Source organism: Notechis scutatus, chromosome 2, assembly GCF_049901735.1.
Source record: "Notechis scutatus isolate UNSWTSFEM ecotype Mainland chromosome 2, rNotScu1.2, whole genome shotgun sequence".
NCBI lineage: Eukaryota > Metazoa > Chordata > Lepidosauria > Squamata > Elapidae > Notechis > Notechis scutatus.
In genome coordinates, this window is record NC_142010.1 from 135,130,412 (window position 1) to 135,185,168 (window position 54,757).

General features: G+C 39.4%; 2 protein-coding genes across 2 annotated transcripts; both read right to left on the reverse strand.

The window, feature by feature from the left end:
- Positions 1 to 905: 905 nt before the first annotated feature.
- On the reverse strand, positions 906 to 38,038 carry CS (citrate synthase). The gene is made up of 11 exons (XM_026680030.2): positions 37,929 to 38,038; positions 21,897 to 21,944; positions 20,801 to 20,908; positions 13,929 to 13,994; positions 13,699 to 13,830; positions 12,980 to 13,168; positions 8,241 to 8,440; positions 5,071 to 5,200; positions 4,847 to 4,948; positions 3,241 to 3,450; positions 906 to 2,361 (listed from the first exon to the last, which is right to left on the reverse strand). Exons 1-11 carry the CDS (start codon positions 37,980 to 37,982, stop codon positions 2,191 to 2,193), a joined length of 1,410 nt encoding a protein of 469 aa, XP_026535815.1. The 5' UTR covers positions 37,983 to 38,038; the 3' UTR covers positions 906 to 2,190.
- Positions 38,039 to 40,736: 2,698 nt separating this feature from the next.
- CNPY2 (canopy FGF signaling regulator 2) lies at positions 40,737 to 53,148 on the reverse strand. The gene is made up of 6 exons (XM_026680035.2): positions 53,066 to 53,148; positions 51,239 to 51,349; positions 49,264 to 49,379; positions 48,495 to 48,692; positions 46,816 to 46,912; positions 40,737 to 41,882 (listed from the first exon to the last, which is right to left on the reverse strand). The coding sequence occupies exons 2-6, from the start codon at positions 51,324 to 51,326 to the stop codon at positions 41,839 to 41,841; spliced, it is 543 nt and encodes a 180-aa protein (XP_026535820.1). The 5' UTR covers positions 51,327 to 51,349; positions 53,066 to 53,148; the 3' UTR covers positions 40,737 to 41,838.
- Positions 53,149 to 54,757: the final 1,609 nt, after the last annotated feature.

A 54,757-nucleotide genomic window follows, 5' to 3' on the forward strand; every position in this document is an offset into this window, starting at 1 on the left:
TACTTTGATGTATTTTCTTAATATCAACATGGGAAGATTTGTTTCTGGAACATAGAACATTTATCTGTGTTCCCCTCAAATATTATGTCAAATGACCAAATTTTGGCAATACAATCTTTCAAAAACAGATAGGACCACATATAATTTAGATGTGGGAAATCCGTGTTCCCATTCACATTTTTAACTGTCTCCAACCAGCACAGAATGGCAAGTCAATACTAACAACTCAAAGGAATTAAGATAAAACCAAATCTAACAATTTGCATTATCTTTCTACTTTGGTGACAAGCAACTGTGCAAATATTCAATACAGGGAAATATAGCAAGAGCGTCAACCCAGACATAATTTCATGAGGGTCAAGCAAGCACATACATGTATACTTCTGATTGGCTGAAGGAGCCAAATGAAGGGGGAGGGGAATGGGGGGGACCATTTTTGATTTAGCATTATGTGATATGTAAGATCCCTGATGAGCAAATAAATCAGAACTGGACAGTAGGATTCCCTACTGCTTTCTGATCCAGGCTTCTTCAGAGTGCAAAAAAGTCAGATTTCAGGATGGCAGTACTGAGGAAATCAACAAGGAAGCCGAATCAGATTGCACTGTAATGCACATTTTCAGGATCCCAAACACTGCTGCATTCAAAGCAGGTAGGCATGAAACAATGAAAGGAAAAACTACTACACAGAACAGCTCTTCTCCTTAACCAGTCATTCTCAGAGCTGCCCCACCTTTCCACGTGTAGCAGCTTTTGTTATTCCATTTACTGCCTCACTGCAGTATTGTAAAGAAATCAAATATTCTGGTCAAAATGGGTGGGGTGTGAGAGTAATGGTAAAAAGCTCCAGAGATAAAAGCTACATGTTCTGCAGGGGGAGGGGGAAAGGACGACATCACTGTAACTTGTTAATAAAAACATTTATTTTTCAGTTTATACAGAACCATCCAAAGTTTGCAATGGAAGCTGATGCTTACACAGGCACTTACCCTGCATCTTCAGCTTAAGTGGAGGTTTTTTTTAAATCTTTTGAGGTTATAGGACAAAGGATTTCCCACAAACACAGAAAAACAAACATTGGTAGGAGTGTATGAAGTCCTTTCAAGAGAGGAAAGGAGGCCTGGAGGCGGATTTTGTCTCAAAATGGTGGCAACTGGTTTAATGCCACTTTGTAGCATGTTCACAACTGCAATTATAGAAGCATTACCAGTATTTTAGGCAACCTCCACTCCACTTTTTCAATTTCACCGCTCTGACACAGAAGTTAATGGTGAGGGGGAAAGAAAATAGGAGAAAGGTTTGCAACTTGTAAGGTGCTGCTTTGTTCCTGGCTATAGCTATCACTATAGCTCTGATTTGGGAAACAAAGCACCATCCCACACAAAATCAGGATTTTTGAGGAGGAAATATTCATTTGGGAGAAGAGGGTGGGCCCGAAGGGAATCCAGACTTTGTGGTAGTTTGAGGAGAAAAAAAGCAAACCGTCCCTCTTTGTTAGACAAAGAGGTAAGCAATATTTGTTCAACACGCTATTATGGTGGCTCAAGCTTCAGCTGTGCCGGCATCATCTTTGCTATCTTTTTAAGAACATAAATCCATTGTTTCACGCTATAACAGAATAAAAATAGCACAAAATGGGAAGAAGGCTGGACATCTTGAAGGAGAGGACCATCCCTCCTTCTCACCCACTGATAAAAAAGCAACACTCCCAAGGTGGCTTAAAAAGGAGCACATTGTTCAAATGCAGAACACCCCATCCGTACAGAGATGAAAGATGGTTCAACACAGCGTGTGGTAATGACATGATTTTAGAAAGGGGCAGTGTGTCCTCTACTCCTGGTGGTACAACCTGGGGCAACAAAAATGAATTTGAACTGGAAAGGAGCACTTTCTTTAGCTTTGGGCATCAGCTCAGGTTGGGAAGAGCTGCCTATGGAGAAAGGGACATGGGAGGGAGGCCTTGCCCTTCTGAATCTAACTTTTGGTGACAATTAAGGTAATGTGTGGAGGGGAGGGGTAATAAAAATCTAGCTTTATCTGCATTTATTTCATAAATAACCTGGAAAAAAGTGATGGCCGTGTGCCTCAAAGGAAGGATCTTTTCAAGGCCCTTTGAACAAACAAACAAAAAATTGCATTGTCTCTATCATTCCCTCAATAGTTCTAAAACCCCTGCCACTTCCCTTGCTTTTAACCAGACTTTGCACCCACAAGCACCATCAGCCCATCTGTGCTCATGGATTTTGGTCTCTCCAGTGGGAAGCCCAGGGCCCGACTCCAGATGAGCTGTGACAGAACACCGAGGGCCCGAGACACACCAAACAGCACAGTGTAGTAGTTCATCTCCTTCATGCCATAGTACTGCAGAGAAGGTGGGGAAAAAAAAATAATGGTTAGAAGGCAAACCGAGCAATATTTCCACATACAACCAAACAAGAGGGAAGGCAGATTTCAAAAGCTTTTCCTCCTAATTAACTTAAATCTGGCTGGGATGTTGGTTCTGCTGCACGTCTTTCAGAGTCTCCTCATTTCTTTTCATGCCTAATCCCTGCTCAAAACAACATTAGTTCCCACTAGCCAAGTGTCTAATTCAAGTGAGCCTGTCCTTCTAAACTATATACGGTAATATGAAAGATGCAAATGCATCCCCCTACAGAGTGGATTTTGACAATTGGGCAGAAAAGGATTTTGGTCATTTTTATTTCATTATAGTCTGATTTTATTGGATAAGTTAGCACATCAATCTAAATGTACTAAGGAGGAAAATGACTTGCACATTTTCATGTTGCAAAAAACCCATCCATGAATTATTTCTGTGGCAGCATTTGGTTTAGTGGTTAAGGCACCAGGCAAGAAATCAGGAGGCTATGGTGCTTCAAACTCTTTAAATGTTGGAAATTAGCCATTAAGAAGGAAAAAAAGCAATGAAATAGGTAGAGTAAGCTAAATGCTGAGACAGTCTGACTAACATACACAAATTTCTCTCAACTGTGAGTGTTCACACTGGCTGAGGTTTCTTGATCAAATTGTCTTTGATTAATCAGTGGCCAAGAGGCCCTTCCAAACCATTAGCATAGAAGAATACCATAGCACCTTCTACAATATATTCTCTGAATATCATCCTTTGTGACCACAATTTCATCTAGCACAGCCATTCATTTTAGCTTGCACCTGAATGCATAAGCAAAGGTCTTCCACCCTATCCTTCAAGAAGGAAAGATATTAGAATTAGCAACTCACCTGTAGCAGGACTCCACTATGTGCATCCACGTTGGGCCAAGGATTCTTGGCCTTTCCCTGCTCCAGAAGCACATTAGGGACAATCTTGTATAACTGAGCTACTAGCTTGAAGAGAGGATCTTTGGGAAGATGCTTGAGAGCAAATTCTCTCTGGCAGGTGTAGCGCGGATCGGTCTTCCGCAGTACAGCATGTCCGTAGCCAGGAACCACCTACAATATGAATGTTGCTTAGAGCAGGGATCACCAACCTTTTAGACCTCAGGGAACACTACATTCATAATTTTAAATCCCGTGGACCACTAATATGAATTTTTTTAAAGGATAAATAGTATTTAGTGCAATATAAAAAATGCAAATAATTTATCTGTGGAGCACCAAAATTTTCTCGCGTACAGAACAATGCGGGGAGGCCGTGAACAACAGGTTCTTGTGCTTCCTTTCCAATGACTGATCACCAACGATCACAGCTCTACAGAAGACCTGAGTACTACTAGCACAACTCTTTCTTTGTTTTAGAAAGGATAAACCTATCTTTCTGTGGAATCATACCTCAGCTTCACCTTACAATGGTTCCTATGACTGAGTACTGAGTATACTGCTCCAATCAACAGTGGGAAGAAACAGCAGGGGAACATATTTCTAAATGAAATAACAAAATGCTGCCATCCATATATTTTAAAGAATGGCTGTGGGGCCTGGGGGTATTTTTAAATTGAGAATGCCAGAGTTGGCATTTGCAGAATGCTAGTCTGTCTGTCCATCCATTGCCTGCCTGCCATGAATCACAGAGGTGATTCACTGAAATATCTATTGGAATGAATACAGACTGATTAAATCATAACAGCTTGCTTGGTGTAAACATAGTCATGGAGTTTTCTACAAACCATATTAAAACAAGCCACGATTTTTAGTGCAAAGTCTGAATCCAGCTATTCCTTAAACTAGGGGCACTCATACCTCTATAATTTTGATTTCTTGTCCCAATAGCATATTTTAAAACATACCATAGAACACAGTTTGTTAGGACATATGTATATCATAATCAAGCCATCATATCTATCTATTTTAGCTCTCATTTTCTAATTGGCGTCTGGGAGAAAGATCTCATAGGGGTAAGTTGATGATGGTACCAGTTATTTCTTTCCCACCATCATCCCAAGTCTTTTTATCTGTCTAGATGGGAAACACAATATATGGGGAGTATACTCCCTTAAATTACAAAGGTGAATTATGCAAAATTTAAATGTTTCTAATGTATAACCCATGTCCTACTATTCTGCCTTGGGAAATTAAAGTTTTTCAGTTATGGTCTACTAATTTTCTGGCTCAACCACTACCTTTTTGTGGTATCCCTGTTGAATTTGCCTGGACAATTCAGCCAGATAAAGCAATTCTGCTCCATCTTGTACAGCAGAAGCTCATATTATTGGTCTGTATTTATCGGCTGCCTAGGAATGCTGCAAATTAGAACCCACCACATCTGGACAGTTAGGGGCACTAGTTTAGAAGTGATCAGCTCTGCCCAAATTTGTATACACTGACTGGTAGCAATTCTCCAACATCTCAAGCAGAGAAGCGTTTTCCCCTAGTTAACCACTGCACTTACCCTGCCGGAGTTCAAAGTGTTCCAAATGAAGTCCCTCAGTTTTTCATCAGATACATCCTCACCCAGTTCCTTCTGTAGGTTTGTCAACCACACCAGCACTTCCTGTATCAAAAGTAGTGAGATTTGATGACATTGTAAGAAAAGAAAAAAAGTAGCAGCAGCTCCTCAAAAGCTCTGCCCACAGTGCAAAGTTAACTAAGGCTTTTGGATCACATGTCTCTTACCTGATTTGCGAGACCGTGGAGAGGCCCAGCCAGGCCATTCATAGCTGCAGCAAAAGCTAGGTAAGGGTCAGAGAGAGCGCTGCCCACAAGATGACTAGTGTGAGCGCTGACATTGCCACCCTCATGGTCACTGCAAAAGGAAAGGAGAGAGGGGAGGAGAGAGAGAGTTATCGGCATTTTGGGCTAGCCAGCTTACAGCTGTTATCTACAGAGGTGGAAAGAATTTGGCCAAGTATAAAAAAATAAATATTCACCAACATCTCCCCCCTGAAGAATACTTGAAGTGGAGAACTGAAGCCGGCTTTTAGTCATTGGTCAATTCTTGGGGCAAAATTGCTTTTAATTAATTCAGTTTTGGCAGCACCCAATTCCAGACAGACTCTGTTAAGCCTGGGTTGCACTTCAAAAAACGTAAGTGAGGCCAACATAAAAAAACAATCACTCAATTTAATTAAATTTAAATGACGAACACTACATGGACATGCTGTAAAATAGGAAAAATTAGGGGGGAAATATTCCCCTCAGGGTTTTGCTTTTCTTAAAATTGATTTTTAATAATTAAAAGAAAAGTGTAATAAAATATTTTTCTTTAGAATAGTGAATGCAGAAAGGCAAGACATCTATACACTGCTATTCTTTATTCATTTTTTTTCTATTACAGCTAGTCCTAGTGGTCCCTATCAGGCCACCCTCTGTAGTTTCTGTCAGCCCACCTGCCTTCAACCCATGCTCCTTAGCACACATCTTCAGCATTAACTCACCTGCCCATAGCTCTCACCCACTGACCTGCTTTCCCAGGACTCCAGTCGTATGAGGTCCTCTCTTAATGGTGCACCCAGCCTCTGGGTTAAAACGCCAACGAAGATGAATGGAATTGCTGTTGCTAAGGGATGCCATGCTTTACCACTACACTGCTTTGTGACAGAAATTCCAGCCCTAATTGCCATCATACCCACAAAGACTATCTGTATTTCATTATAGGAAGTCTTTTATTAAGAATATCAGAACTTGACAGTACTTAGAGAACTAGCACTGCAGGAGAATTTTCCAAGGCAATAGCCAAATACTATCCTGTGTCCTGGAGGTAGGCATCACCATTTTCAGCCCTTAAAAAAATCAGTGTTTGATTTGCTTGAGGGCTTATCCAGTGCTAAATTTTGATCTGGATGTCAGTGGATCTGCTTTGATGAGGCTTTCAAGAACAGAAGAAGCCCAAAGAAATGCCAAAAGAAAATGTTTAACACACTTTAAAGTAAATTCAATCAAACTATCAGACTAAATTAGAATTTTACAGGTAGTAAATGTACCCCATATGGTTAAATGTATTAATAAACCAAAGTATACATATTATGTTATGTTCTTAAAATACTAAAGTAGATTACCAAAGTAGATTTAGTTCAGTAAAAGATGGTATAAAAATAAAAAATGCATATTTTTGTTCCCTCCTTCCCTTCAAAAAAGGGAATGGGAGGCTGTCGTCCCCCCCTCCCCCCCCCCCGCTGTAAACTTTTTGGAATGTTTCCCTCTCTCATGTGCCATGTAGTCAGTAGGATCTGAGTTCATCTTAGGGCTTTTTATTTTAAATTGCACCAACAATTATTATTTGTGATAACTTTTGGAGGAATTTTGAATTTGCATTCAAATTTTGACATAAAGACTCTAAACTGTCTATCTTTATTCTAAATTATATGAATGCCTTTACAATGTTAATGCAATCCTTCTTTGCAATCCTACAATACTGCAGACTTTAGTTTTTAAAAAGCAAGCATGACACAGCATTCCTTTACTGACTGTCTGACAAAATTAACTAGGAATTATAGGAAAAAATATAGTGACAAGACCCACGTGTACAGAGAAGTCCCATAAAAGCTGCTTAAAAATTAGATGTATCAGGATGCAAAACCAGATGACCTATACACACATCTGATGTCAGGACTAGAATGCAAAGCTAGGATTTGTGCCATGGCACACTTCAAGCTTTTTTCATCATGGTCGTTTGTACCAGACATATACGAATGTATAAGAATATTCAAACATTTGTATTAGGCAATTTTCTGTTGAAAAAAATGTTCTTTGCCACTAGGTGGAGTTATTCATTAACATCAGCAGCTTCAGCAAGTTTATTTAGATCAATATTGTTGACAGTCTAAGCAACTGTAACTTCCAGAGCTCCTGACTAACTCAAGAGCTCTTAAAGAGTGAAACTATGTAGTGAACTGAAGTCAGGAGCTTATGCTACCATTGAAATCAGACAGTTAAATATTATGCCTTTGGCTAACAATGTCCTCAAAGACACTGAAACACCTTCAAACATCATGCAAAATTATAATGTGGATTATTCGATTTTGGCTTCCTTTTGTGGTTCATAAATCAAAATGTATGGCTTACTTGACAAACCATAATTAAGTGACCATAACAAGAATATATGAACCCAACCATGTTACTCCTCACTTACTGACAACAATTGGGGCTGGCAACTATCTCTAAGTGATGCAGTTATTAAGTGAAACATCATGTGACCTATGACAGTTCCACTGTAGTTATTAAGAATACCACAGCTTGTCATTAAGTCCAGCATCGCATGACTGCAATTTGTGACTTCCTGCTGACTTGCTCACTGACTTTACTTGGAGGAATCCAATTTGTGAAGATCACAAATAGCAATCATGATTGTGAGATGCTGTGACTGTTGTAAATGTACGCTGGTTGCAAAACACCTCAATTGTGACCACTGGGACACTGCAAGAGCCACAAATCTAAGAACCAGTTGTAAACCTACCTTTTCAGTGCCATCATAACTTTGGTTGCTGAACAAGACAGTCAGTAAGTGAGGATTATCTGTATTTTCATCCACGACTTAAATCTGCTGATACTTCTATACCTCCAAATTTAACCACACTGGAAGTAGCCACTGGAAAAATGTGGATTACTCCTGTAACAGCTCATACAATACCCAGAACTGCAACTGCAGCCTCTCTCTGCAATTTTGGGTAGTGATTTCACCCACTTTCCTGGAGCTTTTTTTTTTTTTTTACAATTATCAACCAGCTGCACGCCCCAAAAAAAAAAGAAAAAGAAAAAAAGAGCTCTATCTTTCTCCACTGCTCAATTCAGCCTGTAGCTGTAGATGTACCCAGAGGATCCAGGACTTTCATATAGGCATGGCTTACCTGTGAATCGTGAGGTAGAGCCGCATAAGTTCAATAAATTGGGGGTCAGTGTAGCCCAGCATGTTGGTGAAGTTGTATGACCAGTCTAAGGCGGGATCAATGGCGCCAATGCTGCTACCCTCACGGTAGAGATTGCGATAGATCTTTGCAGCAATACAAGGCAACTTGGCAATCAAGTCCATTGAGTCTTCATAGATGAACTACAAGGCAAAACAAGAAAAGAGGAGGATTGGGAAGACTTGCTTACAAGGCTATTCTCCCAGCAGCACGTGATCTGCGAAGCAGACCCCCCACTGCGGAAGTTTCAGTTAAGGCAAGCTCATATGCAGTTTTAAAGATATTCTTCGTCTAAGAATATATGCCTCTTGTAAGGCTTTAAAGATTGATTTTCCTCCTGGAGCTTTGGAAAAAGATTAGATGACCTGTCCCCCCCACACCCCCACAATCTTTGGAAAAAGACCTAGTTTCCCCCCCGAAGCTTTGGAAAAAGATTAGATGATGGCACATTAGCAGAGTTTGGCTCTGGGTTTTTCTTGTTTTTCATGTATTACGTTGTAACTGGCTGTGTTCTTTAGTTTTTATCATGTTTTTATATGTTTTTTAATCTTTGATTGGGAGCTGCCCAGAGTTGGCTAAATATAGCTATATAAATGCTTTAAACAAATAAATAAATAAGCAGGTCTTCCCTGCTGGAATTGTTAAGACCATTATAAGATTATCGTTAAGGGGCTGGAAAGCTCTTGTCTCTTACTTGCTTAAGTACCTGAATTTGCTAATAAATACTACTACCAAGAGCCTTCGTAAAGACTAAAGAAGAAACACCCATGGTAAAGGGGATGGGTAGCAGTGAGTACCACTGCTACCCGTCATCTCCTGGATTTGTTTTGCATTCCCCATTTGGACTTTCGGTCCTTATTCCTACTCAGCATTATTGAGTAGTCTGGTGGGATAAACGTGCCAATCCTCCTGATCTTCTGCTGGTTGGCACATTCCATCTGCCCACTGCAAATTGGAGGACACACCCAGAACTGAAAAATCACTTGCAATATTATCTGAACGCATCTCTCTCTCTCTCTCTTTCCAAAGCAGGATTTCACATCCCAGCTGTATGTTTTGCAACTGTGGCATCACACAAGTGCCGGGTTACTTCTTACAGCAGCTGACCCGATAAAGAGGTCACAATGCTAAATCTGATCAAATCTGTTCAAAATCTGATCATATGGGAAGGGCACATGGGGAGGACATTATAGCAACCACGAAGCCAAAGCATAACTCAGCAAAATGAATGTTGCCATTCCTGTACTCCTGGGATCTATTTTCTAAAGTGCCTGTAGGCGAGACAAGGAATAATGGATGGAAACTGAATAAGGAGAGATTCAACCTGGAAATAAGGAGAAACTTTCTGACAGTGAGAACAAACAATCAATGGAACAACTTGCCCTCAGAAGTTGTGGGAGCGCCATCACTTGAGACCTTCAAGAAGAGATTGGATTGCCATTTGTCAGAAATGGTGTAGGGTCTCCTGCTTGGGCGGGGGGTTGGAATAGATGACCTATAAGGTCCCTTCCAACTCTGATTGTCTGTTAATCTGTTATTATAACATTCGAAAAGGAAGGATAACTAAAGGGCCTGGCAGGAGGAAATTAAATTAAAAAAAATAGTTTAAGGTAAGGGAAGAGAAAAGAGCAGACACATAACAGAGTGTGAACAGCTCAGAGAAACTCTATCAAACATGGGACTGACAAGGAAGCAGCAGAACAGTCAAGGCAATTCATAGGTTGGATGGAAAACAGAGAACAAGTGGACAGGAGGGCATTATTTAAGAAATTAAAAAAACACACCAGAATCTAGGATCAGATTCCAGCTATTTTCATTTTTGTTGCTCTGCAGAGATTTAGATAAAGAGCACTTTTGAAACAGTAACTTATCACCACCTCTAACATAATGCAGCTGGCAATGAATATGTGGTTTAAATATTTTGCAGGACTCAATATTGACAGGAGTTGAAAAAAATGGCAAAACGGAATGCCAACGGAAGCGTTTATACTAGCAATCAAATGGCCAGTACTGATTACCTAAAAAAGGCTCTGTCAAAAATATGAGAATTCTGTATACAAACAAACTTAAAATGCAAAAAGATGCTGTGAGAGGGTACACATGTACCATCTCTTAAGACAATTCTGCCTTTCTGAGGATCATGCTTCAACTGCAGAAGGCACCTGGGCAATTCCAGGGAGACAGTTGCAGAAAGCTGCTATAGGAATAATCACATCTATTTCGAGTGTCTTTTTGCCCTCAAATTGGAAGAACGATCCATTTCCCTTCTAGCTGCAGGAACAGGAAGTCATTTCAGAGCATGTTTCAACATAAGAGTTGGGGAACCTCCAATCAATGGACCTAATCCAGCAAACCTGATTGGCCCGTTCATCCAGTGAGCATTTTAGAAGCAGCCCTACTCAAGTCTGCCCACATCTCTGATATCTTTCTCCACATCATTCTTTTCTCCACAATTGCAGAAGATGTGAACTAGTCAAGTAATTTGGAGCCACAATGAGAAATAGCTGAAAGATGATGAGCCTACATGTTCTCTCTCGGTTAGTCTATCACTGATGGGGAAGACTTGAGGGAGCTCAGCTTCCAGTTGGCATTCCTGCAAGGTGGTGGTATCAGCTGTCCCTCATAGGATGAAGTTAGGAGTACAGGTAGTCCTCGACTTATGATCATAATTGAGCCCAGCTTTTTTTTTTTTTTTGCTAAATGAGACATTTGTTAAGTGATTTTTGCTCTGTTTTATGAGCTTTCTTGCCAGGGTTGTTAAGTGAATCATTGCAGGTATTACATTAGTAACACGGCTGTTAAATAAGTCTGGCTTTCCCCATTGACTTCACTTGTCAGAAGGTCGCACAATGAGATCCCATGACCACTGCAATCATCATAAATATGAGTCAGTTACCAAGCGTTTGAATTTTGATCACATGGGGCTGCTGCAATGGTCGTATGTTTGAAAAACAGTGCTTGGTCACTTTTTGCACTTTTTGCTATTGTAACTTCAAACAACCACTGAATGAACTGTTGTATGTCGAGGACTACCTGTACCAATTTTACATTCTACGGCAACTGGTTTTGTTTTTGCAGAGTGAACGCTCTGGGAAGGAAGTTATTCACTGACCAAGCAGCTGCTAAATCTGGTTGCTGTGTCCTTCATGCAGCTGTTTTCTATGAGAAGGAGGTGCAGGAATCTTTCTTTCTTTCTTTCTTTCTTTCTTTCTTTCTTTCTTTCTTTCTTTCTTTCTTTCTTTCTTTCTTCTCTCTTTCTCTCTCTCCTCTCTCTCTCTTTCTGGCAGGAGTGTCAAACCCATGTCATTACGTCATCATCATGTGACATATCAGGACTTTTTTCCCCTTCAGTAAACCAGGCATAGGTGTGGCCAGCGCGTGGCGCATCTGGCCCACAAGACGGAAGTTTGACAGCCCTGCTCTATGGAAAACTGACAAGGCAGAGAAGGGAAACGGAGTGCATCCTGAAAGTCCACAGGATCTCATTCTTCACCTCACTTCAAGACAAGACATCATCAATGGCAAGGACAGAACCAAAATAGTTTCTTTGGAAAGAAATTATTCTCTTCTGACAAGACTCCTCAGTTTCAAACCTCAGTATGCTGGAAAGATTACAGTTAATGGGCAGCCAAAGCAAATTTAGCACCGTCTCCCCACCCCCTGCCATTTGCAAATCAGACAGCAACAACTCATGGCAGATAAAAGATCTATACAGCCAGGCCAAAGTCTCCTTGCTTCAGTTCAGAGGGTGTGTGCGCACACACAGTGTAAGTCAGGTCAGAGCACATGTCATTACGCTCAAGGTCTCATATTACCAGGACAGTCAGGGTCGGAGCCCAGAGATTGAGAACCAAGGTCACATGCTATGCTGACTCTTGTCATTTACCATGTGCTAACTGGACAATCTTAGGAAAATTATGTCTACTTGGTCACAAAGACCCTGAAATGACCGAACAGTAACAGAACCATCAGGAAAGAAAAGCTGATGACTGGGCTAACTGAATGGTTAGAATACAGCAGTACTCATTCAGAATTTAGGAAAGTTAACTGGCTAGATTTCTTTCCTTTGCAATTGCTGAGAGGTAAGCTTACATCCCTATCAAAACCTTGATAATTTGAGCAGCATAGTAATTAACGTTAGCAGCATAGTAATTAACGTTAGCAAATCCTAGAATCAAATTTGTATTTAGCAACGTTTACATACATCATATACAAAGTTCTCAATTAGCAGGTGCAATAAAAAGACTCTGAAGAAACAATCTTCAGATTTTGCTGTGACTTTAGTTGTACTTTAGTTAGTTGTAAGAGCACAATAAAGCTTTGACCAACAAAAACTATCAAAAGGTAGTTACTCCAGTTTCTACATTTTAACAGGCAGTCTTATATTTTCAGCCTTAAAAAGAAGTGCAGAGAAAAACAAGTACAAGACAGTGAGTGCACTGTGAACTATAATTGTTCTATGGCACAGCCAAGACCATTCATTTTTGCATTTTCTGTTTATACATACATGCATACAATTTCCAACATGTAACTCTGGTTTTTAATTCTAGGTAGCACAATCAAATGGTGAAGAAAATCCTGCCACGGTAGAGGTACACACATTCATAACAGCGCCAAGCTGGAAGTCATTTCTATAACCTCTTCTACCGACACTTGTGGAAAGCTTGCTGTTTGTAGCTTACCTCCCAGTACTTGGTCCGGCTAATTCCCTCAGAGTAGGCGCGGGCAAAAGTGCTCTCGCTGTTGAGAGCTGTGACAGCAGCACTGAGTTGTGACATGGGATGAAGGTTGGTGGGGAAGTTGTCAAGCATAGTCACTACATGGGAAGGCAGGGCTGCTCTCTTAGCCCACTCTCGAGACACCCAAGTCACCTGAGTAAAGAAAACAACAACGTTGCACATCTATAGCTAGGGGGGGAAAGTGCTATCTAACACCAGTCTTCCATGATCTTGGCTCTTATACAATAAGAGCTCTTATTGTTTTCCCCAGCAGTTCTCCAGACACAAAAAAGGTTGCACAATCACTGTGCAGATCACTTAAATGGGATGAACACTTATTTTATTTATCTATTTATTTGATTTGTCAATCGCTTACAAGATAATAGATATAAGTATAAACATGAGTAAGAATACAGGAAATAGGTACGAATAAAGGGGGACAATAGAACAGGGATGGGAGGCACGATGGTGAACTTATGCATGCCCCTTACAGACCTTTTAGGAATGGGTGAGGTCAATAGTGATTAGTTTGAGGTTAAAGGAGTGGGGGGTTAGAGGATGTAACAACAGAGTCAGGTAGTGCATTCCAGGCATTGACCACTGTTGCGGAAGTCGTACTTTCTGCAATCAAGTTTGAAGCGGTTTACATTGAGATGACAGCAATCTTTGCCATGTCTTATTACCTGTTCTTGGGTAGGAATTTCTCCTGTCACCAGTAACCAAAACAGCCCTTCAGGAAGAGGCTCTGCACCGCCAGGGGCTTTGGGTAGCAGCTTCTGACACTCAGGAATGCTGTAGCCACGGAAACGAATGCCCTAAAAACCAATCCCAGAAGCAGGATAAGAAACCACATTTCAACGGAGAGGCTAAGAGCTAATTACAAAAGTAATATCACCAATTCTGCCCTTCTTACCTCATCAGGATCCAAGACAGAGGTCTCGTATATTAGTCCTTTCATACCTCTCATGCCACCGTAGACCTGGAGAACAAGGAGAGTTACTTAAAACAAAGAAAAAAATTGCCTTCAACTTAATTCTCTAGCTGACACAAATGCTGAAGGCAGAAAAATTACTGCCTTCTTGGATTGTGTCTGTCCCCCAAAATATCTGACTGGACAGTATTTGACAGAAGTCTTCAGGCTTCCTAGTTTCTCCAAATTCCCCTTTTCCATTCAATCTGAGGTGATTTAAGTCATATTTGTAGTTGGCTTGTTGACATACTTTTGCATATATTTCACTTTTTATGCATCATAGAAAAATTGGTAGAGAATTATTCCCAAGTTTTATTACACATTTTTCATTACTTTTGGCACTCTGAAACACAACAGTGATAAGTTTTAATAGTGTCTCTTGCTTCCTATTTGTCTTAATTTTCCCCCTTTCTATCCTCTTTTTGACTGCAGCTTCAATCAAGGCTAGCTTTCCAACTGGCACTCAGAAAACCTACTAAAATATTTCACATCCAGTTTGCACTAGATTACACAGGACATCAGTTTAAAAGCAACTAATGAGATTAATTAAAAACACAGTTCAGTACAGCCTAGGAAGTTAGTAGAAATCAAGAAAACTATTTTGCAGCTCCACACTTTAGAACTGGGTTACAAATAAAATCAGCGACATTGCTGCATGCTTAATCATGACTAGGCTTTTCCTGACTAGTTAAACTTTAACATCAACTACTGTGCACAATGTCAGAAAATGAAATTTCCTAAACTTTTTCCAAAGGCTTCTATAAATAACTTTCTCAAGCTGGTACTCTCTGGATGTTTCAACTACAACTTTCTTTAAGCCAAACTGTCACGGATATACTTGGAGTGAATAATAAGAGACATAATTATCCTCATTAGCATGGAATGGCTTGAGGAAAGCTGAACAAGAAAAACTAGACCTTGGGACAGTAATGTCAGCATTTATTTCTTTTATCTGTCAGTATTTCTGAGCTTTCTTAATCACCAAGGACTCTGGGCAATGAGCAAATAGATTCAAATTAAAACAACAAACATCAGAAAAACATGAAGGTATCTTGACCTCCCCCATTCAGCTTAAGCCAGAGGATACTTGCCATTTGCTTTTGAACAGCAAAGAGTGTAGGGGCTACATGTATTTATGGAGGTAGGGAATACAAAACCTTGCAATACACAAAACGGCTACTATGGAAATGGCCTCCTATCTTGTTTATACCCAATGAACCTTGTAGGAGAGGGGGACTTTTAGAAGACCTTCTTTACATGAATCTTCACATGGACAAATTTTGTTCTAGCAACCTGCTGCCTGATGTAATTGAGCCTGGGAGCCTACTGGTAACCAGTATGTCAACTTTATTGAGATGTTACTGTAGATTTATGGGATTCTCCCATTGGCATTCTTGTCACTGTGTTTTGCATCCGTTGCACTTCTGGGTCATTTCCAAAGGCACATAGAGCATATTAAGAATGTTCCAACTGAGTAGCAATCAAAGTATGAGTTACCCTCACCAGGGCACCCTGATCTAAGTAGGATTAAGCGGTGCATAAATTGGGTGAAAGCTCCCCTAGCCACTGCTTCCACCTGCTGCTTAATCAGAAGCCAGAAATCCAGTTGGCTCCCCTAGTCAAAGATGACCTCCTTCACAAGCATGACCTCCCTCCAGAGTAATCCTAGGCTCAATCTTAGCACTGTGCTCTAATGTTTATGGGCAAACAGCAGCTCCATCTTGGAGGGGCATAACTGAAGTTCCTCACAGATTCCAGTCATCGAGTCAGGACTTCTATACCATCTCTGGCACAATCTGAGATGATGATGGAAGGGCTAAATGTCTTCGGCATACTCATGGCATCACGGCACCAGCTGTCCTCTTCCAGCAATGTTATAAAGATGTTAAATAGCACAGAGGAAAGGCTTGAGCCTTGTGGGGTATCATACCAGAGGACCCAAGGGCTTGAGCATTTTCTCCCCACCCCTCCACCCCCAGCACCACTGAGTAGAATTGTCTATTCAGAAAGGAGGAGAATTGTCAAAATTGAGTCTTCAACTCTTATATATGGTCCAAACAAGATGTGTTTGATGGTGATACTGAATGCTGTGAAAAGATCTAATAGGATTAGGTAAGAGGCACTCCACCATTCAAAGTCATAGCGAAGGTCATGTACTAGAATGAACAATACAATTTCTGTCCTCTGACTGGGCCTGAATCCTAACTGAAAAGAATTCTGATACTGTAGTATGTTTCCTCTAGAGCCCTCTCTAGCTAGTTCCCCACATTCTCACTTTTTTTGTACCTCTCCTTCCCATGGCATTTTTTGGGAGAGGAAGTGGAATGCTACAAGAATACGTTGCTATTCCTCCTTGGCCTGGGATTATAAGCTTTTGGAAGTTTGACAGCATGCCACCAAGGCTCCCATAAAATAACTGCAGGGGAGGATAAGCATGCTAATTCAGGAAAAAAAATTCTAAAAGCCAAACAAATGTAGAGGAGAAGACTCTAAAGTCATTTTCTTAAACATATTTTTTTAACTTCAAGACTTAATTTACTGATTCATTTACGTAATCAGAGAAAAACAAGCTGGTCAAGACAGAACTGGGACCTGAGCCCAATGTCAAATCTCACCCTTTTCTCCCTAAAGCACAACAAAGCACCTACTTCAGAAAAAGAAAACACTCAGAAAAGACATACACAAGTGAATCAATAATCAGTCACATACAATTTTAAAGAAACAGAAACAGAATAAAGACAAAATGCACAACTATAAAACACTACCCTGTTTTTTATCATGTTTTCCTGTCTCCAGATGACTCCTCCTATCTACCAGTACAATCCTACCACACCAATTTATCTTCTTATTTTTTATGTGAGGAACTCATCCGTTTTATCTTGTGCCCATGTGAACACAGAAACTGACCCAGACATTTACACTGAAGGCTGTTGCCTCTTCTCAACCTAAAGTGATTTTTGTAATGAGGAAAAAGCCTGTCTAGAGATGAGGAATAGTAAACTAGGTGCCTGCTAGCAAAGTGCATCATGCAGAAAACATGTCCTCCCTTGACTGCAAGGAGTTTCACAGTTCTGCAAAGAGTTCGGGCTCCAGTTTGGCAGGACCAAAACCGGGAACATTTTGGTTGCTTCAGGCTTTGGTCAAAACAAAATCTGGAGGTGACTTACCACATGATTAGGGCAAGGCTTTGGGGGCTCATGTGTCACGTTCTCCTACACCTGGGCCTGTGTACTAGCCTGCTTGCTAATCTTCTCAGTTCCTTCCTTTCCCTATTCGCTTAACCACTAATGCTGATGTCCTAAAGTTTTTTCCTCATTTTCTGAGCTGCCTCTTCCTGGAACAAATACATGTGCTTTGGTCCAGACAGAGATCATTAAAACTAGCTACTTTGTGCATAGAACAATATGTAAATCCCCTAAGGATTGCAACTTTATCTGAAGGCCCAGACCTAGTGGATAAACAAGCCTAAGATATGCAACCAAAATGAATGCACATGAGTGTTTCCAACAAGGAGAAAATGCAATTTATTACAGGAAATTGGAACTCATGGGTTAGGGAAGCAACATTTGATTTGATATTTAGATGTGAAGAAGTATCAGCTGTTACTGTTTGAATCTTAAGCTAAAGCAGGAAATTAAACCAAAGCTGAAACAGTCACCACAACCAATATCTGTGATTTAAGGCAGTACTCAGCTTCTAATTTATTGCCGATATGACCTACCGTAGATGTGAGCATGTAGACATTTAGAACTGTAGATATATGATGGAAAGTATCAGTACATATATGAATAGAAGTTTTATAAAACAGAAGGTGACTAAGATTTCCAAGGATTGAAGTCTAGGTAATGGTACCATGTTTCTGCAAGAATACGGCCTCCACCAACAGGAAGGCCCAGCATGATTTCTAGGCATGAGGTGAAATTAAGCCCTGCCCCCAAAATTTAGGCCTATTTAAACCATGCGTTTCCCCGCCATTTCTCACATTATTCGTAAGAACTACACGAGGTGAAAAGAAATGGGAGGGAAGGGTGGGGGGGTGGGGAGAAAACTTGGCTTTAGGAGTGCCCTGCAGTTAGCCTAGGCTAGAATACCCCGATCTACTACCGATAGAACATCAGCCGATAGAGGCTCCCCGAAGGCAGAGTCACCAGCCGCTTCGATCAGCCAGTAGAAGCGACCTTGGGGCGAGTGCCCATGCGCCACGAGGCCGTTTCTATCGGCCAATGGAAGCTCCCCAAAGGCAGAGTCACCAGCTGCTTCTATCGGCTGATAGAAGCGGCCTCAGGGCGAGCGCTTGTGCGCACTCCCCTCGCCATGAGGCCATTTCTATTGGCCGATGGAAGCTCCCCAAAGGCAGAGTCACCAGCCGCTTCTATCGGCCGGTAGAGGCGGCTGGTGAGTCTGCCTTTGGGGACTTCCATCGGCTGATAGAAACGGCCTCGTGGTGAGGGGAGCGCGCATTAATTTTATTTGAATCTACCAGCGGGGCAGGAGAGAAAACACACACGTATCTGTGTCTGGATAAAAATTGTGAGATTGCGACGGAGGGAATGGGAGAAAAGGCCTTAGCCCAAATGTGTTCTTGTTTTGCTTTCCTGTCCATTCTCTGATCAATCTCTCCGGGGCAGTTTTGGCCAAAAATCGCCCAGGTCTCCCTCAGCTAAAGGAGAGGGGATGTCTCCAAAGACTGTCCCTAACCTCTGCCATTTGAGAGGACTGAACTCATTGCTTTTCAAAGTTAGACCCGCAAGTTTTTCAAAAGTTCTTCTGAACACCTCGGACGTCCGATGAAATCCAGAAATGTCTCGTGATTGAACTCAAAAAAAAAAAAAAAGAACCTGCACCTCGCACCAAGTCCCTGGTTTTATGGCTCCTCTCTCATCCCGAATTATGCTGAAATAAGGGATTCCGAGGCTGGTGTTGGTTAATTGGTTAATGATGGGTGTTCTTTCAGGCGCTGAGAGAGAGAGAGAGAGAGAGAGAGAGAGAGAGAGAGAAAGAAAAGGAGGCGTTGCTGAAGTTCTCAGACTCCCCCCAACTGTTAGCAGTGCCACCCGTGAGCTGTGGCAGGATTGCCTCGGATCATGTGCAGAGTGCCTTCGCCATTCAACTCCGACCCCCACGACTCAAGGTTCATACTAAAATTAGGCCTTTCCAACCAGCCCCTGCAAATATTCGGCCCTCACCAGAGCAATAGAAAGGACGGTTTAGCTTCTCCCTGGCCCTTCTTCACTCCAGTTCCCTCCTGCCCTCCTGTGCCGCCGCGGCGACCCTTTCACACTCACCCCGCTTCCCCGCCGCATTCCCATGAGGACCGCTCCCATGTCTCCTTTCGGGAGCCCGCCCGATCTCCCTTCTAAGGGTAGCCAAGCTCTGCTGCCTCTTCTTCCCTCTCCAGCGGCCCCCTCCCGCTCCCCAAACCAGCGGCGGCAGCAAGTAAAGGGAGATCAGCTGCCCTGGGACTTTGGCAGGGTGCCCGGAAAAGGTCTGGCCTGGGGAGGGGAGGGCGGCGGTGGGAACCCCGCAGATGCTGAGACCTTCCCTCACCAGAAGGGCTTGGCTGACCCGGTGCAGGGATGAGGGCTAGCAGGGGTGGTGTGTGTGTGTGTGTGTGTGTGTGTGTGTGTGTGTGAGAGAGAGAGAGAGAGAGAGAGAGAGAGAGAGAGAGAAACTCAGCTTGCTTCCCTTCTGCTAAGAAAAGTTTGCAGCCACTCTCCCACGCGCACTCCCCTCGCCACGAAGCCGTTTCTATCAGCCGATGGAAGCGGCTGGTGACTCTGCCTTTTGGGAGCTTCCATCGGCCGATAGAAACGGCCTCGAGGAGAGTGCGCATGGGGCGCTCCTCTCAGGAGAGCCCTGCGGGCAGCCACGCCTCACCCCAAAGCGGCTGGTGACTCTGCCTTTGGGGAGCTTCCATCAGCTGATAGAAACAGCTTTGTGGCAAGGTGAGTGCGTGTGGGTACTCGCCCTGAGGCCGCTTCTACCAGCCAATAGAAGCGGCTGGTGACTCTACCTTTGGGGAGCTTCCAGTGGCGACCTCATGGAGAGGTGAGTGCGCGTGGGGGAAGAAATTAAGTCACTCCTGAAAAGACATCCTATCCGTTTTTTCAGGGCTCAAAAAAAAAAAAAAAAAAAAGACCCGGCCTTATTTTATGAGAAACACGGTAGTTATGGTACCTCCTTCATAAGCAGACGCATATTACGAAAATAATGCACATTTCAGAATAAATCAGGGAAGATATATTAAGCAATGGCTTTAATTTATCAAATGTATGCAGGTTGAAGATTCTGAACTGCCTGATATAATTTTCTGTTCAGAATCAAATATTTTTCTTATCTCTGAAGAAAGAGGTGGACACATCCTTGATTAAAATCAATCCACCACCACCAGCAGGTTCCAAGTCAAGAGCCTCACTCTATTCTAGGAGACAAGAACAAGAGTTGTTGTCATTCAAATATAAAGAAAATTGTTTCTATGTAATGCAGACCAATGTGAAACAAATCCTAAGCAGTTCTCCATGATCCCAGAGAGAGGTTAATTCTAGTCCTGATTCTTGCCAGCTTTTCACTTGAGTCACTCAAGCTGATTCTGGAGCTCTTATGTAATCTTACAGTTGGATCTGAATCTTATTCCTTTTTTCCCCACGTACTCAAACATTTTCTATTTTTTTTAATCCATACTTGATACTAATGTCTGGAACACAGAGTAGGTATCTAGCAACGTACCATCATAACAATTTTCACTTCCTGCAGACTACAGGCTGATTGCACATTGATGTATTCTCCACTCTTGCTTGTATAGCAATGAAACTTACCATATCTACAGTGATTTGTCCAATGACAGTATTGCCATGTTGTTGTCTGAAGCTTTTAAGTCTTGCTTGTTCTTTGGGTATCATATTTGCAAGAACATCTTTCAGATTCTGAAAATAAAATAATGTCTACTGTTATATATCACAAATCAACTACAAGTCAATGATAGAAAACCAACCTAGAAAAGTGATACGAGAGAAAAAGTAGACATATGAAATAAAATATTGCTCATATTTGTTTTATGTCTATTTTATAGTAATCCTAGGTGCAATTTACACCAACAAAAGTTTTGTCCTCATACCATGATATCTGGTTCACTTGGTACGTTCCACAATCTCTTTTGTTGTTTCTATCCTTTTCCTCGCTTCAGATCACATTTTCAAATTTTTCACATTTACAATTTTGTTGTTCTACCAAATTGCCTATGCTTTAATCTAATGGTTTCATAATCTTGCTGATAAAGGTGAAATCAAAAATCTTGATTTAATTTTTTAAAGATTTAGTGATTTGGTACAATTTTTGCTCATCTTGTTTCACCTGAGCACAAAAGGAGATGAGATTGGAGACTATTTTCTATTCATACAGTTATAAGTATTCTGATCCTTTTTTCTTTTTCCATTGGTTTTCTTGGATGCAACTTAAAATGACATGGACTATCAGTGGTATCATATGTTAAAACAATTGGTTTAGCATTTCAATGGAAATACACAACTTTATAAACAAAACTACATTCTTGCCTAGCCATGGGAATGCTTCTGAAGTCTTTCTAACTTAAAAATCAACATGAAAAACTATCACTTCTTCCTTCTCCAGTAACTACAACACTGTATTTATGGTTCTACTATGAATTCTCATCATAAACATAAATGGTGAAACGTGTTATGAGTTTGCAAACTATTCCTCTATCTCCTGAAATTTATTGACAATGGGAAGGAACTACTGAATTTGAAAAGAATATATACTGACACCAAACATGTGTCTTGGTGCCAATAATGCAGTCACCAATTTAGAATGATTCTGGGTATAGTCAAGATTCAAATAGTTAACCAACAAATTTTGCACATCCTACAAAAAAATGAAGAAGAAAAAACAACTTACACTAGAAGCACTTGCATGTCTGGCAGCAAAAACAATACATGATGAATTCTGTAAAGAGAAAGAAGTAGTATCTTAAAAAAACATTAGTTTTATACTAATAATCCTCCATGCTCTATAATGCACCTTTAGCAAATTTTGTTCCCCCTAACTTCATCATAGTTTCCCCCCTCCCCTGAAAAAGATTTGAAAATACAGTACTGGATTTCTGAACCATCACAATCAAGGAACTCTTAGCAGCGTACAACAATGATCTTGAAATGTATAAGCATTAAGTACCCATGATATAATACAGTCACAAAAAATTAAAACCAGTAAACTCTTTACTGTTACACAAAGAAATGTACAGCACCGACTCAGTAATTTAAGATGGGCCAGCGGCAACCACACTCAAGCACCCCCAAATTCAGCTCAGTTTGGAACTTCTTGAGCATCTTTCATGATTTAATTTCTTATCATTCAAGTCTTCCGTTTTTAATACACCCTATTAGCCTTCCCATTAGTTGTTCACCCCAAATATGTATTTGGTTCACTACTGGATTCTGCTAAAATGTTGAATCTGGATCTAGAAATCCAAAAGGATGACACTTGAGGAAAGAATTTTTTTTTTATTTTATTTTTTTTATTTTTTTATTTATTTGATTTGCCAATTGTTTACAAGATAATAAGTATAAGTGTATACATAGTTGTGAATACATGAAATGGGTACATATAAGAAAAATAAAAGAATAAGAGAAACAATAGGACAGGCACGTTGCAGCTGGCCTCCCCAGTAAGCAGCAGCAGCAACATTAACACAACCTCAGTATTAGGGAAGTTAACAATTGTACTGTATTGTAACAGCTTTCTCACCCTGGCCTCACCCAGGAAATACCTGACTTACTTCCAGAAAGTCAATAAAGTTAGGGATGTCTAGGGGAGGCTCAGTATTCATTAACAGTCTCCTGTCAGTTTTGATCACTGCTACTTTCACAGTCCAATCATCTTAGGGAGAGTAACACTTGGATTGTTTTTTTTTCCCTCTCCAAATTTGTTTCTAAAAATAACACACAACACTGCATCTCTGCTTAGCAGTTGTAATCCAACCCCACCTTCATATTCAGCCACACCTGGGGCATGAACAAGTTTCCTATAATCTTAATGACAAAACAAGCTGAAACTAAGAGAACTAATGCTGGAAAAAGGTTACCTGTTAAATACTGGTATTATCTCATCGTTAGCCTGTTTTCTCTACCATATGTGGCACCAGCCTACTCATATATTTCTCTATCATATGGAACGTTTAATATGTTTTGGAATACTACAAATCACATCTAGTATAAATAGAAGAGAATGTATTAGCTCGGGATTGTACTGAATGTTTCCCATTCCTTTCTGGCACTGAAGGTATTACTTTGTTAGGTAGTGAAATGTCTGCGAGCAAACAATCAAACTCGGAGAGACCCAAGGTTTCACATCTCATCTAGTATGGCCAATGGTCAGACTTCCTATGAATTGTAATCCAAATATCTATAAATATTAAATCTAAATATCTAAAAACTATTTGGACAATTGTTTTTATAGTATTTTGGCAAACTGTCTGGAGCTTTTAGGGGGTAGGTAGCAATATGTTTGATGAAATCAACAGTGCACTACAAATCGGAGTGCCTGGTTCACACTATACCTTGAATCAAACCAAACAATCCACATAATGCTTTAATGCAAGGCTGTCAAACTCACGACCAGTGGGCCAGATGTGTCGCACGCTGGCCATGCCCAAGCCCAGTTTAGCGAAGGGAAAAGTCACAATATATCACATGACGTTGTCGTGACGACGCAAGTTTGACACCCCTGCTTTAATGCAATTAAAACCTTTTTTAAAATACAGACTCAAACCACCTATAGAGTTACTGAACAATTTTTGCCTGCCGGAAAATATAGTTTGGTAGGACCATCTGTCCTACCAACTAAGCTTATGCCATCAAGTTTGGAGACATTAAAACTGATTGCTTCTTAAGAAGATCTGATTTTGTTTAATCATAGCGCAGAAATAAGCCACAGTGACAGTGAAACTCTTTTCCAAGTGGGCTCTGTTGATGATTTAATGAAAGACTTTGAACATATGAAACTGCTGCCCTGCACAAATAACCCAACCAAAACAATATTTTCCAGTCTGCCTTGCCTGCCAGCAATTCTCAAGGTTTCAAGACTTCAGCATTTGCCAATCTTTCCTACAGGTGTCAGGCATTGAACACAGAGCCTTCTGCATAGAAAAATATGAGCTCTAGAATTGAGCTGCGACCCTTAACAAGAAGAGTATTTTGCATATAATGCTTCCAAATTGATACTCAATAGACCTGAGGCACCAATAGACTATGTGAGTTACACCCAACTACATTGAATCAAACCTCTGCAAAATCTTTGACAAGATCAGCTACTTTCCCCCATTTAGTAGAAATAGTAAACAGTGCTTTCTAGAACTCAGCCGAATTATAAAATGCTAGTTCCTTAGTAAGTAATTTCACAAACATTGCTGACAATTTCTTGCCTACTTCTATCTGATTTCCAGCTTCCTTGCAGAGACTTCTCAGCATCCTTGAATTTGTGTTTGTTCATGTCTCTTTTTATCTGCTTACCTCTTCAACAGCCTTTCTTCTAATGCCTTCTGAGGAGCACATACATGGAGGCTTTTGTTCTTGGGCAGCCCACGTAGCAAGTGAGCAATCTGGCTTGACACGTACACCTCTCTGATTGGCAAAAAATGCCCCACTACAGACACTGCTAACAGCTAGGCCCATTAAAATTATTGGGGCATCATCAAACTCTCTCAGAAAATGTTATTGTTGTTTCCACAAAGTCATTCCACTAAATAAAAAGCAGAGAAAGCCGGCTGTAACCAGAATGAGTGACTTTCAATTTTATTAAATAATCAATTATACTGCCAAAACTGGAAGTTCCACATTAAAAAGGCAGTAGCGTAGCTTAGCTTTAGTTTGCCCCAGAAAGCTGTTTTACTCCTAGAGATGATCAGAAAGAGAGACAGAAAAAAAGCCTCAGTCAATGCTCAAAGCAAATGGAGGAGGCTTAAGGACAAGTGGTGTGGTTCCTAGAACTGTATCTTAGCAACTTTTATTTCTTCTTTACTCTGGACTTAAGAGAAATAAATATCCTGGGACAACCCCAAAGGAAGGTTGTAGAAAAACAATATTAATTGGGTGATACAGATGATACAGGTTATTTCAGATCATTTTTATGGGCAAGTGATTGAATTTCCTGATATTTAAATTATCTTCATGCAGATAGTCCTTGACTTATGACCACAATTGGGACAGAATTTGATTAAGTGTTGAGGTCATAAAGTGCAATTTTACCTAATCACAACACTTGGCAATCCTGACACTCTTTGAGCTGCCCTGATTTGCACCAGTTTGCTTTCGGGTACAATTCAAGGTGCTCTGCATGGCATGGGTCCTTGTTACTTGATCTTATCCCACTGAGACTGGTCCACCCCATCCATGCCAATAAGAGGGGGCATACTGCAGATCCCATCCTTCAAGGCATTTGGGCTGGCAGAGCCTTCTCTGCCATGGTTCCTGCCTTTCAGAACCTCTTACCCTGTGAGGTGAGATCAGCTCCCTCATTTCTGGTCTTTCACAAGAGCCTTAGGACCTGGTTCTGCCAGATGGCTTTGGGCCCCAACTGGGAAGCATCATACTTGGAGGTGGTTGATGGATTCAGAGAAACAACAACCCCACCCCCTGTGTAGTTGGTTCCCTCTTTCCCCATCTTAGGGCCACAATTTTACTTCGATAGTATTGTCATTTTATTCGGTTAGGAATATTTGTCAAATTTTAATATTTTTATGCTGTAAGCCATCTAGAAGGGTGTAGAGATGGGAATGCCTCGGAAAAAAACCCCAGAAAAATTGGGGGGAAAAACAGGGATTTTTTTTCCAAAGCCGTTTGGAAAAAAATCTGCTTTCCCCCCAATTTTTCCATTTTTTTCTCAGGCTTTCCCAATTCTAGCATAGGCAGCAAATAAATTTAATTACTAAATAAAAAAATCCCAATCCTGTTGCTATTGTTAACCAAATTCCACCAGTCGATAGCCAAGGATTCTTCTCAATCCAAGCCATTCCCAACTAGGTCCTTCCTAGTCCCAAGACAAAGAGACTGCCTGTATCCCACCCAGCCACCTCTGCCCTTTTGGCCACCCTGCATCCTCCCTTCTGGGACAGGAAGGAGCTCCAGAACCATGCAGTTCTAGGGCTGCTTGCCATGCTGTGGCTCTGGCGGCTGCTTGTCAGGAAGCCATAAATGCCCCTGGAGGCCTCTGCCATTTCAGCGTGGCTCAGCAATGAAGCACAAAGGAGCTTCTTGATGTGCCATAGCTCTGGGGCAGTGAGAAAGCCCCTGGGCCACAGTTCAAAACACTTTTATTTTATTTTATTTATTTCATTTTGTCAAGCGATTATAAGATAACAGGTATAAATATAAGCATGGTTATGAATACATGAAATGGATACATATAAGAAAAATAAAAAGAATCAATAGGATAGGGACAGTAGGCACGTTGGTGCGCTTATGCACGCCCCCTACAGACCTCTTAGGAAAGGGGTGAGGTCAATAGTAGACAGTCTAAGGTTAAAGTTTTGGGGGTTTGGGGAAGAAACCACAGAGTCAGGTAGAGTGTTCCAGACATTGACCACTCTGTTGCTGAAGTCGTATTTCCTGCAATCAAGTTTGGTGTGGTTAACCTTGAATTTATATCTATTGTGTGCTCTTGTGTTGTTATGGTTGAAGCTGAAGTATTCATTGACAGATAGGACATTCCAGTGTATGATTTTATATACTATACTTAGATCGGACCGAAGGCGGCATAGTTCTAGTTTTCTAGCTCTAGAATTTCAAGTCTGGTGGCATAAGGTATTCTGCAATGAGTAGAGGAGTGGAGAACTCTTCTTGTGAAATATTTCTGGACTTTCTCAACTGTGTTAATATCAGATACATGATATGGGTTCCAGACTGATGAGCTGTATTCAAGTATTGGCCTAGCAAATGTTTTGTATGCTCTAGTTAGTAGTGTGATATTACCAGAGAAAAAGCTACGTAGAATTAGGTTAACAATTTCATAGTGCAAAGCCCAGCTCAACTTAGTCCAACCCAGCAGTGTAGCGCAAAGCCACAGGTGCCCTAGGAAACCCCAGCCCACTCTCAATTGCAGTTACCCTTGCCAGCCAACAGCTCCTAATGCCCTGCTGTCCCGCCTGACATTCATCATCTTCCTGCTCACGCTGCTGGCTATGTGAAGCCATCTTCCCCAGATCTCGCAAGGAAACCATCATGCACAACCTAGGAAAGAGAAGCCTCATGCATCCAGCACTGCCTTGAAAAAGGCCAGGTCGGGCATGCTTAGTCAGTAGTAGAGCACGAAGACAAGTTAACTAAGGCAGCAGGGGGTGGGTGAGCGTCCTGTATGGCAAGGGGTCAAAAAGGCATAAATGGGGGGGGGGAAGGGGGGGATAGGAGGAGTTGAAATGTCCCTGTGGTTTTAAGTACACACAGGTTACCAAGTGCCCAAATTTTGATCACGTGTCCCTGAGGATGTTTTAGAGCCATAACTTCAGAGTCTTTTCATTCAGTGTTGCCATAATTTCTAATGGTCACTGAATAGTTGTCATTTGAAGACTACCTGTGTTCCCAACTAGCACTGGTTGTTCTAAAGACACTATTTGGAAGATCAGGAACAGTACCACTGCAATTATTCCATCATAGAATTTAACTGTTTAGTATGGAATATAAAAATAATTTGTATATACCTCCAGGCTATACTTTGCTATTACAAACTCTACACTAGCATTTTGTAGATGTTGAGTTTACATATTCAGTGTTTCAAATTAATATTTACAAAATCCTAATGGCTTTGGAATTTAGTCAGATTTAGGAAAAATTCTATTTGTTTTCATTATCTTGAGCTGTGAGTTATTACTGCAGGTATTTGGACAGGTGGGCTAGGTGGGTTAGCAATTTAGATGCTTCTTCTGTTTTTGCAAGACTCAATAAAGGTATTAAGAGGCAACAGGGAGATCACAACCTGAGCATCTCACCGTGTCCTTGAAGAATCAAAAACCTTGTTTACCAAAAATCTAGATATGCAATTACTCTGCAAATCTGTAATACTTTGGATTGTTATCAGACAGATATTACTTGAATGTAACCTACTGATGCTCAAGACAAAAGAAAGCTATGAAGCAGTTAAGCAAAGATACTACCAACAGTATCTTTAGAGGTCACCCAATGACCACGCTGTTTGCCTAACAACAGCTGTCAACAAAGTTGTAAAATCAGATGTGGTCACATGGCGACCTGCCAAAAATTGCCATGATTTAGAGCTGTATTTTCAGGCTCAATTATGGTCATAAGCCTAGGACTACCTACATAATGAAATTGTCATTTTGTATTACTGAATTGAATCTAAGCCAACTTTATAATTCAAAAACAGCCTTGTGAGTTATTTACATTTCGGGAATGAAAATGGTGGTTATGTGTTCCTGTTACTAGTCTAAATAATTTGCAGTGTCCATTTGGATGACTTAATAGCCTATGCAACTGGCCACAAAGCAGAGAACTAAAACCTAGCAGGACCTATCATGGAAACAATATGTTAACTTAACATGCACCAGCTGCATGCGCCCCCAAACATTAAAAGTGGTTTCTAACCACGTCAACATTTGCACTGCTTTTCTTTCATAACATCACCTTTTTTTCTGTCCATTCATTGCCCACTCATATTTTGTAATAGTAAAATGCAATTTCTGCAGCTAGTTGCAGTTGTTAAAAAACAAATCAAAATTTTTAAAAATGTCTATACATTCTGTTGTGGAAAAAAGAGATTCACAAATACAGAAAGCAAACTAAATATGAATGAAGTACTATACAGTACAATTTTGGGTAAGTCAATTATTAACCATTATTCTCAAGTTTAATACAAGCCTAAACTCATCATATATACACCCATGTTAAATGCATTGCTAAAATCTATGAATTACCACCTACTTAATAATGTCACTAGCAAGGTTGAACTTCAACTTAATAACGTCACTAGCAAGCTATCAGGATTGCTTCACTTTAACTTGTCAATGAAGTCACAATGGCTGGATTCATATATTTCACGAGGGTTAACAAAAATGATGACTTAAAAGACTCAATGGTTTGGACCACACAATGTTCTATGTAGTCCTTGATCTTTCAAAGTTATGATGAACTTCAAAAAAATATTCTTACAATCAATCCTTGAAGTTATGACTGTCACCCCTCCTCATTTATATGAGTTTGTTCTGGATGCTTGCCAACAAGCTTTCATTTACAACCAACTACAGCATTCATGGTCATATGATTGCAATTTGTGACATTTTTGCCAGTTTCCAGCAAAATAAATAAATATTGGTTCAGGAGAATGGATTTGCTTAATAACCATGTGAATTGTTTAATGACCACAGCCACTCATTTACAATGATCATAAAAGTCACCATAACATTGAATCCCATCATGTGATCCCCCCACTTACAACTGCAACAATTTATGACTGAAATTCTGGGCTCCATTGTGGTTGTAACTGGAAAACTATTTGTATTTTGTTTGATTCTGTTTGATTTTAGCTTAGCATGCTCTGTGGAATGTCTAAGTTTCTCAGATCTGCAATACCTCTCATACTTTATCTGAGCCCAGGGCAGAAGAGAAGAAAGTCAGAAAAGCATTTAGCAATATAAATAAGCTTCCAAGATTCTGGGAACGATAATCCCTAACTATGTTGACACATATATTGGGTGTTTCCAATAAAAGGGAGTATATATAGCTTATGCTTGAACTGTGTGGTTATTGGTGCTCTGTGAGTTTGGCAGTTTGCTTGGAGCCATTTCATTACCCTACTAGGCACTGATGACGTTACCAAGTTGAATAATAAAACATCTATGAGCAAATGACCAAACTCAAAGAGCACAAGAGACAACAGAGTTTAAAAAGGGGGGTACTCAAAAGAGACAATTAAAAAAACTAAGTTAAGGAGGAAACAAAAAGAGCAGAATATATCCCCTTCAGCAGCCAAAAAGCAGATTAACACAAACAATTAAGCAGAAGGTATTTTAATCAAGGCACTACCATGGAGAAAACCACACCCCCACCAACACTGGCAAGACAAGCTACTGCAGGGGTCCCCAACCACCGGTCCACGGACCGGTACCGGTCCGTGGAACAAATCCTACCGGGCCGCTGGTTTGCTGGGCGCCGCCATCTTGTTTTGATGAAAAAGTGCTTCCGGTGAGCTTTTCCGGGTAGAAAGCCATTTCTACCCGGAAAAGCTCACCGAGTGCTGCGCCGCCATCTTGTTTTGATGAAAAAGTGCTTCCGGTGAGCTCACCGGAAGCACTTTTTCATCAAACAAGATGGCGGCGCCCAGCTGATGCCGGTACCAGGCCGCAGCATAAAAAAGGTTGGGGACCACTGAGCTACTGTATAAAAATCCCACACTCACTAGCACTGATATTATCCAGTTGGGTAATGAAACATCTGCAAGCAAATAACCATGCTCAGAGAGCACCAGGACTCCACATTTCAACTCTTAAGCCTATGTATGTTACATTGAAATTTGCCTTAATAGACTTAACAGGGAATCTAAATGATATAATTTGCTAATAGAAACAAAAGCAATGGAACTGTGGAGGGTTGGTGGTTTCTGGCAAGCTTTTCTTGCCAGGAACCCCCAAAACTCTAGAAAGCTTATATGCACTCCCACAGGTTTTTTTCTTCCAAATGTCCTTCATGAACCAATAGTTAGCAACACAAAATGCTTTGTTTTCATATAGAATTAAAAGATTCTAAACCTGCTTTCCAGGATTCAACCTTCCTTCCACCTGCTTTACTCTCTCAATTTCATATGCCTCTCAAAACAGCACACACACCGTTACATTCTGAAAACCACTACAGAAAGTATCAAGCATTTGAAGTAGGAAGAAATTTCTAGGACCCAGTCAGTGATTAAAAAAAAAAAAAACCTGCTTCAGACAGTAGACCCATCCCCCTACTTAAAGGGGCGCTGCTATTTAACTGTCTCACATTTAGCGCTTTTCACACAGTTCAGAACCACCCTGCCCCAAAGCCGTTGATGAGAATTCTAGAATGACTTGTTTTCATTTCAATTAAACTTTCCTTTTACTGAGGAACATCTATGAGATCAAGCTTCCACATGATGTAAATATTCACCACAATAATTATTATAGGATTCTGTGTAATCCTTAGTGATAGGGGTTATCTAATAAGGAAGTCAGGAATTTCAACTGATTGTATTAGCTTTCCTGCAAACCAGCAACTTGCATGCCAGCTGAGAACTTTAAGAGCTGCAGCCCCATCATATCATGAACTTATCAAGGTTGAGGATAAGTAGACTAGTTTAAGTGATCTCTATTTCTGTGTTCACCAGATTAGATGTTTAATGTCAAATCGATTTTTATTTCATGGGCAAGAAGTACAGAAATAATATGGTTTCAGTAAATATCATTATAATATGTCCTATATTACAATGGATTTCCTTTTAAAATCCAATGCCTTTTTTCATGCTCTGTAGGTTCAGGCCTTCATGTATGCAGAATGCACAAGAAGAAAACCAAAAAATGTCTAAAGATGTCATTCAATGGTGAGCCCAGGTCACTAAGCGTGTGTGTGTGTGTGTGTATTTAATTTTTGGACACCTATATCAATACAGCTTTAGGGTATCCTTTTACTTCTTTGAGAAGGCAAGAATTAATGGATTCTTTTTTTTTTAAAAGAAATTTTTTATTTTAGACAAACATACACAAACAAAACATAAAACTATCTTCTAGTTACATACATACAGTGTGTCGGTTGGTTACAAATCTTTTGTGAATCCTCTCCATACTCCTCCCTTACAGTTTGTATAAATTATCATATTATCAATCTAGTATATATGTATACATCATTGTTAATCATTTGTTTGACTATAACTATTATTCCATCATTTTATATGAGATATTCAAAATTTTAAATTAATTTATATTATAACATTCATTATATCATCCTAAATCCATTTAATGGATGAATTCTGTTGTCAGACTAGCTAGGCCTCAACTGGCTTATTTCATTAACAGCACTTATTAGCCCTGCATTTCAACACAGCAGAGCAGACTAGTATTTAAGCACTGCCAGTCAATGGTTGCACCTAGTAGGCCTTATGTACATTTAGCTCAGTATATCCAAGCTTGTTTATTATTAGGGTGCGAGACCACCAGGAAATTTTAGGCCTGCAAGCTATAGTGGAAAGTTTAAAACAAGCATCCTGAAATCATTTTTGTCTTGTTGGCAACAAACAAACAAACCTGCAAGCTTGTGCCTATATAGTCAAGCCTGATTCAATATTTTTATTTTATATATATATTTTAAGTCAAACAGAACCAAGGAAAAAGCTTATCAGAAAATAGAAGGAGAAAACATGTTCTATGACCATGCTTGAAACTAAGCAGGTTGTCAAAATTTGGAACTCTCTTTCTTTGTACCTAGCACAGAAATGTTCTTTATTAGACAACCATTAACAGGTTCAGAGATCCCCTGATAAATAAACAATGACAAAGTTTACTGTACTGTACTACAACCTTCGCTTTTCAGATTTGCTGCAAAGGTCGTAAATGCAAGGTCCGATCCAAAGTTACTTTTTCATCGCTGTTGTAACTGCAAATGGTCACTATGCAAGGCAATCTCTAACCAAGGACTAATAAATATAGGTAAATTACTATATCCCACACAAAATCTGCCCTACTTTCCAGAAAGCACAGATTAACTGAGCTATTCTCAATAATACAGCTTGCTACACTTATCAGAAGAAATCTGGCTTTCATTCCCTCCAATCTTGTTCCACAAAATGCTAGGTGGTAGCAGCATATATTACACTACACATATAATAAAAAGATTGAAAATCAAATCCACACATACCCTGTCCTTCTAAATAGGGTCAGGAATAATAGATAAAGAGCCCCATCCAGGCCAATATTTTCTTTCTACAGAAGACAACTTTTATTTGTCAAGTGTTTATGGAATACTTACATAAATCTACTCAGAAAGCAGAAGAGAGGATATGCTGAGACCCTCAGAGACTTGCACCTGCAGTTTTATTTTTCCCAAATCTACCAGGGATAATTAAAAATTATCAGGCTTGATCTGCTTGGCTTCCTAATATTGACACTAAAAGTACGGTACTTACATTTACAGAAAAATAGAATACTATTTCCATTTTCAGATCCTTTCATTATTTAGAGCAGTGATCCCCAACCTTTTTGATGCCGCGGCCCGGTACCGGCATCAGCTGGGCGCCGCGGCCCGGTACCGGCATCAGCTGGGCGCCGCCATCTTTTTTTGATGAAAAAGTGCTTCCGGTGACCTCACGGAAGCACGTTTTCATCAAAAAGATGGCGGCGCCAGCGCTTCAGTGAGCTTTTCCGGGTAGAAATGGCTTTCACCCGAAAAGCTCACCGAGCGCTGGCGCCGCCATCTTTTTTGATGAAAGCGTGCTTCCGGTGAGCTTTCTACCCGGAAAAGCTCACCGGAAGCAGTTTTTCATGAAAAAAAGATGGCGGCGCCCAGCAAGCCGCGGACCGGTAGGAGTTGTTCCGCGGACCGGTACCGGTCCGTGGACCGGTGGTTGGGGACCCCTGATTTAGAGGACACTGCCACAATAAATGCCAATAACATACAACCCTCATTTGGCACCATGAGCTGACACCCTATGCACCATTCAATCATGAGTACAATTAAGGTGAGACAAGGCCAGCCAAGTGCCTCTGTGTCATTTTAACCTGGATATCAGCACCTGAATGATGCAATCTTATCAATGTATTTGAGCACAGCTGTTAATTCACTAAGAGAAGAAACCCGCCCAACTGGTTAAGCAAGAACCTCTGGCTCTTCTTGTTATTTTCACTAAGAATATGCCAATTCAAAGTAAGATTCAGCAGTGCCAATTAGTCTTTCTTTTCTCTTCAAAGCTTTCAACTGTATCCAAGAGGAAGAGTAAAAGTGACCCCAATAACATTATGGCTCAAGACTAATATGACAATACAAAGCGAAACTGTTGAAGCAACCCCCCATGAGAAAAGAGTTATTATCTAAACAGCTTGGAGAGTCTCTTACAAGATATAATCAATCACCTTTCCTTATCTGACACAAAATAGGGTCGTCAAATATGTTTATTGCATTTATTTATTTTTTAAAAACATACCAGTGTAGTGCTATTTGCTTTCAGTTTTTGGGGGGAGGGGCATTGTTTCACTTTAAATACAACAAAATCTAAACTTGGGAAACTCCAGAGGTTAGAGCTTGGCTAATTCAAAAATCAGCAAGTATTAAAATTTACTTCTTAGGACCAACAATATATGTTCCTAATGTCAAATAAAGGTTATAAAGGAAGTAAAGCTGAATCCATTCCAACAAGTAGATGTTTTGTCAACATAAGCATATATGTGAGATTCCATGTCTTTTTCAAAATTTAGGTAATACTGAACAAGCTATAGTTTTTAATGCTTCTATAATGCTTTTTAATGTTAAGTCATTCCAACCAAATAAATGTTTCTGGATTTGGTCTACTTATTGTATAACAAGCATGTCTGTCTGTCTGTCTGTCTGTCTATCATCAATCCTTATTTTATATAATGCTCTTGACAAAGATATCAAAATGGCCTAAGCCTGATTAATAGTTTTTACTTCACTGACATTTAGGACTTCCTCATTTTACTTTTAGTAGCTACCCTTCTTTTCCTCATTTAGTACACAATTAAATCTATAACTGCAGAAACAGAATATAATCTCACACCTTTATTTTCAGAACATGTAAGAAATAAAGACTTGGCTGATGGTAAAATATATCCAACATGCTTTTAACAGAAATTTAGGGCAAAACTGGGTTTCTAATCAACGTATCCTCTTTGTACATAGAAAGTAGGCAGACACCTGTTCCACTGATTATAGTAGGATAGGCAAGTAAATCACATTTGCATCTAATTTCACAATAGTCCAATCATAATTACAGCTTTTCCCAAAATTATCAAGTACCAGGGATTCATACTTCCACCTTTGAAGTTTCACACTGTACATAGAATATACCAGGCTTAAAATCATGAAACCAATCACTGGTTCCATCATTTTCCCCAAACATGTAACTTACTCCCAATACATGTGTTTCCCTAACATGAAACTAATGCATTAAAAACTCCTGTCATGCCAATTACAATACATTCCACCCACAAAGATATTTAAATATCCTTTACAAGCACTTCTAAATAACTTATCAAGATAATGTCCATGATCATATATTTGAGCCATTAAGTCACACTAAAAATAATGTTCTTCTAGAAGTACAAGTTTATAATTCCTTTTCTTGTCAACCTCCCATACATTTGCTCTTGAGCATATTCCATATTCCAACATATGCACAGAAAATGAGGGAACCTGTAGAAGAAAGGGAATACATTCCCTTAAGTGTATTGACACCATAGGATACAGGTTGCAGGTTGGAAAATCGTTTCCAAAGAAAGCATTTACTAAAGTATCAAAAGTTCTGGAAAATCATGTATGATAAATCCTGTTAGGTATCTAAAATTCAGGCTATTAACAATGTTTCTTGCTCCTGCACCTGGAATACCTGCTGCCACTTATAAAAACTAATTTGGGAGAGAGAATCAGATGTTCATAGAAATTCCTAATTCTACAATAAAGCCCAAGAACATGTTACATATTCTATTCCTAGAAAATAGTACTTCCATCTTCTATCTAATCAACTGAAAAGTGATAGAAATGCAAATACTCAGAAGATAATAAAATACATAAAGACAAATAAGCCAAACAGAAAAAAACATCAGTCAAAAGTAAAAAGGGATTAAGAACATAAAAATCAGGAGTTTATGCAGGTCATTACAATTGCAGTTTATCTAGCTTTCATCCTAATCTTCACTATCCATGTTTCTTGTACATGAAAGCATCACATCACTGGTCCACCCAGTATTGGCTCAGATTAAACTTTTGGGGAGGAAATGCTGAGTACAGCAGGGGGGGAGGGGGAACCAGGAATGGTAAATAAATCTAAAAATAAGTGCTCTGGAATCAGCATTTGAATCTATTTGCTGGGGAACTTAGAGGTCTGGAGGCTAGGTTAAAAAAAGAGAATCTGTTTACCCTACAAACAGATCATGGGCAGACTCCCTGGCAAGGCAAAATCAAACAGGCTATTGAACTTCCTGCAAAAGTCATATAATGGAACTGTATGCCAAAAGAGAACATTACCAAAAAATATTCCAAGAGGGAAATTACCATCTTCAAGAACATGTTCCCATAAATTACTATTACCTATTATACTATATTATGATATAATTGAGTGTTCTAATATATTCATTAGCTTTAAAAAATTGGAAGTTTGCACCAAAAAAATGAGAATTACTCAGCCCCTTCAATATATTTGATTACTAGTCACATTAAGAAATCAGCAACAATAATCCCGTTGTTAATTTTAGAAAACTACTACTCCAAACTATACAGGAACAAGCACAGGCCTAACCCTCTCTTCAGAAGTAACACTATTTTTGTACAAGGAACAGCTAATTTCAAGTGGTTTATGCACAAACTAAAGTATGCATGTTTCATTTTTTCCCCCAGATACAGCTCTAAACAGCTGTTTTATTGTGGGCATGGGTTGAAAGTTGTTCATATGGTATATTTTCAGCTCCTATAATTGGGTGGTTTTCTTTGCTGCTATCTAATGGTCATCCAGATTTTGACAGTCCCAAATGCTCAATCCAAATCCTACTGCTTTCCATAGACAGAACATCAGGAAGAGTTTCAGGGGTTTATTCTATTGAAACAAAGAACAGTAAAGATATTTCAGCTTTTATTTCTACCAAACTGCACTCAGTTTTTTTAAAAGAAGACAAAATAATTTGGAGGATGAACTCCTTTGTTTCATATTTGAAATAAAAGTCATGTATTTCATTTTTTGTGGGCCTCCCTAGAAACTGACGAAGAAAAAGCTCACTTTAACAGTGGACTTCACCGCCTTCAAGCAATCTACCAAAGGACAGTTTCTGCAAATTATCAGATTATTATCTTGATTAATATAGAAGGAAAATCAGAAAGGGGAAGGGGAAATAGAGACACATTTTCCAAGCGATCTTTCCACCAGCTCAAGCAGTCTGGCGGTATGTTTCGCCTCACAAAGGAACACGCATGCACCTTTCCCCTAAAATACCAACTTAAATTTGTGTTCGAGTATATCGTATATAAACTGCACATGACAGAGGGAGAGAAGAGCTTCCCCTTCAGAGGTCACGTGAACGGGGAAGGGGAAAAAAAAGTGAGCCGTCCCGCCAAGGCCTGAAAAGGGCCAAGATGGCCAAACTTCACAATATTGGGGAGGGGGGTAGGTAGGTGGGCGACAGAAAGGGGATATCTTACTATGTTTGTTTGTTTGTTTATTTTCTTTAGGAGCCAAATCTCCAACTACCAACCTCCCTCCCGTTTCTGGAAGCACGCCCAGGCGACAAGAAGCTTTTAAAATCATAATCTCTTTGCGACTGTGGGGACAAGAAAGGAGAATAAAGAGTGAAAATGAGCATTTGAGCGTTACTCTCTCCTCATCGCAGCTGCTGGAGAGACAGCGCGGAGGGTAAGGGGGGACTATAGCCCGCCTCAACCCAAGGGCACTGCATGCCGAGCGTGTTCGCAGGGTTGGCACCCCCAAGTGGGGGGACACAAGACACCCTTGCCCAAGTCGCACTTGGGCTGCTGTGCAAGCCTGACGTGGGAAGGGAAGCGCCGAGAACTTCCACGCGGAGAGACCGCCCTGCGGGGTGACAGCTTGCAGCCCTTTTCTCTCCCTCTCTCTCCTCCCCCGCGCCCGGTCATGGCGCTCGCAAGAACAGCCACCCCACCCATCATCCACCCCACCCACCCCCCGGAAAAAAAAAGGAAAGAGCAGAACGGAGGGGGGAGAAAACATCAAACCCTTCACCTTGGCTCCCAAGAGGCGCGCGGCCGCCCTGCTACCGGCAGTCAACAAGGTCATGGCGAGCACCGACCAAAAGTGGTGTGGCGGAGAAAGGGAAAGCAGAACCCGCCCTCGGGAAAAAAAAGTGGGGGGAAACAGGTCTTGGAGGCGGGCAGAAAAGCAGGCGACGAAGACCGGGAAGAGGGGAGGGAGGGCGGCGTAAGGGAGAAGACGAGCGGGCTGCGCCGGGCTGGGGTTCTGGCAGCGTCTGGGCGGAGCAAGGCTGGGAAGAAGGCCCAAAGCGGCATTAACAGAGTCGGTCGCTCTCGCCCCCGAAGAGCCGCGCCTCTTTTCCGGCGGCGGCGGCGGCGCGCTGCGATTGGCTGCGAGGCGGTGGATGGACAAGGCCTCGCTGCGCGCGGAGGGGCCGCCAAGGGTGGGGTGGAACGTTGAAGGGAAAGCGCTTTTAACCGGGCGCGTCCCCGCTTGTCTCGAAGTTCGGCGGCGTTGGTTTTTAGCGAGCCCTCGGCTTCCCGTTTTGCGAGGGGTGTGTGTGTGTGTGTAACGGATCTGTCCCCAATAGACGTTAATATATGTATCTCAGTATTAAACTTGTGGTTCTGAGGTTGCTGGTTTGCTTGCAGACGTTTCGTTTTACCCGACTAGGTAACACCATCGGGGTGACTTAGTGTGATGTTTGCATCCTGATTTTATATAGCAGCTTTGTTTAGCCAAGGGTAGAAAGGTCTGCAGCCAATCGCCAAAAATGCTATAATTCTTCAGCAAAATGGCCCTTTTCCCTGCGATTAAAACAGGAATAAAAATATTGTGTGACTCTAGTCCCATGCTCAAAGTAGCACATCTGATGACATTGCGCACACTTTGTGCTCCTCAGAAGTTAACATAACTTTTAAAAAAATTTAAATTTGCTCATTGCTGGTTTTGCACAGTTTGGAATCCAGCCAACCTGACATATAGCATAATGTAATGGGATAGTTTTTAAGGATATACTTAACTTTATAAAGCAATTGCAAGGCGGAGGAACCATGTGCCACAGGGCCCTCTTTTGCCAGCAAACATACTAAATTTTCCAGTGTTTAAAGTACAATTAAATCAGTCCAGTTAGCAACAGACGATATCATCTTGTCCTTTGTCTCAAGCAAAAGAATAGGAAAAATCCAAGTCTTGAAGCAATTTATGAAGGCCATGCCTTCAGCTTCTGAGAAAAGGTCAGCAGTATGCCTTTCAATGCAGTACTGTAGTGCAACATCACTCAGCTAGTATTGACATATTGCAGATCAGAAGAGTGTGGGAAGAGCGATAAGGCAACAGATATTGCAGGACAAAGGCCTTTCCTTAGCTGGTGGGTTAGTCTATGCCACTTGCTCCATTTGGCTAAGTGCCTTACCTATTGCATACCCTCCTGAAACCAGCAAAGTTCCAAATACACATTCTGCCTTTAGCCTGTGTTCTCACACAGCAGATAGATGACAGTGCAGAGTCCTCAGACTGAACCAAAATGTCATTTAGCATTCCTTTTTGAAACTGCAAGGGATTCTTTTTGTCTATGGGTAATTCAAGCTATAGACATCCCCTTTCTATATAGAGAATTCCCATTTATGTAAATTTCTATGCAGTGCAAGTGGAAGAGGGACAACAGTACATCATCTTAGCAAGACAACCATTTTTGAATATAACTTTAATTAAAAAAATTTCCATGCTGATGCAACACACACAAATTTGACCCTGAGAGTGAAGGTTGTTCCTTGTAGAAACGTAATTTTGGTATTTCCAAGATCATGTGATTCTTTTTTTCAGGTTGTCACAAATTAACAGAGCTGCACACCTGTTTTAGAAAAGTCCACAAAAGTCATGACAACTATAGACGTAGAGATAAGTCAGTGGTAATTTCTCTTTCAGGAGACTTTTTAGCCTTTGAAAAATGCTTGGAAATTTTTGTTTAGAATGCAGCAACCAATACTACAGTCCAGCAATATGCATTCTGCTTTTAGAATCCCAGTGCTATTTCATCCACACCTAGTTGCTAGTCTACTTCTGAGCGCAATTCAAATATCAATGTGCTGATCTTAACTATGAGCGAGTCCTGACTTCTCACTGCTTTTCTTGCCTTTGGTAAATAATTTAAAATGCAAATTACCTGATTATTTTCTGTCTAATGAAAAAAATGTTTCAGTAAAGGCAGAAAATGCAACCAATTGCTGCTTTTGAGAAGTTTCACTGCTTTGCAATGGAAACTCAATGGAAATCTAACTCATATTGTACTGAGCCATAGTTTGACAAATATTTACTAAATAAACTTCAGCTGGCCATGTTTGCACAATATAAGTCAAAACCAAACAAATCATTTTATGACTAAGCACTGTATGTGAGCTCTACAAAATCATTTTATAGTAACTGTATTACGTGAATTTTTAAAAATTTGCATAATACCTAATTAGCTCTCATGTAAAAGGATAAAGTATGGCATTCTTTGTCTTAGTTTAGTAATCTTTTTCACCATTCCAGAAGACAGGCCAGTAGTATTTCATATTACATACAGTAGGTAGTAAAAGTTGAAGGATATAATGGAAGCAAATCAAAGGCTTGTAATGAATTGTGTGATTTTGGCTTAACATGACGTATGAATCCAGCATGGTTCTGGACGTTATTTGAATAAATCTGGTAGGCTACATGTTTGATGATGCAAGCGACTGAACTCCCAGTTGGAAAAAAAAATCTAAGATTGCTATTATAGCAGTAAAGTCAATATGCTCTATAATGCTCTAATACATATTCTTTTCAATTAAAAATGGGGGAAAATCCATTAGCCAATTTGAGTAGGACCCAATTCCAATTTATTATCTAGCCACCATGGAATGTATTTTATCCTCTTATGAAAACATAGATTAAAAGAAACACATCTTCCCCATTCTCCAAGTGTCTGATGCCCCAAATCAGCACATTCCTGAATATCGCTCACATCTCACAGCAAGGGAGCAGCCATTTTATGTAATAATTTAAAAGACAATAAAAAGACTGTTGTATGGTTATCACTCCACATACAGGCAATATAGACTGGCTTGCTATCTGATCTGAATGTTTTATGCAGAATCTCTGTAATACGGCCAATCATTCCTAGAGGCCATTTTCTGAGGTCAGTTGGCTCTTCACACAAAAACATTGAACCATGTAATAACCAACTGGGTATGTATGTTCTACAAATACTCCATCTACAATATGGAACAATCCCTGCACAATAACAATGTCATGTGGCCTCCATATGGCCATTGCAACCATAGTTCACAGTTGTGTTGGAGACTGGGAAGGTGCTATACAATGGTCCCTTCTTTGGCTTTATAATGAGGGCATCTCTATAGGTTCTATTTATCTTTCCAATTCAGAGAAAGTTTTTACAAATGATTGTCCTGCCCCAGGTCTTTAAATAAGTTGGGTTCAAAAGTGAGAATAACATTTGTAAGATTCTTCTGCTCAAATTCTATTTTGGAAGTGAATGTGGAAGTTGTATTGCTGGTTGCTTGAGACGATCTGCAACTCAGTTTGCATACAACCACAAAGCATCTTTTTCTTTAAAAATTAGAACACACTAACAATGTCAATGCTACTGCAAAGTGGACTTTGATAATGATAGAAATCTCTTTCCTTTTATAAAACAATCTACTTAGTGTGTGTGCTTAAAAGTCAAATGTTGGATCTGTCATCTTGTGTTTGCTTCGTAAAATTATATCAAGAAGCTTGCCTTGGAATTCCCCCCCCCCCTCCTCTGATACACAGTCTTAAGTTTCTAGGGTGTTCTGCACTTTCCCCCAAATTGAAAGACAACTCCTGGGACAATAATTATAGGTGCTTGTAAAAAGGGATGTAGTCTACAAAGAATTAGGCAAAGTCTTCTACCAGGTCAGTCAGCCTTTACACTTCACAGTTCATCATGCGAGAGATGTAAGGCGTGGTCACAGAGATCTATAAAAAAAAAATCAGTTCTCATTATTACATGAACTAGAATTTCCAGCTAGCCAGCATGACTAGTTTACACTTATCCAATATCAGTAACAGTTCCCAAGAGCATAATGACAGTAAACATACCTCTATAAGCATTTCTGAATTTGAATTACTTCCCTAGCTGAGCTAATGCCAGGGAATTCTGGGAGTTGAAGGCTAGCCATCTGTAAGTTATCAAGACTGAGAAACACTGTTCTAAATCTAATGTAGCTTGTTTCACTTCGCTAAGCCTGTTTACAAACAAAATGATTATGATTGGTAAAATATGTATTATTTACCTTTTCAAACAAAGCCATATGGGATTTATTCAATCACACAGTTTTAAAAACCACATCTTGCAATCAATTATTTTTGGAATCCTAATTATTTTGAATAATTATGTATGCATATTTTGATTTTACTTTGATTAAACATGCAAAGACACTCCAAAAAGAAAGCACTTAAGATGAAATGATTCAATTTGTGCCTTTTCTTAGATCTAATCATGTTTATACCTGCCTGCCTTCCCTGCACCTTAAGATTCTGCTAATTGTAAATCAACCTGTTTTAAGGCTTATCTCCAAATTCTAATAGCGACTCAAATTATTATTTTTGGACAAGAGGAAAAACTCATCAAAAAGATGTAATATTCGCATTCTAATTAATCATTGGTTCTCTAAGCCTGCAAAATTTATGACCCAGGAATCTTGTCTGCATACCTGCCAGCCCTATTATTTTTTCCTGAAAGTTTGGTCTAGCTTAAGAGACCTACTTACAATTTTTATCTGGAGTGCAATCTTCATTTCCTCTTTCATATTGAAAGCTAGAGATCACTGATGATTCAAAGACTGGCAGAGGATCAGAGTTTACTGTACTTTTTATCAGTATGAATAGTCATGAATCTAATCATGCCACACAATTCCAAAGGTTCTGGCAAACTACCTGTATGGACAGATCATCAAGTGACTTATGCAATTGATTTCACTCCACGTCAGTCATTAAGGACACTCCTTCAAGCCAATCTAGCTGCACTTAAAAGCATTATATGACTCTTAAGAATATAATTTTCCATAGACTTTTTTCTTTGGCAGGTTTTAACATAGAAATAAGGATTTGTATTTTAATTTCTTAGCCAGCTGCTACAAAAGACTTATGAAACTGAAAACACTGCCAAGAAGGATTACTACACCATGATTTAATGCTCAGAAAAAAAGTTGCTGTTCTTTGGTTGTAGCACCATGGCAAGTTTCCGCTTCTCAAACACGAGAGGGCAAAGGTCAGGTGGAAACAAGCACAGCCAGACATGCAATCCAAAAATAAGTCAATGTTACAGAAAAGGTCAGTTTTCTAAATGGCGTCTTGGCAACTGGATGTTTGTCATCTCTTTCCTAGCCACGGAAAATACACAGAAGGAAAGAAGATAATTTCTTCTAACTGTTTAAGTAATATAGCATTCAGTTATAAAAGATAGCAAGTGGTTTTCGATATCCTCCCAATCTAGAGAAAGATCATTTGAGTTTCTAGGGCACTGGGTAAATCTCAATTTTGTAAAATATGTAATGGAGGACCAAATCTGGTATACTCTTATACTGTTCTCTTGATGTTCAAGATTCTTCTCCATAGTCATGCAGGCTGGAGTTGCTGGTATGGCTCCCCTTATTGTACATAATTGATCTTTTTTTTCCTCCTTAGCCCTATTCCAGAAGCAGCAATCCTATGGGAAATATATTTTCCTTTCTATCTAAGATAGTAGCATGTTTTCAGCAATAAAGTTAATTTAATCACAACATGCAAAAACACAGGCTCCAGATTCCTCATAAAATATAATAGCTTGGCTGGTCAGGCTAGAATTTGGAATCAGCCAATTAAAAGTAGAAATGCTAAAGAGAAAAACAGAAAAAGGTTTTAAAAGTATATTCCTTTCTTGCTTTTTTTCTAATCATAATTTTATTAAAGATAATAATTACAACAGTAAAAATAATAGAAACTGGAAAAAAGTAGAAAGTGCAGAAAAGAAAAAAGGGAAAAAGAAAGGATAAGAATATAATTAAAGAAAAATAAAATATATAAAGAACTGACTTCCCAACTTAATCACAAATGTAAACAATTATAGTAACTTATCACTAAAATACAGCAAATGATTTCTTCTCCCCGTATCTCTTATTTAAATAAACAAATCCATAAATTTCATTCCATAAATCCATAAAAATCATTTCAGTCCTGTTGTCAGCAAAAGTCCATTGAGTTTACCAGAGATAACATGTCTATTTTATCCTCAATCAAATAAACCAACTTTACATTCTTTGTAATAATTTTGATATTTTATTCCTTCAAATATCATAGAAATTGACTTCTTTTTATTTTTTGTTTGTTAATTTTCACAAAGTTCTACAAAACTTTAACATGCTATTTTTTATAAATTCGATATAGCAAAATTATTCAAGATATTATCTTGCTTTGTTATTTGTGTATCTCTTTTAATTATCAAGATATCAGCTGATTTCTTTTGTATAGAATAGAATACTATAGAATGTATTCTATTCTATTCTATTTTGTATGCCCAGAGTAACATCTTTTACTGTGTCATTCTTATAGCCTGGCATTTAAAAAATCCTGTTTCAACTAAGTCTTGATCTTGTCTGAGTCAGTAGACAGCTCTTCAATAATTCCTCTCTAGACAAGGAGAGGACTTGAGATTTCCCACAAGTAGTTCAGACAGCAGGTCTCTAGAAGGTTTAGAACTATGGTTGAAGAGGTAATAAACCTCAGTTTAGTAGCCATGTTGGTACCTCTGAAAGGATACTAAGTTCACATACTTCACTTTCTAATCACTGTCAGAAATTGTTTATTAACTGCTTTTCAGATATCAGGAATTGACAGGTTTTACAGCACTAAGTTTCCTTCAAAACTTAATGAAAGCAGCTTTAATTACAGGTTTCTAAACATAACAAAATGGAATAAGCAGCAGCAGGGTGATTGAACTTTGATTTTAGAAAGTTACAAACAGGCTAAGGATCCAGATAAATCTGAAATAAGATTTTGGAATTAATTAGAAAGAATCCTTCTTGTGGGAATACAGTAGAAACTCTGGTCATGACCATAATTTATTCCATAACTTTGGTGGTTTCTTTGTCTTCTAATGTTTTGTCTTCAGGAATTTCTGGATCAAGTCATGTTTGATCGCCACCCAAGTATGCGTTTGTGACATTCAAAAATTTTGTGAATTTTTTGGTCAAAACCCAATTTGGTCGTGGTCAGAAGCATTCGTGACCAGAGGTTCTACTGTATGCTTTTTTTAAAAATAAGACCTTAAACACAGGATACTAGAGGGAATTAAAAGGACCTAAATATTACAATTAAATATTACAATTAAATTATTACAATTAAATTAATTATTACAATTAAATATTACACTCAATCTTAATTTACAAGTAGAGAATGAAGCAAAATATTTTAATATTGGACATATTGAAAGATATTTTTGAACAATGGACCCAGAAGTTAATGTTAATAGTGTCTTGCCTTATCATATTCATTTGTGTGCTGTTACTTCTCCAAGTTCGGGATGGTATAGATCAGGGGTGTCAAACGCACGTTGTCACGTTATTATCACTGACATTATCAGGACTTTTTTCCTCTTTGCTAAACTGGGGGTGGGCATGATCAGCACGTGATGCATCCAGCCCGCAAGCCATGAGTTTGACACCTATGGTATAGATGAATTCTTTTTCCTCAACTATTTTACGCAAGAAGTAAATCTGGCTGAAAAGAAAATAACTAGCTCAAAGCTACAAGAGATATTCCCAGGCCAAAAAGGATTTTAATTATTACTTCACCCCAACAAACAGCTGGTCCTCAGTCTGTTGAAAGCTAGAATATTCACCTTCCTTGTGAAATGATTACTTTTGTTTGATATTTGAAATGAAATGCAGGGGTACAACTACAATATCAGGAAGAGGGACCTTCTTTCTTTACTAAGGGATATCTTCTATCAGGAGTGCCACAACTAGGTTAAAAGCCAGATTCAAAATTAAGCAAAGCCAACATTTTTTCTTTCCTTCTGCCTTCATTATTTTACCTCTTTATTTATTACATATTTGTTGATTTAGAGAGAACATACACTGTGAACAAGCTTGAATTATTTTTGCATTCAGCAACCAACAAAACACAGCATAAGTGCTCACTACTAAAGGAGTACATTGAGATGATTTGGTCACACAGAGAAAATGAATGAGGATTCAGTTAGAAAAAAAATGAAAGATTGGATTGAGTGGAAGGGAAAGAAAGGAAACTCACGGAATTGATGGTATCATGAAAAAGAGAAGTTTAAATAACAAACACGCAACACATGAAGCATTGTATGTATGTGGTGGTAATAACAGAAGAGGTGTTTTCATTTTATATATATATTTAAATACCTAAGAACAGTACAAACAGTAATTTGTTGTATGCTGCACAGTCATTTTGGTGAGATGTGTGATTAAATAAATTTTAAAAATATCAGAACTTCTGAAAAAGAGAGAAGCAGCTATCAGCTAAAATATTATCCAAGCATTTTTATAATATTTTAAAATTGCAAGTTCAAACCAATGATGAACATTCCATTTGATGAACACAGCATTTTTCATCCAAGAACTCAAGGCATGGATACAGAGGAGTCCCTCTTTCTATTTCCCCTACAACGACCACCCTCTGAGTTGGAATAAGCTGAGGAAATGAAGGCAAAAGTCACCCAGGGAGCTTTCAGGCTTCAGTATGGACTGCGCCCTTTTTATACCAATTATTAGCATGCTTTTAATTTGCCAATCAGCAAAAGACTACAGACTGGTTTCTGCCCTATATGCCCCCATAGATGGTAAAGCCATGACAGACCGTATCTTTTAAAACTCAACAGTGCTACCGATTCTGTGCTTACCTGTTCGTTTGCTGCATAGCCGGTCCTTGACATTTTCTGCCTCATGGGAAAAGAATTCTATGAGCTCGTCTTCGTACTCTTCAGCTATTTTCTCACACTGTGAGGAAAACCAGGAATTCAGCTGAGCAGCTTTTTTATAGCTGTTTCTTATCTTATTCTCCCAGGTCTATTGGCTAAGCCAATTTTAAAGCACAGCAAGCCTAGACCAACTTAACTCAGGGCAATTGCCATGACTCTCCTTTAGTCAAAATGCACTAGAGAGAAAACACAGTTCATTGGGAGGAAGGGGAGGCAGTTAATTAGCATAATACAGCCTGTTCTTTTCAGAAGCCATGAACAGGATATTCTGACTTCTTTCTCTATGCAATTCCATTAATTATATGTGGAAGTCAAACATGTATGACTTCACATTTCTCCAATTTCCCTCAACAGAGTAATAACAGAATATACAGGTAATAAGATTGTATATGCTTAGGAAATGATTTGGAAAAGGTGCTCCAGCACACAAGAACACAAGTACAGTGCTTCCTTAAAGCAGCTGTTGTTTTTTTTAAGATTCCACACAGAAGTTGCATCAAAGACACAGCCACCTTAATGAATTGGCTCATTAAAACAGCTGCATAATTTTCAACCTTGCACTGGAGCCCCTAAAAATATGACTATATTAAATTAGTATTATGCTCTTACATTTTCTGAACCAACTTTCTTGAAGCAGATAGAGTTCCTCTTTTGCTGGCCCTACACTTGAGAAACAGCAATGCTGAGAAAAAGACAATCATGTAGCTCTTGATTTATGCAAGGAAAAAATTCTGAAGATTTTAGAGACAGAAGGGAAAGGAGAAGGCCCTGTCATTTTTCTAAAGCTCCCCTTAAGATATACTTGTATTTTCGCATCAGAACCACTACCATGGGGTTCATCAATGTTTCAGAAATCAATGTTGTCTTTTATCGTTTGTGTACCTCTTCTATTGTATAATACTTGTAAGGCACGATCATTGGCGTAGAAAGTTTTGCTTCCTCAATCTTTCACAGCATACAACCAGAATTTGGCTGTAACCATAAAGATATAAGTAGCATGTCGGCTGTTTGTCACCATAACTCTTCATTACTAAGGTCTCGTAAGAGGAAAACTGTTACGTCTATTGTGACAGAAAATCAGAAAGAGCCTGGTTTTCCAACTAACAAATTTTATTAAAAGGTATAAGCTTTCATAAATTGCATTCACTTCACCAGATGCATAAATAGCTAGACTGTTGTAAAATATAAACTGGGATGAAGTGGGGAATGGTTATGCAAATTATATGTGAGACAGATTACAAGTAATCAAATAAAGAAAGGCAAAGGGTTAAAAATCTATTGTGTCCCTTGAGATCTTCTGAAATGTTATGTATGCAAGTTCAATAATTTCTCGCTAAGCTATGAAGGTGGTCTTTCAATAGCAGTTGTTGCTAAAATTAAAGAGAACACCTACTAGATTGTACTGAATAACTACTACAAGAGAATGTTTGCATTTATGTCTTACTTATAAGCTTCTGTAGGTTTTGGTTGTCCACTCTTAGAATAGAATAATGAGCTAAATGCTTCTCCCAATCTAGTCTGTGGTTCTTATATTCTACAGAAAAGCAATACATCATAATTAGGAGCATCTAAAAGAAAGGACATCCTTCTGGATCACTTACTGCAAACTTCAGGCTTGATGTCACATCACCATCAAATTTGGTTTCAGAAAGATCCATCTTGGTCCCATCAAAGGAGACCACTCTGACATAATTCTTCCTGTGAGTTGAAGGATCGATCTTTTCACCATAGTTATTCATGTTTTCACAGATGTTCTCCAACAGCTCCGTCAGGTGAGCCTCAGATCTGGCATAGGGCACCTAAGAGCCAATGAATACTTTGTTAAACAGATGACAGAAGCTCTCCCTGTTTATCAGAGACAACTGCAAATCCTTCTTCAGTCTGGCACAGGAGATACAAAGTATGATCTGTAAATATTAGAAAACTCTCACTTATGCTATAGAAGAACGAATCATCATGTACTTAGTCAGTAAAATCATTTCTTAACTTATTACTATTTTTGCAGCTGTAATTGTTTTCAGTAGACAAGGGGCCACTAAAGTTTAACCCACTATGTTTTGACTGTAGGTGACTATATATTTACAGTATGATATAATCTTCTGACTACAATTATTGGATGGTGCTCTAACTTTTTCAGCAATATTGAAATAAAAAGAAAAGCTCTTAATTATATTGTTCACAATATATTATGGAATTGGTAGGGGGAAACAGGATAAAAAGAAACCTCTAAATACTTAATCTCTCTCATCGGAAATTTAAAACCTTCCCTCACGTGAGTTTTCTAACCATTTCACAGTTTGCCCATTTCAGCAATTGTAATGGAAATTTTCAAAGATTCAACTAATCTATGTCAAGTACAGAATATATTACCTCTACTATGGACTGGCTTCCATCAGGATTAATGCGGAAGGAGCCTACTTGGATAGTTTTTTTCGGATCTATTCGAGATATTTCCCATTCCAGCTCATCCACTAGAGCCCGGCATACTAAAAGCAAACATCACTTAGGAATCAAATACTAGTGAGATGATTATTTATCAAGAACAATACAGTAATATATAGAACTGTTAAGGGACAGTTTTAATAAGGATTTTCCACACTTTCACAACTTATTTCCATTTTTGTGGTGCTGGATTGAGTCACCAGATTTTTTACAAACCTATAATCACAGCTGAAAATCTCAGCAAATGAACAAAGGACTGTAAATTAGTGTTAGCAAACTCATTAAACTAAGATTAAACTAAATTTCAGAGCAGCTTTTCCTTCTCACTAATTGTCAGTCAAGTGGCCGTCTGTCCCATTTTAACCTTTCTTTCTTTTTCTTCTTTCTAGCTAGCCATCACTCAGGCATTAACTCCATGATTTCCCTCTCATGCTAAGAACAGTCTTTAGCATTTAGCAGCTGAACAAATGCATTATTTATAGCACAGCATGCTGCAGATGGAATCATGCCAAGGGACTGTGTCTATGCCTAGTAACAAATGTATTTAGTACAGTAGTAAGCTCTGCAGAGAATTTACAGTCAATGTCAGAAAAGGAGATATAAACAGCAAGAAAGGGATTAGATAGCCAAATTCTTCTTTGCCTTCAGTAGCAATTGCAATGTTATTGTTGTTACTGTTTTTTTTTTTTTTATCAACATACATATATTCTAGTTAACTAAGTCCTACCTCCTATTTTCCCCAAAACAACAATAATTTTGTGAGGTGGGCTGGACTGAGAGACTTTGCCTGGCCCAGTCACCCAACTGGCTTTCATCACTGAGGGGAGGGTCTATAGTTTCTAGAAACTCCTGGTTTCTGGGCCAGCATCTTAACCACATGAAGCATGTTCCTTTTCGTACTCTTTTTTTTACTCTACTAATAAGCAAGCAGAATTACAACAGGAGCTAGGATGCAAGACAAAAGGAATAGCAGGAAAAAGATGGTGTTGATATGATCCCTTCCTGAAGATATTTTCTGTGATAGGTTCAATAATCTTGCTTCTCACGTTAAAAAAAATACTCATGCACTTAAGTAGAACTAAGCAATTTACAGCTCTCCAAATATTGCAGAACATTAGTTCCCAGTCATGGCTTGCCTAGTTAAGAAGAAAATATGTTTCAAATGGCATAAAATGTCCAGTGTGCAACCAACTACAAGAAATGACAAGCAGTTCTGTTGTTAAGTCCCATCATTGGCACTACCGTATTTTACATATGCCATGAAGAATTTGAATGAAAGCCAATTGCTTAATCCACAATGAAAAAATGTGAAATACTTCTGCAATTAAATGGGAGAGACCATTGTCTGAAAGAAGCATTAGGTTTTGGGGAATGAGAGAAGTATCTAAGAGAAGTATTTGTTAGTAGTATTCACTGGTTAGGGATTTTCTGTGTTTCATTGAGTTGCATTGTGTTGGGGGCTGCACTAAGGGAGGCTCAGCCAATCTCATTGTACATATGTTGTACACTGATAATAAAGGTTTGAATTTGAGTTTGAAGTAAGGCAAGGACTGAAGAGTAAATACTACCAAGTAAATTCATTCTAGAATAAGTGAAGAAATAAGGCACAAGGCATTTTAATCCTATTCTGTCAGTAAGTTGTAACAAGGTTGTGGTGTAATGTAGTATGCTAACTATTCAGTCATAAATCTGGGCAAAATATTTTTAATAATGCATTTGTTCAGCTATCTTAGTTGCTAGTCCATGTGCATGTTTGTATATGCAGAGGGGTAGATTCTGCTGCAAAGAAAGTAATATGCATATCAAATAACAGTTTTTTTAGGACAAAAGAGAACTGCAGGGACTAGATGAAAATGTTTAAGTACTTTACCAACTCATTAATTTTAAAAATAGCTTAGTTTACCTCCACAGCGGAGATCTTGGCTCTTCTGGGTACAAACACTACTCAATAGCAATAAGAAGCAGATGGTGCTTGAAATCCAGCCATTCATCTTCCTAGATGTGGGCAAGCAACCTGCAAAGTCAGATGTTAAGTTCAAGATGAACATGAATGTTCTTTTTTGGAGAGGGGCACCCTTAAACCCAAAAGCAAGCTTCTGCAAGGCTTCAGAATCTCATCCTCATCTTACAAAATGCAAGTATGCATACACAAGTATATGCATGATTTAAAACACCAGCACATCAATGCCCATACTCTGCAGGACTGTAGTATCTTTATACAAAGCTATATTGTGAAAGGTAGCAGTTAATCATTGAGCAAGTGTAGAATACAAAGTACCTTTTGTGCAACAGGCCAAAAGGCAGCAATTAGAACTGCAGGTTCCCAGTTATTTGCTTCTTTTTAAGTACAGTAATCAGAACTGTAAAATGTTTGCTAGCATGCTATGCTTTCTATAAAGAATCAAATTAAAAGTAATCTCTCTTTTTAATATATGCCTAACATATAAAAAAAAGGACAAAATGTATTTGGCAAATATAGTAAACATTTTTCATATTTTAACAGTTGTCAAACTGTTTCCAAACATAACAGACCTTGTGGGTTATATTCATGCTTATCAAATAGATTTAAACCTAGCAAAGAATGATCCAGAATACATCTCAGCTACATTACCGGATCTTCAAATAAAATTTTCAATTATTTTATCCTTTCCTGATTTATTCACTATTTCTATGATCTTCCCATTTTTCAGTTGCCATGATCCACTTTGTAGACTCTCAACCACCAAACTTCCTTATAACCTACACTCCAGAAAACAAGTTTTACCATAGAACTACATCAGTTCAGATGCACATACATTTTTATGTGGAGGAAAGCACAACACAAAGACAGTAAGATTTCATAGATACGTTTTATTTCTACACATATAAATTATTTTTTAATTGGGAATGCTGAAAAATGCAGTCTGAAGTATAACTGATGAGTCCTAAACCTCAAAGTGTTACTTGCAGTTTTTGGCTTCTACTATTTATTTTGATCAATGTTAAAGGCAGAGTTAAATCATACAGGTAACTTGACTCACACTAAAGGGCAAATGAAATTCTCACCACCAAGCTTGGCGATTCTAATATATATTTTATTAGTAAGATGAGGAAAGATATTGAACAGGGATTGCAGGCAACTAGGTAATTATGACATTCAGGGGCAGATTACGCTATCAAAACATTGTTAATTTGCCATTTTTGTTCTTTTTTCCACAGTAATTCCAGCTTTAATTCCCTCCCCTCCCCAACGCTAAAAATATTACTTCTACTCTTTATTCTAGGAGAGCTACCCAGTATCGGTGGGTTTTTTTTTCAGAGATTTTCTCCAGATTTTGGATAACAGTCAACCCGTTATTAATTTCAACCAGCACGTCCAAGAGTCAGGATGAAAGTTGCAAGCTCATCTCTCTCTCTCTCGAAATGCGAGTTGAGGATTCAGTCCTCCTATGTTTGTAACAGAAGCGCCGTTTGTATTTGTATTCTGACTACTTTGCCTATATTATCTCAATGATCTAAAGTACAACAGCTCTTAAAGACAGGCCGCTGTTATTCGCCCTCGCTGTGCAAACCAGGAGCCAAACTTCAGAGCCCCATTGCCAAAGGCATTCGGTGCCCTGCGTGGCAGAGCCGAATTCGGAACCAGCAACTTCCTAGCTCTTACTCGCTCCGTTACGCCCACTTGTAAGTGCTACCACTCTATTACTTCTCTCTAAACTAGGTGTCCCGTTTCCAAGCTCATCGCTCTCACCAGCATCCCCCACAGCGGACCCTCGCGCTCCCTCGGATTCCCCCACTCAGTGCCGGTTAGAGGCGCTTTCCCAGTCTTCTTTCCCGGGCTGGTTAACATCCTGCCTGTTTTTTTTTTCACGAACTAAATTTCATTTCCTCGGTCGCGTTTGAAAACGAAAATTCCTAATATCTACTCCGTTCTTCCTCTTTCAACACTCATTTGTCAGACAACACCCCCTCCTCGAGAGCAAGCTCTTTTAAGCGCAGGCGCTGCTAAGCCGACTCTTTTTTTTCTTCAAAAGGACCCTTAAGCCCCCCCCAGCCCACGTGGCGAGTAAAGCAAGGTGGCGGTGATAGGCGGGGTTAGCTTGGAAGAAGGGGGGGGGTTGAAGGACGGCTGGGGGCGTGGCCAGATCTCCCCAAAGCATGGACTTACGGAAGCTCAGCCTCCTTAACTGTTAACTTCTCTACACATCCACCGGTCTGAAATTGCATGAATGAGACTACTGTTTGCCAGCTGATGGAGAAAGCTGGTGCGACTGTATCTTAACCCTTACCTGCGCTCGTAGTCGTCTGCGTGGCTGTAATAGCAATTCAAATCATGACCAAGAAATAACGTCTGCAAAATTTGGAATAGAAACACCCCCAAATCTGAAACAATAATTAGAAAAGGACCTCAGAAACTTCTGCAGCAGACCAGGGTAATTACTAGAAACTTGGCCAACTTTATTCAAATTTCCAAGTAAAGAAATTTAGGAAAATTGCAATCTCTTGATCAGAGAAAAAACCAACGTTTCAGATGATTGGGTTTATGAGCGCCAGACACATTAGGCAGTGTAGCAATACGTAGGTGACTCAACGTCTGTATTTGAGCGAATTGTTGTATAAGAACAGTGTTTTTGCCTATAGTTTCCATAGTACCAATTTGAGCCAAGGCTAAAAAAAACCCCACCCTTGCCTTGATTTGTGTATTTTAAAACTACTTTAGAAACTTAGTTCTAACAGAAAGTTCATTCAGCTGGTTATTCCAGTGGATGGAGGGGTGGATGTTTTACATATAAACCATAAAGATTTATTTTCCTCATATACATCTGTAGGTGTTAAATTTATAGCACTTTTCTGCAGATAAGGCAATTACTTATTTTCTTTTTACAAGAATGGGTGCACAGGACAATATCCTAGTATGGATAACTATGCTGAAACCCTAAAATATTCCATATTTCTACAGCTTTCTGTTTCTTCCAGCTCAAAGAAAAATGGGGAAGTACTTTTAAGTATTAACTTACCAAAAATTACACTGCCGCTCTCCCAATTTCAAAGTTCGGTAATAGTTAAAACAATCTCTTACCCCAAATAAATAATTCATAAATCTGTGCTTGACCTTCCAGTTGTTCAATGGCCATGCAAAATTCTCAAGTTGAAGCTTTTCATTTACTAGTAATAATCTTACATTTATATTTTAATTACTTTTCCAATAACCAAATCATGGCTTTTCTTCAGACCACCTGCACAATATATTTTCATCTGAAAATGAAACTCCAATCTGGTATTTCAAACCGTGAGAGGAGAGGAAAACAATTCTGGTAAAATGGCATCATTATTATCTGATAGATAATATTATTTAATTCCCAATGTCTCCATTCTTCCCATGATACCAAGGGAGCTACCTACAAACAAAAACACAGACTACATCTGACTCATGTTATTTATC

Coding starts and splice junctions, on each gene's coding strand:
- CS (XM_026680030.2), bottom strand. CDS start 37,982: ATGACCTTGTTGACTGCCGGTAGCAGGGCGGCCGCGCGCCTCTTGGGA. Junction 21,945..37,928: donor CGCGCCTCTTGGGAGCCAAG/GTGAAGGGTTTG, acceptor TTCTCTTTACAG/AATTCATCATGTATTGTTTT. Junction 20,909..21,896: donor GACATGCAAGTGCTTCTAGT/GTAAGTTGTTTT, acceptor TTTTATTTTCAG/AATCTGAAAGATGTTCTTGC.
- CNPY2 (XM_026680035.2), bottom strand. CDS start 51,326: ATGAATGGCTGGATTTCAAGCACCATCTGCTTCTTATTGCTATTGAGT. Junction 49,380..51,238: donor CCAAGATCTCCGCTGTGGAG/GTAAACTAAGCT, acceptor GTTTGCTTTTAG/TATGCCGGGCTCTAGTGGAT. Junction 46,913..48,494: donor CATCAAGCCTGAAGTTTGCA/GTAAGTGATCCA, acceptor TTTTCCTCACAG/TGTGAGAAAATAGCTGAAGA.